This window comes from Lupinus angustifolius, chromosome LG11, assembly GCF_001865875.1.
Source record: "Lupinus angustifolius cultivar Tanjil chromosome LG11, LupAngTanjil_v1.0, whole genome shotgun sequence".
NCBI lineage: Eukaryota > Viridiplantae > Streptophyta > Magnoliopsida > Fabales > Fabaceae > Lupinus > Lupinus angustifolius.
In genome coordinates, this window is record NC_032019.1 from 27,758,063 (window position 1) to 27,827,998 (window position 69,936).

The 69,936-nt window shown below is 33.0% G+C and overlaps 3 protein-coding genes across 3 annotated transcripts; 2 read left to right on the plus strand and 1 right to left on the minus strand.

Moving 5' to 3' along the window:
• Window positions 37,237-39,227, plus strand: LOC109360124 (LOB domain-containing protein 1-like). The gene is made up of 2 exons (XM_019604855.1): window positions 37,237-37,673; window positions 38,720-39,227. The coding sequence occupies exons 1-2, from the start codon at window positions 37,332-37,334 to the stop codon at window positions 39,041-39,043; spliced, it is 666 nt and encodes a 221-aa protein (XP_019460400.1). The 5' UTR covers window positions 37,237-37,331; the 3' UTR covers window positions 39,044-39,227.
• On the plus strand, window positions 42,799-43,524 carry LOC109359888. The gene has a single exon (XM_019604579.1). The coding sequence runs from the start codon at window positions 42,799-42,801 to the stop codon at window positions 43,522-43,524; it is 726 nt and encodes a 241-aa protein (XP_019460124.1).
• LOC109360819 (mitochondrial substrate carrier family protein C-like) lies at window positions 48,231-55,137 on the minus strand. The gene is made up of 7 exons (XM_019605959.1): window positions 53,653-55,137; window positions 52,542-52,959; window positions 51,135-51,279; window positions 50,869-50,984; window positions 50,636-50,714; window positions 49,992-50,225; window positions 48,231-49,010 (listed from the first exon to the last, which is right to left on the minus strand). The coding sequence occupies exons 1-7, from the start codon at window positions 54,794-54,796 to the stop codon at window positions 48,648-48,650; spliced, it is 2,499 nt and encodes an 832-aa protein (XP_019461504.1). The 5' UTR covers window positions 54,797-55,137; the 3' UTR covers window positions 48,231-48,647.

Sequence of the window (69,936 nt, forward strand, 5' to 3'; positions counted from 1 at the left end):
TTACATCCAGTCCTCCCCTTCCGATCTCAGGAGATTTCTTCACTAAAATTGAAACCAATGTATATTACATACACACTTCCAATTACAAGACCTTGAACGCTACCTTCTTGAATTCCCAGAACCTCTACCTTGGTTTGACCTTACCCAATCGCCTAGGAAAACCTACGATCCAGCCCGAGCCAAGAGGATGTTCTAAACTCAAGACCTCCAAATCTTGGTGAAGACTCTCTGTATCTCGTTGGTGGTACGACACTAAGAAATGACTTTCCTTGTTACAAAATTAACACAAAAAACAGAGTAATGTGAAGCACAAAATGACTCAAATATTATAATTAAGAACAAACTTAAACTCTATACAAATCTCACAATTCATCAAGAATATGTATAAGATCAGAATCATGAAGAAACATGTAATTTCTACCCTAAGAAATTTCTAAAAGAAATGAAAGAATCATGCAAGAAAAGATAGAATGATGAACACATTTAATCACATGCAATAGATGACATTTTAATCCCTAAGCATGATATTATATCTTACTATTCTCACATGCAATTCTCTCTGCCTATATGACATACAATGAGCACAAAAATATGCAACTTATCAATTCTAAAAATGAATGAATGTGTGAAGCATGGTGTAAAATCACAATTTATATAGAAAAGTTGTTTTATGCCCAGTTAATCGATTAAGTGTTCTTTTAATCGATTAACGGGTTGTTTAGAATAACTGAGTTCTGTTTTTTAGTTATCTGTTAAAACTGATTAAAAATGATTTCACGTTAATCGATTAACGCCTTGTTTAATCGGTTAACTGTCATATTTTCAGCTAAGAGATTAAATGGTAAACTACCTATATGTTATGCTTATCAACTATACATGTTTTACCATTATGTTATGCCTAAGATGCACAAATAACATGTATGATTAATGCATGAACATATAATTATCTAGATGGCATGTCTCATGTAAATAATATGATAGTTTTTAGAACTTGTGAGACTTGGCATATTGATTTGTTAAGTTATCCTTAAGCTTTCACTAATTTCTTGTCTTCATCAAAAAATAGACAAACTAATAGTGTTATCTTAACACTTTACACTTTCATTATTTACTAAAGGAGACAAACTAAGTGCTATCTTGACAGTTTGCACTTTCAATAGGGGCATCAATCTTCATGAAAGGGCATGCATTTCTTGGCAAATTTACATTGTAGATGCACATTGACTGAAATATTATAGTCTGGGTGCTCCCTTTAAATTAATTAACAAACTGGTGTTGTTTTTAGGTTATCGTAATTTAGAGTGACTCTAATTGACTGTTTATAGGGAACTCGGCAATGAAGTTGTCGAGTTTCATTTTTTTGCATAGGCAAAACTTGTAATTGCAGTGCAGAATATAGGAAATATTAAAAAAAGTTAAATTGCCATTAACATTGGCAACTTTCGTTATTTCGTTTATATAAATATATTATACAAATATGGAATGATGTGGAACTTCTCACCAATTGCTTACCAGAGTAGTTGTCCATTGTGAGTTTCTACTCCTCTTCATGGTATATCCAATAAGATTATGTTCATCTTGTCTTAGTTTGTGATATATTTTTAAGAGTGATAAATTTATTTCAAGTGTCTCCTAGAAAATAATGAAGTAGCCACAATGATTTTGTTGTTTAGTAAGTATACGAGAAATAAGAACCTGTGTCAAGTATTGAATGTTTTGTGATCATTTTTTCTCTTGCTCATGTACAAAAACTTTTATGCCAAAAAAGTAAAAATCCACTTGGTGACTTTATATTTGTAAATATGGATAACCTTTAAAGAAATTTTCTGATGGTATTTTTGTACATTTTAAATTTGTTTTTGTATTATACTTCAGTAAGCTCAGATGTTCCGTAGTGTTACTATACTTCACACACATTATGTGAAAGATGAAAGTCGTCAATATCAATGATGACTTTAAAAAATATGAAATAATTAATTTAAAATGTTTACCGAGATAATAATATTTCAATCAATATATACGTATAATGTAAATTTGTCTGTATTTCTTGTAAATGAGTGTTATGGTCCAAAATCATATGTATCAATGAGTTTCCTATTCGAACATCCATTATTAGAAAGAAGAGACTTTAATTTAAGAAGACCAAATGTGCATTAACTTGGAAGACCAAAAGAGCCTATCTATTCCACTACGGACATGGAATTCGATACAAGATAAATGATAGGTAAGTTCCTTCATTATATTCTTTGTGAATATTTCGAGACATATATATATGTTATATATTCCTTCTTAATAATTTAATATGAATATATTACGTATGTGATGATCGTGTTCGTCAACCTTGAGTAAATCTCTCATTAATTAAAAATTCCAATAAGTGATATCAATGGCTCTTTCATGTTTAATTATTAAGAAATAAGTTTTTCACTTATCATAAAATATTGTGTGAATTGAAGATCTTTGAAATTCATTATTTAAGAAATGTCTGTTGACAAAATGAAACTTTGTAATTTCCAGGCTCATATAAGAGATTATAAATTTCAATTAATAAAATTCTATTTGTTTCATTCTAAACTCAATGGAAATAGTATGAATTTATTTTGGAGTAATAACAATCTAATAGAAGATTTGTTGCAATGCCTCCATTTTAGTGGTTTGGATTAAAATCTCCAATTTAAAGCATTCAATTTCGAAACGTACATATACAATTTAGTTGTCAACTTGTACAAGTGTTGGTTAGTGGTTGCACTAGTTAGTTAGGGATGCTTATGTTAAAATGCGGGTTGCATAAGGGGTAGGTGTTGTATTCTTGTCACACATATAATGTTATAATGTATTAGGTTAATTATCTTTATTAATCAAATCGTAATTCAAGTAAGATTTATGTTTATGAATATAATTGTCATAAAAATTAAAGAGATCACGAGAATGCTCTTAATGTAGATGAAAGTATATGGGTTCAAAGGACATCTCTCTTCATAAAATAAAATGAAATTCTTATTAATAAGAGTAATGATTTCAAGTGATATGCATAAATGAATTTTTTTATTCTCGTTAGAAATTCATAATTTCTAATCAAGGTGAATATCATATATTTAATATAATTATATCGACTATTTATTTTTGGGGTTACATTATAAGTGATCTAATTACTGACAACTCATAGATTTCTAAAAGTCGATAACGAATATGGGTTTAATGAGTGAATACCCAACATGTTAGCTCATAAGGGATAATGGGAAACCTATAAGTTAACATATGAGGAATGGTTACGGTCCCCAACACACCAAATCACAAATAGTTTTCACATCTTCCCATTAGAGAGAAAACGAAGATCTCAAAAGGAATTAAAGATTTTGTTAAGGAAGGTCATCATAGCAAAACTAATCCTAATTTTTTAAATTTGAGGATTTTTATGCTTCTACTATTGGTTATGAAAATTGGGTATTTATGAATAATGATGATAACTTTTATCCGCTTCTTATTATTTGAATTATGAGTAATTTGTATTATGAATCCTTGCAACATGTGTTGAAGTATATATTCAGATATGTGCATGAACATTGCATTAACTTTTATGACTCCGTTATGCAATATGTATATTGTATATGCACTAATGCCTTAGTATTGGACATTGACTTTTGTCACTTTACAATTTTGCAATTTGTTGAAGTATATGTATAAGGTATATATGTGTTAAGATCTGTTTTTATTTTATATATGTACAATCTGGAATTCATGGCCTTGTATATATATTGTGAATTAAAATATACATATATAATTATTTACAAGTTGAGGTTGATGTGATATCTAGAATTACTGAATAAAGTTAATATATATAATGATTATTGTTAATGCTTAAAGTTATATATATATTTACTACGTTAGTGTGTGAAAGTGTATATATAGTATTACATATATGTTTTAAGATATGAATGGTCATATTCAATTTGAAATTTTTGATAATGATTTGCATATATCTTTTTATGCGTTTCACTCTGGATCTATTTTGCATTTGATAAAGATTGTATCCATTTTTATGGGTTGATATATATGTAATATATTTTTTTTGCTTTGGAATTATATTTTGGGATTAGATTTGTTAATCATAAAAGATACTAAATCTGAAGGTTTTAATTCCAAGATTATATATTTTTTATAATGGACTCATATTGTTTATTTTGTGTCGTAATTATTTTTGAATTAATTGATGTAATATGTTGACAAAATAACCTCTATTGTGGAAGTTGATTAAAATTACACAGATGAGATGAGTATGAGATTATTTATGTGAATTATGTTCGACACAAAGAAAGACACAATTTGGCCAAATAATAACATATATGTGATGATAAATATGTAACAAATATAAATTTTTTTCATGTGAATAATTTCGATCCAAAGAAATGTTATTGTTTGACAGAACTAATTGTTAATATTTGATCATTACATTGAGAGTACCACTTACAAATTAATTTATCTTGTGATGAGTCTATTATGTAAACATGTCTTATTTTATATCTATTACCTAACTTGTTTGTTTAAATGATTACAACATTTCATGGTTTGTTGCATTGGTTGGTGGCTGATTATATTATTAAGTGGTTGTTATTGGTGAAACATTGTTTCTGTTTGGACAGCTTGTATTGCCATGTTTAATCATGTATAAAATGATAATATTTTTTATGGAAAATTTAAAAGGATCATCATTGAAATTCGAAATGCAGTCTTTGTGATGAGAATGATGCAATGCTATCAATAGACTATAATAGATGTATGTATTTAAATGTCCATACAAATAATATATGTTTTGGATTAAAGTTATGTTGAATCAAACTCAACTAAATGGTTTTTATTTTTAGAAAATAAAATTGTTTGACATTTTAAGTGAACCTATTAAACAAGAAGTCACCAAAGTGACATTTTTATGTGAATTGTTCATAATAAATATCAAATGCTATTGCGTATATGTATCCATGCGAGTATTAATTGTCTCAAAGGAAGATTATTATTTTTTCGGATTATATACACACATGTGATGATAAACTTATGATTATTATAAAGTTGCATATGTGAATGATAAATCAGTCCAATGAAGGATTTATTATTTGACATGCATTATGATCAATGTTTGACAATTACAAACAAGAGTATCATTAGTGATTGATATGAAATATCAAGCTAATTGTATGTTTGCATTTTATGTGAATAGTGATCGGCCCAAAGGAAGATTATTATTTGCCCAAATTATAAACATAGTTGCAGTAATAAATATGTGATAATCATATGGTTTTCCATGTGAATAATAAGTCGGTCCAAAAAAATGCTTATTGTTTGACAGGAGTGATTATCAATGTTTGATTACTACATTGAGTATATCACTTACAAGTTAATATTTTTGTCCAAAGACTGAATATTAATGTTGTGCTAGGTAACTTGTGATGTACCTCATCATCATTTGAATTTAAGTATTAAAGTTGAATGTGAGTTTAATTACAAGAATGATTGCAATTTATTTTGTTCTTTTGCTAGTGCTGCAAATATTTCTGCTCAAATTAAGAACATCTCATTGCCAAATGAGACAAAGTTTAAGGTCTATAAAGAAGCCGTAGAAATTATTCTCGGCTATATGGATTTAGATCTGGCTCTTCAGGTGGAGAAACTCATTTCTACTGTGGAAATCCTCGATGAGGTTAAAATTGAGAAATGAGAATAGTCTGACCGAATGTGTCTAATGATCATGAAACGCTCTATGACAAACATGTTTCGATGCTCTATTTTTTAGGGTCAGAGTGGAAGGAAGTCCCATGCAGAAATAGAACCATACTTTGCCCAAAATTAAAAAGGCGGAGACGAGTAGCCTTTTGGCTAAACTCATCTCCATTAAGTGTAAAGGCAAAGGGAACATAAGGGAGTACATTATAGAGATGTCTAATCTCGCATCAAAACTCAAGTCACTTAAGTTAGAGCTTGGTGATGACTTGCTCGTGCACTTGGTTTTGATCTCACTTCCATGCACACTTTGGATCATTCAAAGTGAGTTATAACACTCAAAATGACAAATGGTCTCTAAATGAGTTTATATATTATTGTGTGCAAGAGAAAGAGATACTACAGAGTGATAAGACTGAAAGTGTTCATTTGACTATAACCTCTCAGAATAAGAAAAGAAAGAACAATAAGGATGTTGTGAAATGGCTATTTGTGTTTTTCCTCAGAGAATGTGGAATTGTTTTGCAATACATTATGCCAGGCAAACCTAGCATGAAGGGTGTTGTTGAGCAATGAAACCGAACTCTTAAGGATGTGGTAAGAAGTGTGATTAGTCATTCTTCCTTACCAGAGTCTCTTTGGGAGGAGAGCTTTAAAGACCGTAGTTTACATCCTTAAAAGGGTGTCAAGTAAAGAAATTAACAAAACCCCATATGAGCTTTGGACTAATAAAGACCAAGCTTAAAACACTGGCATATTTGAGGTTTTCTAGCTGAGGCGCGGCCTCATAGGCCGCATGAAAGGAAACTAGACTCAAGAACTGTTGGTTGTTATTTTGTTGGCTATGTTGAATGCTCTCGGGGCTATAAATTTTTTGATCCTACTTCAAGACTTTTTTTTAGACGGGAAATGCAAGATTTCTTGAGGAAGCTGATTTTGGGAAGGAAGAGAACATAAAGAATGTTCCTAACAATATTCCTGAATAAGATGACAATGAGGTTCTCCCTCAAGTGCCTATAGAGAAAATTCAACAACCTCAAGAAGTAGAAGTGTCATTAAAGAGATCCACTAGAGAAGGAGAAATGTAATTCTTGATGATTATATTGTATTTCTTTAAGAACATGAGGATGACATCAGAGTAACAGAGGATGACCCGTTGAACTTCTTTCAAGCCATAAAAAGTTCTAACTCTCAAAAGTGGATTGATGCCATGAAGGATGAGATGAAGTCTATGCATGATAATGACATTTGGGACCTTGTCGAATTACTTGAAGGTTTGAAACCTATTGGTTGCAAATGGATATTTAAAACCAAGAGAGATTCTAAGGGTAATATTGACAGATATAAAGCTCGATGTTAAGACTACGTTTCTAAATGGTGACATTAAGGAAATGATCTATATGGTGCAACCAAAAAACTTTGTACCAGTTGGCTCAAAGTTAAGGGTATGCAAATTAAAGAAATCCATCCATGGGCTTAAACAAGCTTCTCGTCAATGGAATCACAAATTTCATCAACTTATTACCTCATATGGTTTTGAGGTAAATAAAGTTGATGATTGTGTGTACCATAAGTTTAGTAGGAGTAAATTTATATTTCTCGTATTATATGTCGATGATATACTACTTGCTATTAGTGTTATGGGACTTTTGCATAAGACCAAGAGATTTCTAACGAAGAATTTTGAAATGAAAGATGTTGGGGAAGCTTCTTTTGTATTAGGTATTCAGATATTGAGATATTGTTCTCAAGGTATCCTAAGGTTGTCACAAGAAAGCTATATGGATAAAGTCCTCGATAGATTTGGCATAAAAGACATTAAACTAGGGGATAGCCCTATAGCTAAGGGAGACAAGTTTAGTCTCGAACAGTGCCCCAAAAATGACCTTAAAAGATACGATATCCAAAATATTCCTTATACATCTGCAGTGTAAAGTCTAATGTATGCTCAAGTTTGCCCACATCCCGATATAGCTTTTGTTGTGGGAGTTTTAGGAAGATATTTGATTATTTCTGGAATGCATCATTGGAAGGCAGTCAAACGTGTTATGTGTTACTTGAAGATAACAAAGGACTACATGCTCACTTATCGAAGGTATGAAAATTTAGAGATCATTGGGTACTCTTACTCCGATTTTGTTGGATGTCTAGACAACAGACACTCTACCTCTGGATATGTGTTTATATTGGCTGGAGGTGATATCTCTTGGAAGTCTGCAAAACAGACGCTTATAGCTCCTTTAACAATGGTTGCGGAGTTCATGGCTCGTTTTGAAACATCAGACCATGGCATGTGGTTGTAGAACTTTGTCATTGGTTTACGTGTGGTCGATGGTATTGAAAGACCATTGAGAATTTATTGTGACAACAAGTCAGCGGTTCTTTACTCCAATAACAATAGGAGTTCTACAAAGTCAAATTTTCTTGACATAAAGTTTCTAGTTGTTAAAGAAAGTGTTCAAAATGGACAAATTTACATAGAACATATAAGGACAATTTTTATGTTAGTTGATCCACTGACACATGAGCATGTTGCTCATATGAGTGTTGTTCCTTAGGATACCTTAGCTCGGTGGGAGTCTATATGTTTTATGATTTATTTTGGATGTTATATATAGTTTTTTTTATGCATAATAAAGTTGATGGTTTATTGTTCCATTTTGAAATTATGCATTGTAACTATTGTGTTGCAATTAAATACTTTGGATTGATCTCACTAAAAAATAAAGAAGGACCAGTTGGAAATAGACATGTTTGAGATCACATTGCATGAAATTTCCATGTCACTCATCCATATTTGATCTATGTCATTGAGTATATTAATATGGTGATCATCGTGATCGAGTCATACTATCGTGGTGGTTCCATAATTTATATATGAGACGGACCAAATTGTATTAAGGAGAAATCTAAATGTAAATAGCATATGGATGCGCACCTAAAGAATGTGTGATATAATTGTTTTAGGAAAATATGCAGCCCAAGTGGAAGATTGTTAGAAATTCATAATTTCTAATTAAGGTGGGCATCATATATTTAATACAATTATATCGGCTATTTATTTCTGGGGTTACATTATAAGTGATCTAATTACTAGCAACCAATAGACTTCTAAAAGCTGATAACGAATATATGCTTAATGAGTGAATATCCAACAGGTTAGCTCATAGGGGATAATAGGAACCCTATAAGTTAATACATGAGGAATGGTTATGATCCCCAACACACCAAATCACAAATAGTTTTCACCTCCCCATTAGAGAGAAAACGAAGGTCACAAAAGGAATTAAGGATTTGGTTGAGGTAGGTTATCATACCAAAACTCTCTCAAAAGGTATAATAAGGATAGATCAGAGAACATAGATTCAGGGATTCAGGTATGACTTCGTATCCTTGTTTTATATAATATGTGAGAATCATGAGATTCAAGATTCTATGATTAGTATTTCACCAATCATTAGGAAATATCTAACAATTCTAACATCCAATTATTGGAAAGGAAAGACTTTAATTCATCAATATTAACTCTGCATAATTACTTGGAAGACCAAATAACATACATGTTTTATGATGGAAATTAACTTGGATACAAGATAAAAGACAAGTAAATCAATTTATCATTTTCTCTCAAAATATAGTCAGGAATGTTTATGCCTTATATTTCTTCTTAATGATTTGACATATATAATATTAGATATGTAATGATGGTGTTAACCTTTAAATAAATCTCCCTTTAATTAACGTTTTCTAACATAATACACACGACTACCTCTTCTTTTCTCTAGCGTAAAAGAAAAGAGAATACAATATCTCCTCATATCATAAGATGAATTAGCTTCTCCAACCACTAGAATTATAATATATGTCATATTTAATCTTGTCCACAAAAATATTTTTAAAAACTAAAAGAAATAATACATGTGTCATAATTTTAATGGTTGAAGAAGATAACTTATTTCATGTATAAGGAGATATTTTATTATGAAAAGAAAAAACACTCACAATTTGGAAAATACTGAGATTCTAAATTTAATACTTAAGTAAGAACATAATCACCAGTAGCTCACTAAGTAATGTTATAAATTGTGGTAGTGATTATATTATCTTTACAACAATTGTGAAAGATTAATGCACCCCGAAAAAGATTAGTTCATTATTCATAAAGTGAAGAGATATCCTTAATAGTACTAATAAAAGATGAAAAATTGTCACCCATATATCATGCACCAGCATGCAACGAGTGGCACATAACTAACATTAGTCAGCAATAATAGAGACAGATGCATAAGCATGATTTCCCTCAGTAAACAATTTTTTCGAGTTGTATTTGGAGTATATGTATTAGAAATTGAATATAGAATGATAGTGTAAAGGAAAAGAAATATCTTTCTCATTGATTAATTAACCATGATAAACATGACTTTATATAAGGATACAATCGGGTAGCTTAAGTTGCAAGTAACAGAACTAACAAACACCTAACCCTCATAACTAATTAAACTAACATATACGAAATGATAAACACATGTGTAAAATTATAAACACGTGTGCCAAAATAAAGATGCTCAACTACAATTCTATTCTTCTAGAGAATTACAAACATAATGCATAATTGAGTCATGTGCCTAATGCTAAGACACTTTGCCTAGACAGAGTGTAGGAATGCCTTAGTGCTTCTCCTAATGTGCCTCGGGGCAATGCTGACTAATGCATCATGCCAAGTATGATGCTACGAGCGCACCAAGTCTGGTGCACATGATGCGCCAAGCCATGCAAATTCTGATGTTGCTGATGTGCCAAGTTTGTGCACCTGATGCGCCAAGCCAAACCAACTCTGATGCTCCTGATGCGCCAAATCTAGTGCTCCTAATGCATCATTAACTAGACTGGATAGAAACATGATCCTACATTATATTTATTACCCTCCGTCAAGCTGGAGAGTAAATGTTTATTACTCCCAGCTTGGGCAGAAGGGAATAGAACAAGTTAGGCTCAAGAGCTTTAGTCAAAATGTCAGTTGTTGGATCACTAGTGTTAATAGGTAATAAATGAAACAACTTGCTTTAAATTCTTTCTCTTACAACATGACAATCGATTTTAATATATTTAGTTCTTTCATGAAAACCCAAATTAGGAGCTATATGTCTAGCAGAATTGTTATCACAATAAAGCATGGCAGGTGTCTTAAAAGGAACACATAAATCTTCTAAAAGATAGGTTAACCACTGAACTTCACATGAAACAATAGCTAAAGCATGATATTCAGCCTCAGATGATGATCTAGAGACTGTGTTTTGTTTCTTGGATTTCCAAGAAACCAATGAATCACCTAAAAAAATGCAAAATCCAGAGATAGACTTTCTAGTATCAGGGCAAGTCGCCCAATCAGAGTCATTTTAGCCCTTTAAATGGATGCTTGAGGTTTTAGGAAGGAATAATCCTTGTCCAGGGGTGCCTTTGATATATCTCAGAACTTTAGTCATGGCTTTATAATGATTGGTAGTAGGTGCAACCATGAATTAACTTAGTGAAAGTGTAAAGTGTCAAAGTGTTGCACTATTAGATTGCTTATGTTTTGATGAAGACAAGGATTTAGTGAAAGCTTGAAGATGACTCAACAAATCAACATGCCATGGACTCAAGGGTTTCATGTCTAGACTAAGTTCCTTACAAGAGTCATTTTTAGAGTCTTAGATGTGTACCTTAGATATTGAGTCTAGGTTAGGTAAACCTAGATGCAATTCTCACAAGCCTTAAAAATAATCAATTCATTTACATCAGACATGCCATCTAAATTATTATATGTTTATGCATTAATCATACATGTTACTTGTGCATCTTAGGCATAATATATTGGTAAAATATGTATAGTTGATAAGCATAACATATAGGTAGTTTACCATTTAATCATTTAGCTGAAAAATATGCCAGTTAATCGATTAAGGAAGGTGTTAATCGATTAACGTGAATTTGGTTTTAACAGATAACTGAAAATCTGAAAACAGTTATTCTCAATAACCCGTTAATTGATTAAAAGGGCACTTAATCGATTAACTAGGTCTCAGAAAGGTTTTCTATATAAACTGTGTTTTTATGTCATGCATGATACATCATATCATTCATTTTTAGAATTGCTAGTTGCATAGTTTTCGTGCTCAATTGTGTCATATAGGCAGACTGAAATGCATTGTGAGATAATGAGAGATAATATCATGTTTAGGATTTAATTGTCATCCAATTGAATGTGATTAATGTGTTAAACTTTGCTATCTTTTCTTGCATGATTCTTGCATTTCTTTAGAAGAATTCTAGGATAGAAATTATATGTTTCTGCATATTAATGAACTCATACATATTCATGCTAACTTCTGAGTTTTGTATAGGGTTTTTAGCTGAGTTTCAATTGTAATATTTTGAGCTACATTGTGCTTAATATTACTCTGTTTTTGTATTGTTTTTGTGTTGTAATAAGGGAAGTCATCTCTTGGTGTCTTACCACCTAAGAGATTTAGTGAGTCTTCACCAAGACTTAGAGGTCTTGAGTTTAGAACATTTTCTTGGTTGGGGCTAGATCGTAAGAAAGGTTTTCTTAGGCGATTAGGTGAACCAAACCAAGAAAGTGGGTTCTTGGATTCAAGAAGGAAGCGTCTAAGTCTTTGTATTGGAAGTGTGCATGTAACAATACATTCGTTTCAATATAAGTGAAGAAAATCTCTCGAGATCAGAAGGGGAGGTCTGGATGTAGTTTGCAAGTGGACCCACAAATGAACTAGGATTAAATTCTGTTTGCAGGCTTTTTATATCCTTAAAGTCTTTACGTTTCAAGTTTTATTATTGCCTATTTTAAGTTGATAATTTGGATACTATAAATTTGCTATATTGAGTTTAATTCTGTTTAAATATATCTGCTTTATCTATTTCTGATTATCGGTGAGTGGTTGTGCAATAAGCCATTCCACAACTTGTTGTTTTCTATGAGTTAATTGATTAAGACAGAGTGTTAATCGATTACCTAGGACTTTTTCCAGAATATGACTCCAGTGCAAAAAGCAGTAATTGGTAACCGCGACACCTATTCACCCGCCCCCCCTTCTAGGTGTGTTTTGTCCACTGATACCTAACACTTAGCTATTGTATTGCAAAGCTTAAGTCAGGTATGGTGTTTGTCAAATATAGTAAACGACCCACCAATTGTCTATAGAGAATAGGGTCATTGTAAGGTGGGCTATCCTCTCGATGAAGGTGAGAATGTTTAGTCATATGGGTAGGTACTAGTTTAGAGAATAGGAAACTAGTTTCAGAAAGCAGATCAAGAGCATACGTTCTTTGACAAAGTGTAATGCCTTGTTTGGAACAAGCAACCTCAAGGCCTAGAAAGTATTTTAAAAGGCCAAGGTCTTTAATCTTGAATTTGGAATCAAGATGGTGCTTGACCTTGTTAATTTCACAAATGTCATTTCCTGTTAGGATCAAGTCATCAATATAAATGAGCAAAACAGTAAAGTTAGAATTAGAATGTTTTCTGAAAAGGGAGTGATCATGATGAGATTGATTATAATCCAAGTCAAGTAATGAAGAAGATAGTTTTGCAAACCATTGCCTACTTGCTTGTTTTAAGCCATAAATTGATTTGTTGAGTTTGCATACCTGATTTCAGATGGGAGAGAACACACCTGGAGGCAAAGAAATGTATACCTCTTCATCAAGATCTCCATGTAAGAAGCCATTGTTGACATCAAGTTGGTGTAAAATCCAACCTTGGCAAGTAGCAATTGATAAAAGAAGTCCAATGGTAGTAAGTTTGACCACATGAGCAAAAGTTTCAAAGAAATCTAGACCTTCAGTTTGTGTGAATCCCTTAGCTAATAACCTTACCTTGTACCTTTATATGGTGCCATCAGAATGGAATTTCAGTTTGTAGACCCATTTGGACCCTATGTCCTTCTTATCAGGTGGAAGGGGCATGAGTGTCCATGTGTTGTTGGCTGCAAGAGCAGATAACTCATTGTTCATTGCTTGAATCCAATCCTTGAGATTGAATTGCTTGTTTGAAAGTCTTTGGTTCATTGTGAGTGATGATGGACAAACAGTGAGGTAAGTAAGTAGGGGAAAGAGAGTTGTAAGAAAGGACTTTATCAAGATGATGTTTAATATGTGGGGTAGTATGGTACAGGGATGTGGAGAGGAATTGGTAGTGGAAGTCTTGAAGATAGGTGGGTGGGTTAGAGGCTCTTTGTGATCTTCTTAAAGGTATGTTAGCTTCATTGATGTATCTGGAAGTTTGAATGTCATTGGTAATAATAGAAGGTATTGGCTCCATTAGTAAAAAGGATGTGTCATCGATGGATCTTTCTGTGGTTAACAGTTGCTTGCTGTCCTTATAGGGAAATATGTGTTCAGAGAACACGACATTTCGAGATATGAATATTCTCTTGTGTTGAAGTCATAAAGAACATAGCCTTTGGTACCTACTTGAAATCCAAGAAAACAGATTTTTTAGCTCTAGGATCCAACTTAGACCTATGTTGGACTACAGTAGATGCATAACATAAACTACCAAAGACCTTCAAATGTTGAAGGTCAGGTTGTGTGTCATATAAGACTTCAAAGAGGGAAAGTTTCCTAAGAACCTGAGTAGGAAGTCTGTTTATGAGATAGATGGCATGTTTGACAGCATGCCCCCAAAAACCTTTTCACAAATGAGACTTAAATAAAATAGACCTAGCAACATTTAAAATATGCCTATGTTTTCTTTCAACAACAGAATTTTGTTGAGGTGTTTCAATACATGAAGTTTGATGTAGAATTCCATTTTGAGCATAAAATTGCGGAATCATAAACTCAATTCCATTATCAGTTCTAATAGTCTTAATAGCATGCTTATACTGAACATAAACAAGTTGAACAAAATTGCGAATAAGACCTCTGGTCTCAGCCTTGGAACTCATACGACATAGCCATGTATGTCTAGAAAAGTCATCAACCACAGTTAAAAAGTATTTATGTCCTTGAATAGTAGGAATTCCAAGAGGACCCCAAATATCCATATGAACAAGTTCAAAAACATGTGTAGTCTTAGAAGTGATAGTAGGAAACATAGATTTAGTCTGTTTTACAAGATGGCAATATTCACATACTTTCTTCGAATCAATTTTTACATAGGCAGTAGAATTATGAACATTGTCAAGAACAACATGAGAAGGGTGGCCTAGCCTACAGTGCCAAAGATCAAAGCCAGAATTACTGGAAATACTAGGAGAACTATCTATGTGAAAAGTGTTATTTTCTGGATTGTCATGCCTTTGAAGAATGTATAAATGGTTACAAGCTTCAGCATGACCAATCATCTTCGATGTAATCATATCCTGAATCAAGCAAGAAGATTTGTCAAAGACAAGCTTGGACTGAAGAGATCAAGCCAGTATATGAATGGAAATTAAATTGTATTTGAAATCAGGCATAATGAACATTATGAAGAGTTAAAGATTTAGAAAGTATCACAGTTCCAATTTTCTTTGTAATTATGGTGAGGTTGTTAGGTAACTTCACATGGATAGGTTTAATAGATTTATAGTATGTGAAATTTAATAAGTTGTTGGTGACATGGTCAGTGGCACCAGTATCAAGTATCCACAAAGAATTGCCAGGAGGATTACCTGTTATGGATTGATTGTTATCAATAAGAGATGTATTACCAATTTGATTAATGTTATGCTCAAGGTTGATGCTTAGTTGGCTTTGATCTTCTCTCTTGTTTCTACTATGTGCATTATCTCTAGTGTCAATCTGATGTGTTTCTTCTTCTGGTGTGATGACACTATTGACAGATCCATTGTTTGGTCTTGGTTTGAACTTGAAGTTTGGTGGGAAGCCATGTTTAAAATAACAAGTATTTGTTATATGTCTTTCTCTACCACAAAATGTGCAGACTTTGTTATTGTTGGCATTATAAGTCTTTCCAATGCTCCTTGTGCCTCCAAGAGAAGATGATATTCTTCTGTCATATTGGTTGTTTCCTCTTCCAGGATTTCTTCTAGGTTGCCCCCTCCAATTTTGTGTTGTGTTTACATTGTTGATGCTTGATTTGTTCTCTCCAAGATTTGATCTAGTCAATTGACTTTCTTGTTGTTGCACCATGGCCAAAACCTTATTGATGCTTGGTAATGGCTCCATGCGGAGTATTTGTGATTTGGTGGTCTTATATTAGTCACTCAAGCCTTTAAGGAAACATATTACATACTATGTTTCCCTTTGAATTTTAATGGCCTTTAGAAGGTCACTGTCACATTTTTTGCAACAAGGACAAGTTGGAATAGGCCTAAGGGATTCCAATCCTTCTCAAAGTATCTTCACATTAGTGATAAAGGCAGAGATACTTTTGTCTCCTTGCCTTATAGAGTGTATTTCTTGTAATAGGTCAGAAGTCCTAAAATAATCACCCTTGGAGAATCTTTCTTTAAGATCCTCCCATAATTCTTGAGCATTATCTATATAAATTGTGCTTTGTGCTAGATGTTGAGATGAGGATCTTGTGATCCAAGAAATTACCATGGTGTTGCATCTATCCCAAGCATCAAAAATTGGGTCACTTTCTTATACCATTTTGATGACTCCATGAACAAACTTGAATTTGTTCTTTGATGATAATGCTCTTATCATTGCCCTGCTCCATGAGTGATATTTGGATCCATCCAGTGGTGGTGTGACCAAAGCAAAGCTTGGATTCTCCCCTTGATGAAGATAATATAGGCTCACTGGATTCTGTGAAGTATTAGAGGAAATGTGAGTCTGGCTAACCTCCTTTGAATCGATATGCTCCATTGAATGGCAGAACATTTGTAGCAGAAGACAAGGGAATGAAGAAATGATCAAAACGAAGAATGAAATTGTAGCAGAGCTCTCAATTTGAGAGCTCTGATACCATATTAGAATTTGATTATAGAATGATAGTGTAAAGGAAAATAAATATCTTTCTCATTGATTAATTAACCATGATAAACATGGCTTTATATAAGGATACAATCGGGTAGCTTAAGTTGCAAGTAACATAACTAACAAACTCCTAACCCTCGTAACTAACTAGACTAACATATACAAAATGATAAACACATGTGTAAAATAATAAACACATGTGCCAAAATAAAGATGCTCAGCTACAATTCTATTCTTCTACAAAATTACAAACATAATGCACAGTTGAGTCATGTGCCTAATGCTAAGACACTTTGCCTAGACAGAGTGCGGGAATGCCTTAGTGCTTCTACTAATGTGCCTTGGTGCAATTCTGATTGATGCATCATGCCAAGTATGATGCTACGAGTGCACCAAGTCTGTTGCACCTGATGCGCCAAGCCAGGCTAATTCTGATGCTTCTGATGCGCCAAGTATGTGCACCTGATGCGCCAAACTAGGCCAACTCAAATGCTTCTGATGCAACATTAGCTAGACTGGATAGAAATATGATCCTGCATTATGTTTATTAATATGGAGAAGTTTTTTGAGCATCAGTTTGCAATAATGAAACCAAATTCAAGTTTTTCAAATATATAAACGTCAGCTACCCCGAGAGCTAGTAGTCCTTCATCATCCTCTATACAACTGACAAAATCACTCCCACCAAGCTAACATTTCATAATAATTTATGATGATGTGTTGAAGTATTATTAAAATCAATATGGTAACAAATTAGGACTAATACTAAAATAAATTGGAGGACAAAAATCAAAACTAACCATCTATAGTGTTATAAAAAGGTCAAACTTGCCCAATAGACATAACAATAATTGGATTGATATAATTTTTATATTCCAAAATTGTTTTAACTCACTCCCCCTTTACCTAAAGATCTTTAAATAAGCTTTAGTAAGAAATTGTTACATATGGCTTGTAATTTTTTCCAGACATTTTTAATTAACATTATTTATTGAGAAACATTCATACTGCCCATTACTTTTAATTTTGAGAATAATATTTATGTATTGATAGTGTAAAGATTTATACACAGTTAGTACATCATTCATTATTCATTTGCATTACTTATTTGAAGAGACAATGATAATAAAATATGAAAATGAACGATATAATAACAATGTATAAAACTTATGTACTATCAGTACATACATTTTTATCCACTTGTTATTATTATGCTAGGTTGGGAATGAGAGGCCATATAAAGAATTTGATGAGGTGGGAGAGGAGTTTATAAAATAGTTGTACAAATATTAAAAATATTAATACGTTCAATTTATTGATAACTTTAGATATTAAAATTGTTATTCCAAATGATTCTAGTTGACATGAACGGAAGTGAATAAAAAAGTTGAATGTATATATTCATTCCAATTTGTATAGTTAAAACAAAATCAAATAAAAAATTATTTGTTTATTCTTTGTAGGAAAGTAATTATTATTTTTTGTAAGAGTTTATAGCATGTAAAGATTATTGTAAGGAGTAAAAGCCTATTTAATTGTTAATAATATAAGTATGTTTATCTATTACCTATATAAGAAAAAACAATTATGAGAAGTGTCAATTTTTTCTTCAGTTTTTTCCATTCAAAACATATCCATATTTTTATGATAGACTCTCACATATTGTATCATATGATCATTTGTTTAGTTCATGTGACCCTTCTTTTTCTATGCACTTCATCATATTGTAACTTTTGCTACTCGCCACTTGTCAGCTCGTGGGAGAATCCCACCCAAAAACATCCTTCATGTGCAATGCACCTCATCTCTCATGTATCATGACCTCATTAGTTTCTTCTTAAAATACATGTGACTTAAGTAACTTTTCACTTTTCAAGCCCAAGCATATTAAACCTTTCAATTTCTAGAATTGATTTAGAAAAATAATTAAAAAAATTTCTAACATTTCAACTTATTCAACCTCCTAAAAAAATTATCCTTTCAAATTTTATTTTATGAAATAAAACCTCATTCAAACATTTCTTTTTCATCAAAATCTATTTAAAATTTATTATCACTATTTTTCTATTTTATCTATTACATATATAAGAAATTGACAATACGTATTTTTCTAGTTAATAACTTATTTGTAATATATTTTTAATAGTAAAATCATATTTATTAGTTTTTTTGGTTTCACATAGGTATCTTCGCACTATAGACAATCTTGTCCGACGTATTCATTAGTTTACTCTTTCTTTTATTCATTTATTATTAGTACTTGTATTAAATGTATTATTTCTAAATGAAACTATCATTTATTAGTTTATTTTCTCAATATCTAATGTACCATTTTTCAATCCATTTATTTATTTTTATTCCCTCAAAATTATCTTTTACTAAATCTTTTCATTTCACAAGTAGTATTTGCATTCTCTTTAGATTCTTCTTCTCAAAGGCTGTCTTCCTTCATAACCAATTGTTTAGCTTTTCAACCAAAGGTCATGATAGAAACTAACTTTGTCGATCATGATGATGACTCTTTCATTTCCAGGATGTATGTGTCACGAGATGAAGATTTAATTTCAAAACTTTTGCTTTGTTATATGTGTCGCACAACATCCAATGCCTGCAAGGAGCTGTCTACATGGGTTCACTCTATCTCTCCATCTATATTTGCAGTATAATTTTTCAAAATAGTCAATTGGTGGTAGGCATAAGGCAAAAGTGTATCCCCAATATAAAATAAAGTAAGGACATTTTCAAATCTTCATTTTTTTGGTGGATGTGTTGCTAATATGTTTATTCCTTCCTATAAAGTTTGAATTTCCTCCTACCATTTTAAATTTTTTTCATTGTTTAAGGTGTATGTTTCAAAATATGATTTTTATCTCATTTTTGTATGTTTAATCTTTATTTTTTTTATTTGTGTTGCATGTTTCACAAATTCTTGTAGGATATCCTTGTCTCAAATAAGGTAAGTATTTTTTCAAATCTTCAATTTTTTTGGTGGGTTTGTTGCTAATATATTTATTCATTCGTTTAAAGTTCAAACCCCTCCTACAATTTTAGATTTTTTCATTGTTTACATTGTATGCGTTCAAAAAGATAATTTTTTACATTCTGAGTGATCAAGAAGATCAATAATCCTTTTGTGTTTTAAACTTTTAACTCTCCAATTATTTTGTAGTCTCAATGTTTGTTGTGCTACTTTACATAGATTTTGATTCAATAGGAATCTTTACAACATCATTGTTATTTATTTTCCTTATGTATTTAAGTAGGTTTAAATCATGCGAATGTATAAGTCACATATATGTTTTTAACCATGTGAATGTATGTTCTTAACTATGTGAATGAACGGTGTAACATGTATGCTCTTAACCATACTAATGCACGGGTAACATAATGCGACAAAAAATATTGTCTTGTGCATATGCACGAGTAACTTGCTAGTTATATATAATTTGAGGTGATCAACTTACTCCAAGACTAAGTGAAAAAACCTACTCCGCATTTTAGCCATTCATTCTTGAAATTTTTAATGGTTTAAATATTTTCACTAATTCAAACGATTGAATTTTCCTAAAATGAATGGATAAGATGTGGAGTAAGTTTTTTTCACTCACTCTTGAAATAATGAAATCATTTTTCATATATAATTGTTTATTTAATAGTTATTTCTTACTATTCAATTGTTAATTTGTCTCAACTTCAATCCTACCTGTATATCTGATAAGGCGATTACGGAGTACATGGGACCATTGTCGCCATATGTGGCCCACATGGATGATGAACCCCTAACTACTTCATATTTGTGGTTTGAGTAGTTTGGTGTAAGATTAAGTTTTAGTTTAATTTTTATAGTTAATTTTTTTATATACTAATTTTATTACCTAATATTTAATTTACTCCCCTTATTCCTTTATAATTGTTATTTTTTTTGTTATTTAAAGTGTTATTTTCAAAATTTAAGGCAACATTAATTATTTTTTATCAATTATAATTTATATTCTTATCTTCATTATTGTAGAAAGAAAAAAATATTATAGATTAAAATGTGGAGACTAATTGAAAATATATAAAAGGGTAAACTATAAAAACTTATTAAAAAATCTAATTATTTCCTTGGTTTGTGTAAAATACCACAGAAGCACAATGTAGAGAGTAGTTCTCTTGTAGGTTAAGTATAAGTTGTTGCATTACCACAAGGTTTGTGATACCTTCGAGCAGAGGGGTCCTTGCACTACTAAGAAATTTATAAACATTCAAGAGGGAAAGTGCAGGGTGATTAATTCTTACCTAAGGTCTTAAAAGGATTGAGGCACTATTGGGTCACTGATCTAGATCAGAGTTATTGGTGAGGATCACTATCATCAAGCTGAACAAGGTGGTAGATAACATAGTTTCTCGAAAACGTTGTTGACTATATATGTTTCTATGCTAAGTTCTTTTTGAAAGAATGATATATAAGTAACATTTTATTTAAACTAATGTGGTTATATTTTGATGAGGTTATTAAAGACCTCACAAACCCTAAGTCATGATCCCTCTTCGAGAAGCTCAAGATGAGAAATGAGTGATGATGGGTCAAGGACAAAGTAGCAGACATTATTGTAAGTAATCTTAATCGTTAACTATAATATGTTTTTTAAAAAACAAATATTCATGATAGATATATTATACAGGCCAAGTTCCGCCGCAAGACACATGCGGATGGTTTGGGACCTTCTAGTGGTGGGTAGTATTAAAATCAATGATTACTTTACAAACTAATGGAATTATTTTTGATGACCCACCTCCATTTGAGGAGCTACTAGAAGAAATAGATATTAGAAAGTTAGTAGATTAATGCACAAATCTAGAGCTTTTCCAGCATATCCATGAAGTTATTACACTTGTTTCCAAACTAGAATTTGCTAGGTGAAAAAATGTGTTATCTTGAGACCACTAGCAAGGTAAATATTTTTATTGTAAATCACTCCCTATAAACTAGAATAAATAGGCAGTGCGTTTTTTTTAAAGGTGAACATATTATTAAAAAGGAACAAAAATACAGCGAAAGTAAACATAAAACACATCCCCAATACTGAAGACAACAACAAATGACAAAGCAAAACAGGAACAACAAACACCTATATAACAAGGGGGACTACAAATAGCCAACCAAGCTAGCAATTGGATTAGAGACTCATTCAAACTAAGACATAGATGAACTTTATCACAACAAGCAACTCACCCAAACACATCCTGTTATTGTTAAAATAAAGTCATTTCTACTCTCCATAATGACCAAATTGTCGCCAACCAAATGACTAAGCCAATCCCTTTCGTCTGGCATCCCTGAAAGAATTAAGGTGTTGAGACCAGTTAGGCTTAGCTGAGTAGGGTAAAACCCCTGTGAGCCCCAACCACTCATAAAGAAGTTGTCATACTCGGTAAGAGAACTAGCGAGAGAATAATAAATGATCAACAGTTTCCAGTTGACTCTGGTACTAAACGCACAGAGCGTCATTTCCAACAAAGTTATACCCCTCTTGGCAAGGTTCCACTTATTAGGAAGTCGATCTAACATAATTCGCCAAGCAAGCGCACAGGCTTTCAAAGGAGCCCAAGATTTCCATAAACTATTCCACAAGAATCGATTCTCTTCATAAACCTCTTCCATTTGCCAAATCACTTTATAAGCATACTTGATCATATAGCTAAGAGAAGAATTATATGTCCAAATCCATTATCAACATCATTTCATTAAGTTGTATCATGCTTAGAATCCCCATCAACTCATCTATCACATGTTTTTCCCACTCAAAAGGCTCTCTTTACACAATAACTTCTAGATCCACTTTCCCACCCGCCACAGACCTAGATGACTCACCTTAGCTCTCAAGTGTGAACACATACTAAAAAGCCTTGGAAACAAATCTTTCAAAGCACACTACCCGCCCATTGATCCTCCCATAAACTAGTAAGAGACCCATCCCCCACCTCTCTGCGGAAAAAAAACATTGAAGACCCACTCGAAACACCCTATCTCCACTAAGAATCAATTTGGTCCCCATTTTTTGAATGCAAGACATCACACCAAAGAGCCTCTCTCCCAGCAAGCAACCTCCTCCACCATTTACCTAGAAGAGCCATAGTAAAGGAATCAAGGCATTTCACTCCCAAACTGGCCCTATCATGATCCTTACACATCGAATCCCACCTAACCCAAGCGATTTTCCTGAGGCCACCACACTTCCCCAAATAAAATCTCTCTGAATTTTAATCATCTCCTTAATCATACACTAAGGTGCTCTAAAAAAAGAAAGAAGATAAATTGGCACTGCATTAATCAACACCACTCGACCTCAAAACGACAGATATCGACTTTTCTAAGAAGCCAACTACTTAGACATAATGGAAACCCATGTCTTTCAAACCTCATTTCTCTTGTAATTAACACCCACCAGGATTCCCAAGAATTTCAAAGGCCAAGAACGCCTCTTAAATTTAAGTATCCTACCACACCACCCACAAAGCGAGAAGGAATGTTGACACTAGATAGACTACATTTGCTAAAATTCACCTTCAAACTAGAGCATGCCTCGAAAAGTAGAAGAATATACTTCATAACAATCACATTTTGAGTCGATGGTTTCCTAATGTTAACAACATCATCTGCATATTGAAACAGACTAACCTCAACCTGATCCCTACCAACCACAAACTCCTCGAACTTATGGTTCGACACTACTAACTTCATTAATCCAATGAGGCCCTCTAAAACTAACAATAAAAGGAAATGGTAAATAAGGTCACCTTGTCTAATACCACACGACATATTCACCTTCCCTATAGGACTACCATTCATCGGGACTGAAAATGAAGCTAAAGACACACACTCTATCATCCACTTTCTCCACTTGCCACAGAAACCCAATTTCTCCATCATATGATCAAGAAAGCTCCAACTAACATAATTGTAAGCCTTAGAAAAATCAATTTTGAATATATCACACTCCGTATTGCTTCTTCAGGCATCATCAATAATCTCATTAAGAATCAACACACCATCAAGAATCTTGTAAGAACTTTCAGAAATCACACTGGCAATCACCTTCTTAAGTCGATTTGAAAGAACTTTGGAGAAAATCTTGTAAATGCAACCAATCAAAGAAATTGGCCTATACTCATTCAAAGACAAAAGATTCACCATCTTGGGAGTAAGGCACACGAAAGACTAGTTGACTCCAGCCACAATTTTCTAATTTTCATGGAAATCTCTGAAAATGTCAAGAAGATCACCACAAAACATTTCCCGAAATTCCTTGGTGAATCTAAAATTAAAGTCGTCCAAACCAGGACTTTTATTGCTTCCACGCTCCCATACAACAATTTTGATTTATGCTTCAGAAAATGCAAAATTGAGCATCTCATTATCAAGATACAAGATCTTTTTAAATTCAATATTCCCCACTAAAAGCTGCTGCCAACTGACTTCAGAGAAGGCCATCTGATAATGAATTTTGGTACTCTCCTTTACCTCTACCACATCCTCAACTTAAGCTCCATTAATAGAAAGACAATGAAGAGAATTAGTATTTCTCCTAGATTTCAGAGAAGCATTGTGTTTGTATTAGGAAAGCATCAAGTGATAATGTAAATAAAAAGGGAATGAATTTTCTAAGCAAGTGATCTATATGATATTGGGAGAGTCATGGGTGTTATAATTAACTCTCTCCCTTTTGTGAAGTTTGTATTTTTCAACAGGTAGAACAACACTCCGTGATATCCTAAAGGCAGCATCTTCTTGGGGTCAAAACAAGATAGACGTGTATTAAGTTAGGGCAAGTGAACAATGTGTACATTAAAAAAACATGTACAATCTACTCATTTTTATTAGTTCATCTTTACCTAGGATCTTTGCTCCCTCATTATGGACACGATTTCTTCACTCATGAAAAATGAAACCAAGTCTAATATCATTATGGATTATTTATAGGATATTAGGGTGAGTTAGAGCATGCATTGACAATATAAAGCATTGCAATAATTGTGGTCACTACAATGCGGATGTCAGTCATCAATTATGGTATCAATTACTTTGTGGTAATATAAATTCTTTTATACTTGACATGGTCTGATAAGGTCTAAATGCAACATTATGGGATCTAATGCAACTATATTGTTGTCTGATACACTAACATCATTGTGATTCAGTGCAATACCATCATTATGAAATGATATGATTTGTGAATGTCACCATAACCGCAATATTGCAGTTGCATCATATGATATAATCCGCAATTTAAAACGATGTTGTTTCTACAACACATTGGATTCTATATCACCCTCAATTTAGTCGTAGTCTATTACAATAATACCACCCTACTATAGAAGTTTAGGATGATAAAAATGGTCAAATTTAAATATGATTGAGTCATACTAATTTATTAAGATGAGTTCTCTCCAGTACTGGATGATGATTGAGACACATGGCAAAAAAAATATTTAATGACCATGATTTTAAGTTATTTTTTAATAAAAAAATAAAATTAAAAAAATTGTCTTTCTCCTCATGTTCTTGGAGAGGAGCTCAAATCGATTTATTATATAGGCAAACGTTATTATAATGATAAAGTAATAACGACTCAAATAATAAATAACAAGATAAATACAAACTATAGATAAATTCAACTAAAATGAAACTAACGAAGTCTTAGATCTATCAATTCAAATATCATCTAACATTCCCCATCAAGCTAAAGATTAATAGAATTTAACTTGTTACAAATAATTCCTTTAGAAAAGAAAATAACCAAATAATTATGAGCACCATAAAAATCATTTAAAGGTGTTGTGAACTGCAAAATTTGCTGATATAGTCAGCACTGAAATGACCGTGGATATGAAAAGAAGTCACTACTAATATAATTCACCATTGGCAGAAAAAGAACCACCAGAATGGTCGTTAGTGGGAAAAGAAATCACTAGTATAATTATCATCTGAATGATCGTCATGAGAAAAGAAGTCCTTACTCACTTAACTCACAATGGGAGAAAAATTAGAATTGGAATGAACATAGATATGAACAAAATATAATGCAATAATCACCACTGGAATGATGGCGATAGAAAAATACGTTATTAATAACATAATTCATCAAGGAGAAAAAATATACTACCACAATTATTATCGGTGTGAACATTACCATATATAAATAAAGGAAGTTAGTAAATTTTGGTATTGATGCATGTTGATGTCTATTAATTTGGATAATATATGCATGTAATGTGGAACTATAGGGTTGAGTACCAAAATGAATGAAATAATAACGAGAAGGTGACACGAATTTCGAAGATCCGAATTTTTGTTACCTCGGTATCATGATATTGATTGAATAGTTTACAAAGGATGAAACCACTATGATATTATGTAGAAGTTTAAGATTGTAAAGATTGGTCAAACTCAAGTATAAGTAAGTCCAAGTAATTTATCATATAGACAAAAGATATTACAAATCATAAGATAATAATGACCCAAATAATAACTAATAAGATAAATATAAATCATACATAATTAAAAATAAAATGGAATTAACTAAATCAGATATAAGATAATGTTTTATCAATCCAAATCTCATCTAACACGCCCCTTAAGCTAAAATTTAGTAAGTTTTAACTTGTTACAAATAATTCCTTTAGAAAAGAAAATAACCAAATAATTATATGGGCTCCATAAATAATTCTTGTAAGGTGTTTTGAAATGCAAAACCTCTAGATATAATCAGTATCGAGATGACCTTCAATGTGAAAAGAATTCAATGCTAATATTTTTCATCGTTGAGACAAAAGATACCACCAAAATGATTGTTGGTGGAAAAACCCACTAGTATAATTATCATCTAATGATCATCAAAGAGAAAATAAGTCATTATAAGCTTAAGTCGTAATGGGAGAAAAGACACCATCGGATGAACATCGGTAGGAACATAACACAATATTATAATCATCATCAGAATGAGTGTCGATGAAAAAATAAGTTACTACTAATATAATTTGTCAATAAGCAAAAATGCACTACCAACATTATTAATGTTGTGAAGATTACCATATATAAGTAAAGGAAGATAGTGAATTGGTTTATTGAACTATGTTGATGTTTGTTTATTTGGATAATTACTTATGTAATATGGAATTGTAAGGTTGAGGAAAAAAAGAATAATAACGAAAAGGTGTAACATCCTCATAATATGATAAATTGAATTAGTCTTATTTAATATTTTGATATGTACTTATATGAAATGATTGTTGAATGACTACTATTTAGATGTCTTTTGTTAGGTAATTAAATTAAAAATGTTGTTCTTAATATTAAAACAAAATATGCAATAGTAGAATGATTAATTAAGTAGATAGTATATTATTTTAAATATATTAGAAATAGAATAATATGGCAATAATAAATAATGAAAGGATATTATAATAGATATAGTATTTATTTAATAGTAAACAGAAGATTAAATTAGTTTATATATAAGATTTATCCATCAATCCATTAAGAGGGTCTTCTAACTACTTAATCAATTCAAATGAATAAAATTTTACCGATACATGATTAAAACTCGTTTAAATGAACGAGTCTCACTTCTTAAGTGTTTTGTAGGCTTAATCAGGAGGAATGCTTGAAAAAGGAGAAGTTTAGGACAAAAACAATAATTTAACTATGACATGTTGGAATAAAATTTCGATAACTCATTTGTTCACCGTTAGATCGAGCTAAAAATTTTGATACATTGTTCCTGACTGATGAGACTTCAATGTGAATGGACGGATCATCAAAATGAGTAAAATTTGATGCCCTTATTGTAGGTTCCTATGCTCAATGCAAATATTAGCAAATTTTAATGTTTTATTAATGCTTCATCTACGCTCAGCGCAATGGGTGGTGCGCTGAGCACATGGAGGTGCGCCCAACGCTAGTTGGTGCGCTGAAACATCGCTCTGGAGGTGTGCCCAGCGCATAGACAGTATGTTGAGCACCGGAAACAGCATCTGAACACTATTTAAGGACTTCCAACTCAACCAAAATGATATAGACTTTGTAATATTGAATTGTAATACTTATTTTTAGTGTTTTTAGAGAGTTTATCTCACTTAGATTGTGGGAACTAAGTGTAAGCACTATAAGAGTTAATCTATGCTCATTTGTGAGTGGTTTTACCATCTCATGAGTTGTGTATTGACCCTATCTTGCTTCCATTGTGTGAACATGAGTAGTTAAGTATGTTAGGAAAATTTAGTTTAATTCTAGTTACTATTTCTATAAGTTAGTTTTTGTTAGTTATGTATATGCTTACTATAAATAGCCTATACATTAGTGAGTTGAATAATCAATAAGAATCTTTGATGTATATTCAACAATTTCTCTCTCACTTTCAATTCCTTTAATCTTTGCAACTTATCTTCTTCTTCTTCGAGTGTGTGAGTGTTAGCAAGGGAAAGGAATCAAGCTTTTCCTCCAACAAACTGGTATCAAGAGCTCAAGTGAGATCAAAGGGCCTTTCTTCTTCTTCTTTCACCATCTCTCTTCTTCTTTTCTTACTCACTCATGGAACATTCTAGCACAAGCTTCCCAACTAGCTTACCCGTTCTTGATGGTAATAATTGGAATAGGTGGAGCCTTCAAATGAGGGCAATCATGGCCTTTCTAGGAGATTTCAGAAATTGTTGAGAATGGATACCCACAACTCGATGCAGATTTCATAGAACCATAGAGGTTGACATATAAAGAGAATAAGAAGAAGGATTGTAAAGCCATGTGTCTACTTCATCAGTGTGTGGATGAAGCACACTTTGAGAAGATTGCAGCAGCACAATCTTCACAAGAGGCATGACAGATCTTGGAGAAGTGCAATAAAGGAGCAGAACAATTGAAGAAAGTTAGACTCCAAACCATGAGACGGCAATACGAGTTAATACAAATGGATTTGAATGAAAAGGTTGCTCAATTCTTCAATAGAGTCATTTTCCATACAAATCAGATGAAAGCATATGGTGTGGCAATTGCTGATCAGACAATTATTGAGAAGATTCTAAGAACTCTGACCCCAAACTTTGATCACATAGTTGTGGCTATTGAAGAATCAAAGAAACTTGAAGAATTGAAACAGGAGGATCTTCAAGGTTCCCTCGAGGCTCATAAGCAAAGACTCATAGAGAGATCCATAGAAAAGACTAATCAAGCCTTGCAAGCTCAGACTTACAAGAAAGGAAGGCACTATAGCAAGAGTGGAGATAGAAACTAAGGAAGGAGGCGAGATTACAATGGCAAGAGCACAGATATTGGATATCAAGATCAAGAAAGAAATGACCAAGATCAAACCATAAGCTTCACAAAAAGAGGAGGCAGTAGTGCTTGGAGAGGTGGAAAGAAGAAATTAGATAGAAAAAGGATCAACTGCTTCAACTGCAACAAAATTGGACACTTCTCTTCTGAATGTCAAGCTCAACCAAGACAGCTTGATTCTTATAGCAGACAACACCATGATGAGGTACATATGGTGAAGGAAGAGAATGGTTATGTGGATGATGAAGCACTAATTCTGTTGATGATGACAACTAGCCAGTGGAATAGCAATGAAGAAGTATGGTATGTGGATTTAGGTTGCTCTAATCATACGACAGGCCGTAGAGATTGGCTTGTGAATTATGACTCTAGCAAAAAAAGCAAGGTGAGGTTTGTTGACAACAGAACAATTCAGGCTGAAGGAGTTAGAGATGTTGTGATCAAGAGAAAGGATGGCAAGAATGCAATGATCTCTGATGTACTTTTTCTGCCTAACATGAGTCACAACCTGATCAGTCTTGGGCAATTATTAGAAAAGGGCTTCTTATTAAATATGGAGAATGGCCAGCTTGAAGTTTTTGATTCATCAAGGAGGAAAATCATGAGAGCCCCTCTCACACAGAACATGACATTTCAGGTAAGCCTCAATACTGTTGAATCTCAATGCCTTAACATGGAAATCCTGACTGATGATATATGGTTATGGCACATGAGACTTGGTCACCTCAACTTCAAAGAACTTAGTATCATGAAGACCAAAGAAATGGTTCATGGTCTGCCTCAAAATCAAGTACCTAAGAAGGTTTGTTTGATCAGCAAACAACCTAGATCCTCTTTCAGCAAATTCAATACATCAAGAGCCAGTAACCTGCTACACATTGTATACTCTGATGTATGTGACCCATTTGAGGTGCCTTCACTTGGTGGAAATAAATACTTTGTCACATTTATGGATGATTTTAGTAGGAAGATCTGGCTCTATTTGATTAAAGTCAAAAGTGATGTATTCACCATCTTCAAATCATTTAAGTGCATGGTGGAAAAACAGGCAGAAAAGTCAATCAAGACCTTGAGGACTAATGGAGGAGGTGAGTTTACCTCTAAAGAGTTTGAATTTTTTTGCATTGAGAATGGAATAACACATGAAGTCACTGCATCCTACACTCCTCAACACAATGGAATTGTTGAGAGGAGGAACAGAAGCATATTAAATATGGTTAGGAGCATGCTAAAGACAAGAGACTTGCCACATGGTTTCTAGGGTGAGGCTGCAACAACAACAGCTCATGTGTTGAATCATAGTCCAACCAAGAAATTGGAATCCAAGGTGCCTGAAGAGGTCTGGTTAGGGAGAAAACCTTCAATCAAACACTTTAGGATTTTTGGGTCAGTATGCTATAAGCATATCCCTGACCAAAGGAGAAGAAAATTGGATGATAAGAGTAAGCTTATGATCTTTGTTGGATATCACTCCATTGGATCCTACAAGCTACTTAATCCTAAGACTCATTGGGTGGTCTTCAGTAGAGATGTACAATTTGATGAGTCAAGCACTTGGAAAGAAAATCAGACAAGCACAAAGCAAGTCCAGATCCCATTGGAATGGAATCCAAGTGAACTCACCACTGAGTCCATAGACTCAAGAGAAGTTGAGCCTTAATTAGAGGCTGCAACCAACACACTTGAGTCAAGCAGGCCTGCTAGAATGAGAAATCTACCTGCTACGCTAAGAGACTGCCAAATATCACCAGATAATGAAATAACATATGAAGGAGAATTTGTTTAGTATATTGCATTATTTGCATATACTGAGCCAACCATAGATGATGAAGCTATAAACAGTGATGTATGAAAAGATGTTATGCATGAGGAATTGAGGTCCATCACTAAGAACAAGACCTGGGAATTAGTACAACTACCAGATGGCCAAAAACCTGTTGCTGTGAAATGGGTATTCAAGACAAAATTGAAACCAGATGGATCAATTGCCAAGCACAAAGCAAGGCTTGGGGAAAAAGGATCCATGCAGAAGGAAGGAGTAGACTTCTCTGAGGTATTTGCTCTTGTGTGAAGATTAGAGATAGTTAGATTGGTTGTGGCTCTGGCAACCAAAAATAACTGGGAACTATGGCAACTTGATGTGAAATCTGTTTTCCTCAATGGATCCCTTGAAGAAAAAGTCTATGTAAAGCAGCTCCCAAGATTTGTGATTACAAGCAGTGAGGATAAAGTTTATAGACTAAGGAAGGCTTTATATGGGCTAAGGCAAGCCCCAAGAGCATGGAATAGAAGAATTGATGCATTCATCTCAAGTTGAGGATTCAGAAAGTGTGATATTGAACATGGTGTGTATGTGAAGTCTACAAATTTTAGCAACATTCTAATCATTTGTCTATATGTTGATGACATTCTAATCACTGGTAGTAAATCAGATGGAGTTGAGATGGTGAAGCAGAGCTTAAAATCAGAATTCTAAATGCCTGACTTGGGAAGGTTGTCTTACTTCCTTAGAATAGAATTTAAACAAGTTGATGGAGGGGTGTTTATGCAGCAAAAGAAATACACACAATATGTGCTAAATAAATTCAATATGGTCAATTGCAACTCTGTTGAGACACCATCAGAACCTAATCTAAGGTTGGATAAAGATGATCATGAGCCTGTTGTGGATGACACACTATTCAGACAGATTGTTGGGTGCTTGAGATTCATCTGTCACACAAGACCAGAAATCTCATTCAGTGTAGGATTGGTGAGTAAATTTATGAGCAGCCCAAAGAAAACACACATCGTGATAGCAAAGAGGATCCCAAGGTATCTAAGTGGCACTCTGGATTTTGGAGTACTGTTTTCAACCAGACCAGTAAAATGCAAACTACAACTAAATGCCTACTTTGACTTAGATTGGGGAGGAGACTTGATTGAGAGAAAGAGCACCATGGGCTATGTGTTCTTGTTGTGTGGATCTCCAATCACTTGGTGCTCAAATAAATAGGAAATTGTGGCCTTATCTACTTGAGAAGTTGAGTATGTTTCAGCTTGTCATGCTACCTGTCAAGCTTTATGGATGAGCTCATTACTTGAAGAAATGGAGATTGGATTTGAAGTCAATGTGGAGCTTTCAGTTGACAACAAGTTAGCTATCAACCTTGCAAAGAACCCAGTAGCACATGGTAGAAGCAAACATATTGGTAGAAAGTACCATTTTCTTATAGATCAAGTTGGGAAAGGCAAAATCTGCTTGAAGTATTGCAAGACATATTTCCAATTTGCTGACATAATGACTAAGTCTGAGAGTTGACAGGTTTAGAGATTTGAGGAAGTTATTGAGTGTTGTATGTTTGTAATAAAGCTTTAGAATTAAGGGGGAGTGTTAGGAAAAGTTAGTTTATTTCTAGTTACTATTTCTAGAAGTTAGTTTTTCTTAGTTATGTATATGTTTACTATAAATAGCATGTACATTAGTGAGTTGAATAATCAATAAGAATATTTGATGTATATTTAGCAATTTCTCTCTCACTTTCAATTCCTTTAATCTCTGCAACTTATCTTCTTCTTCGAGTGTGTGAGTGTTAGCAAGGGAAGATAATCAAGCTTATCCTCCAACAAAGTACTCCTTTGTTGGAAATAAGATGTAAAGGTTAGGAAGTAGGAATAATGAGGATTTTTATGTTCATGGAGAAATTGACACATCTCTATGAACTCAAATTCCGAATTTCATTTTCATCGAAGTTATATATGAAAATATGTAATTAGATTGCTTCTTAGTTGGGATTGGTTTGTATTCAGTGATGAACTTTGGATTGAATTTATGAATGAAATGACATGATTTTTATGAATTATTTTTGTTATACTTTTAATTCTTACCATGTGTTTGATGAAATACATAGTCTGATTTTGTGAATAGAACCTTGAGGAGAAATTTCAGTTTGATAGTCTAAAGCAAATAATTCATCTCTTTTGCATAAAACTAGACATAGTTGTATGTTTAATTGTCACAATGAATATTTTTGCTCATATGTTACTAGACATAGATTCACATTTGATGGTTCATGAATTATAATTTTATCAAGTTAGTTACTAGACATAGATCTAATTTTGCTAAAGTATTAGTATAGATTAAGACATTGGCGGCTAACACAATTGAGGGTGTGCATTATTCTTAGCTCATTCATAGTTACTAGACATAGAGGTATGATGTGTGTCATAATCATTAATCTTGTATTTAAGGTTTAAGCTTTATTTCATGAGTTGCTAAGTAGACTAAAGCATTAGTTCTTAGTGTATTTGAGGTCAAATGTGGTGTGAAATTACATTTGTTCAATTGCTTGATTGTTTGTCGATTTAATGATAAAATAATGAGTTAATCTCACATCTAAATTTTAACATTTTTATTATTCAAAGTTTTTCAACCAAACCAACAGCACAATGAAGACCAACTTGAAGTAGTAATTTGATTTTAAAAGGTTGAATTAGCAAGTCCGTGTGGATACGACAACTTCTTACTCTATAATTGTTTGTGACAAGTGAAGTTGCATTTTTACACCTATTTACCGGTTTAGCACTTAACCAATTTGTCATAAATTTAATTTTTATCATGTGCATGGAAAAATAATTTGAGAAAAGTTATATCTAGTTTAATAATCTTTTTACCTAAAAAGTTATTAAACACCAGTTAGTGATAACAAAATGGTCGTCCAATCGTTTAGCATGCACCTACAAAATACCCACAAATGAAAAGCGCACCCCAGCATGTCCCCTTATTATTTGGGCAAATTCAAATGGCTTGCTCGTTTTAAAACAAGCTGACAAGTTTGCCTATCCACAATTATTGATAAATAATTAAAAAAATAAAAAAAATTATAAAATAAAATAAAAAGAAATTAAATACAAAAGTTGTAAGAACAAAAATAAATATTTTTTGATATCTTATATGAATTTAAACAAATCATATTATATCACAATTTTTTTGAGATATTAAATCAGATTACCTCATAATTTATTTCAAGTTTTCTTTTTTTATTACATTAGGCCCATTGGCAAATCGAATTCCCCAATACAAATGCATGTAAACTAAATTTATATCTCTTACTGCAAAAAATTATATGCTATGTGGGTATACCAACATTGTCCATTTTGCTATTAAAACAATGGGTCACCTATACAGACAAGATTGTCCTAAATCGTGTTCTAAATTATATTTTAGACTAATAATATTAAAGAAAACTTAAAAAAAATAATAAACATTTAATTTTTTTTATTTGACATGACATATTTTCATTGGTCCAGATATGGTTTGAGATATCATGTCTTATCCCACGGTTGGAAAAAACGAACTCTTGTCAAAGCAAGTTTCAAAGGTTCAATTGTGACAGTTACTATCAAAGGCACTCCTAACCATACAGAGCACTTACCTGTTCCCTGCACCAAATATCCAGAAAATTGGCTTACCTCAGAATACCAACGTGCATAAATTTGTGAGCAATAGTGAGCTACTACATCTATAACTCAATAGTACATGCAAAGTTGGGAACATATTCTATGCATATGATGTTGGATTCTATATGAATTGAACCAAAAGAACTATTACTGCATCATCTCTTTGAACTGATAAAGTCCCACACTGTTGTGCTATGTGATGAGTTAACCTTTCAAGTTGAACTGAATATGAAGGATGATTTAAAAGCACTTCATTAATATCCGATAACTGATTCAAGGGTTTAGGGGAGATGAATTAGGAAAAAACCAACACCAAAAGCAATCAAATGTATTTTTTATACCCCAGTGGCATTGACTAAATTTCTTATTTAGTTCGGATTGAATTATTAAGTAAATGATTTTTTTCGGTATTTGGTGATAAAATATTTAGTGTTTATTTATCCATAAAATTACATATGAATTTAGTGAAGAATTTTTAATAAAACAAATATCAATCAATCAAGACTTCATCGTGCTAAATAAGGTCAGTTATACGTATCTAACTACTTGTGCATTTGCATAATTAAATCACTTATATAATTAAATTCGATTTTGTATCAACTACTTGTGCATCTACATGCAATTAAGTGTATAATTGTATACAAGTTACTTTGCCCTCATCGTTTCTTTTAAATGGACAGTGATACTCATTTTTTTACAAAGGTTATTTCTTTTCTTTGGAATGGAAATGGTTGGTTTGAATCTAAATTTCTATGATGTTTCCAAGCAAAAGTTGGTATTGGACGGTCTTAAGTGGGTATTAGATGGTCTTGAGTGAATACTTGACAAAATATTATGACACTTAATTCAATATAAGTGTAAATTATAGAAAGAAATTGTAGAGTGAAAGTATAACAGATTAAGTAGTCTTCCTTGTGGAGAATTCCCTCTATTTATAGAGAGGTAGAGTATGAATATCTCAAAGTTGGTGTTTTAATCATGACCGGTCATTTTATCACATATTTGTCCAGACAATGAATGCTTTAATCATGGTGGGTTGCCCTATTACACCTAATATTGGAGAATAAAGTCACTATGGAAACAAGACAACAACAATAACAGTTAATCGATTAACTATATAGTTAATCGATTAATTGGGTAAGTGTTAATCGATTAACACAATAGTTAATCGATTAACTGGTTAAAAAATTAAGTAAAACATTGGTTGAACAAATATTGTAATGACATATTTTACACGTTTTACAAATTTAACACATATTGAACTTTTTTACAACATGTGTTTATTAGCTTGTTAGTTAGGTTAGTTGCATTGCTTGTATTACAAGGCATTGTATATAAACAACTTTCTTATATCATTTTAATTCAATGAGAAAATTTCACAATATTTATTTTATGCTTCCGCATTATTTTCGCAATACCTAAGTCCATACTAACACTGGGTATTTTAATCACGGCATATTGTCTTACTTTACCTTTGCTCGGACTATCGTTGTTGCGAATCAGGCTTACCTTTGTCGTGTGGAAAAGGATAATTTGTACTGCTTATGCGACATGGCCAGTCTTGTGACAGGATCTCTCGTGTGGAGAAGGATAACCTACACTAATCAGGTTGCACGGTCAATCCTGTAATAGAGTTTTACAACTTTGCATATGCTGATTTGACCATATCTTATTACTATCGTCATTTTCCCATAGCTAGGTCATTCATTCCGAGTTGGAACTTATTTGTCCAATAATGAACTTGGTACCTAGTGATTAGAAGATGTTGAACTATCCTTACACTGGAATGAAGTATTATTCAACTCCAGGACCCTTTTAATTTCTATGTAGAAATTTGAGTCTACATAATAACAAGGGTTATAAGGAAATGGAATATATGACCTGATCAAAAAGCAAACTAAATTTTCAACTTCATTATCACATCGATTTTCACTGACTAAATCACTTTTACCTGTCTATTTATTACTATCCTCCTTATCATTACTTTGCAATGATTATCACCATTTTACAATAATTGCCTTTGTTGTTAATATTATTCTCTACTTTGCTTCAACTACCATTTCATCTCAAGTCATTAAAATAGTAAGAAACATACAACTCTTTTTTAAAAGTAAAAACGACTTTCATGGGTTTTACTTTTACCCAAAATAAGCCGTACATTTGATACATCTCCTACTCAAAGTTTACACATTAAACTAGCACGCATAACATCTTTTTTAAATGAAAAAGGAAAATAACATAACAAACAAATTATGAAGCACCAACAAAGTATTAGTTTAGTAGGATAAGATTTTACTGGATCCCTATATATCATACTAGCTCAAAGATAAAATATTCAATTCATGTGAGTGAATTTGTTGGGAGGACAACCACACGCTTTAAAAATGATCAGTTACTTATACATAAGATAAAATATATCATTAATTATAAAAAACAATCCTTAATATAATGTTATACAAATGTTTTGATGTAGAATGTTAGAATAATTAAAATAACAAAACCTATTAACTTTTCAATCATGTTTTAATCTTTTAACCTGTAAGTGAAAATACTATTTTTAATCATAGTTAGCATGTAACGACCTTACCAAACATTTATTCTCAATATTTTATGGGCAACTTTTTTTGTAACACAAAGTATTACTTTGTTTTTTATTATAAAGAGATAAACGATTCAAAAAAATGTCCAGATTTATCATATATATAACATTATTCTAACATCTTTTATATGTATTATAAAGTCATAAATCATTTACTGAGTCCTGACACAACCCCCAAAATCACCTTTCCCTTTAGCCTATATATATGTTAACATACATCCCCTGTTTTTTGTGCTCTATCAAACATCAACAACATTTTTTACATAATACATCATATTGTATCTTCTGTTTTCTGATTTCTCTGTCTCTCGCACTCTATAATAGTCTCTAAACACCATGCAACACAAATTAAAAACCACATATCCACAAACACCAACATCAAATCCAATTCCTACTATGTTCTCCAATTCTCATCCCCTTTCCAACTCTTCACCCCTTTGTTCCCAATCTCCTCAACCTTTCTCTTCGCGGTCGCAATCTCCTCCCTCGGCTACTCCTCCACCACAATCTCCTCCTCCTCCACCAGTGGTGGTAAGCCCATGTGCAGCCTGCAAGATCCTTCGCCGCCGCTGCGTTGAGAGATGTGTCTTGGCTCCTTATTTCCCTCCCAACGATCCAATCAAGTTCACTATTGCTCATAGAGTATTTGGAGCTAGCAATATCATCAAGTTCTTGCAGGTAAATTCATCTTAAAAATGATTCATCAAACCCTTCACTGCTTTATATTTTTAAATATCATGAGGGGAAGACATTCTTGAAAGAAAAATAAAATAAAAAGTAGCTGAATTCTCATATCAATTAAGAGAAACAAAATCATTGGTTTTGGTAAAAAAGTAGAAGGAAAAGCTAGAAAGGAACACACCTACTTGATGGACATGATGGGTTGTTCTCTAACTTCCAAACACATCAAATAATATACATATACACACTTTTATCTTGAAGCAATGATATTTGCAATTTGCATATAGAATAATAATTGATCCTCACACACCAATTTGGACTTCATCACCGTGATTATTCAGGTTGTGAAAAAATTACATTACATCTTTCAGATATAGATAATTAAATAAGAAAAAATGTCTATAAAATTTTCTACAACTTAAAATGAACAATATCTACTTTGGTGTAAGAGAGAAACGCAAGAAAGAGAAAAGTGTTTGCTCTTTATTCTTTTCCAAAAATAGAAATTGTCCACTTTAAATTGTACATATAGCAAGATTGTATATCTCAAATTCTCAATACACACTTTTTCAACTCTGTTTTTCAAACAAATAAAGTGTAAAAATGGGATAGGATATGTTGTTCCAAAACATGTTCCCAAGAATGTCATCAACCAATAAAAATATGTCCTGTTATTAAAAAAACTAATCATTCATTTTTTTTTACTTCATTATGATTGGTTGGGGACAGACTTTGGGACATAGTTTAAGACACCAGATCCTTGTTTGTAAAAATGATGTTTAGGTTTTAGAATGCAATTATCAATTTCAATCTTTTTCATTTTTCTTTTTTGTGCTGCCCTAAGTTTGAATTTTATTTGGGATCTAAGGTCAAAATTAGGTGCCAACATTTGTAAATTGTAATCAACCCACTAGGTAACATGTTTATCAAATCTTCCACTAGGTAACATTATTCAGGCCAGGGATAGATGACCTGAGTAGCACAAATTTTCTTCATTTCACTTATTTCAACTTAAACAATAATTAATTGGCATTGCTTTTCAGGAACTACCAGAGTCTCAGAGAGAAGATGCTGTGAGCAGCATGGTCTATGAAGCAAATGCTAGGATTAGAGACCCAATATATGGTTGTGCAGGTGCAATATCCCAACTTCAAAATCAAATTAATGAGTTACAAGCACAATTAGCCAAAGCACAAGCTGAGATAATCAACATGCACTTCCAACATAGTAATTTAGTTGCACTAATCTGCATGGAAATGAGTGAGTCTCAAGAAAAGCAATTGTTTCAGTCTCAACAACACATTGATATGAGTTGCTTCTTAGATGACAATAGTTTGGGCTGTTCTTGGGAACCTCTTTGGACATGAAAATAATTAAATATGTGTTTCTTATATTTTATCATGTTTCATAGTAACTGCTAAGCTTTTAAATTTGAACCTTTAAGTGGGGGAAGGACATAATGAATATTATAGTGAGAAATTTTTCAATAAAGGGATTAGTTATATGGTAGATATGACTCATGATGATTGCTACTTCATTAGTCATTTCATGGGCCAAACCTTTGACAAGGGTAACAAAAGGATGTTGAAAAGAAAAGAAACATAATTGATTATCAGCTAGGATTAATACATGTTGTCCATACCTAAGTTCCTTTTGTGCTTTGAGTCGAATGAAGAGCAATCAAAGACTGAAAAATAATATAATACACTTGTGAGATGATCATGAAATTTTTCCTTTCCATTTTTTTCTCTAAAGCCTAACTCGCAAATGATTCATTTGTCGAACTATCTAGCAACAGAAGAAAGAAGCAAAGGAAGGGAAACCATACTATGGGAAGCATGGTAGGTAAGTTATGAAGGGTGCTAGGAGTGTTTGTTAATTTGGGTGATTAGTCAATTTAACTTGTATAAGAAGTCATATGGTTGTTAGTGATAGTTAGCTTAGTTAGTTAATTGATAGTTAGTTATGAAGCTTCTCTATATATGTATTGATCTATATTCTTCATGAATGCAATGAAGTGTTTTTCAGTTTACAAAGATTTCTCTTCAATCCTTTTCTCTCTCTTCTAGTTCTCTTCTTCCATTAAATTCTCCATATCCTTAACCATTTTCTTCAGCAATTCAACACCCTTAGGATGAAAACATTCGCATAGTTAACTATATATATAAATATAAATAAGATTCTTGTAGCAAAGGATTTAAATTTGAATGACTAACATTGGTTTGAGTTAACATTTTTAGAATAACATTAATGATTCTTCATTGTCTATTTCTTTCATAAAAAATTATGTATTTTTATTTGTTATATTATAACCAATAGAATTACCTAAACCCACACAATCAACAATGGTTGATTCGGTTCAATTCTTAAGATGAAAATGAAATTTGCCCATCTCAATTAATAATATTTAATTCACTTCTAATTTTCCATGAAAACCTATCTAAACTAAGCCAAATACAAATAAAAGTGGAAGACCATTTAGGATTAATAATCCTATCAAATCATGATTATTAATATATTAATAATTTAAAATTAAATTATTTTATTACAAATTAATATGAAGATACTAACAATGCGTTAGTCTAGTAGTATAAGGTCCGTTAGATTCTCAGAAAGACTAAAACGTCAAAGATTCGATTCATGTTAGTGATACTTGTTGGGAGTGACAGTCACACATCCTGAAAGAAATTAATTCCTTACTCATAGAGTGGAAGGATACGCTTAGTAGTACCTAGTGACAGATCTAAGACCTAGGAGTAGGGTGTGCAATATATCTTAAAAATTAAAATAATAAATATCATCATATATAAAAAGATGAAAATATTAATGTTAAAATCCCAAATTTTAATTATAGCTAATCAAATAAATTGCACACTTCATATTTAATTCATATGTAACTTCATATTTTGAAATCAATGAATGATCAATTCATTGTCAATGTTATTAAATAATTCTCACTCAATGATCAACTCATTATCACTGTCATTGAATCCATGCATCTCCCATTAAGCAATAAAATTACTTGTAGAAATGGTGAAACATACTTTGGCAAGGAGATAGAATATAACGGAATTAAAGCAAATAATAAAATTACAAATTACAAAAAGTCAAATATTGAATAGAAACAATGAAGCAAACAAATAATAAATGCAATGAATAGCGTTTGAAGACAATGAATTGGAAACAATGTTAAATATATAATGAGAATAAAGCATCTCCTGAGATAAATTATCTCCTTACCGCCACTAAAATTATGACATGTGTTTTATTTACTCGTTTTTTATAAAAGTATTTCTAAAACTAAACAAAACAGTACACATGTCTTACTTCTAGTGATTGAAGAAGATAAGTTTTCTACTGGTATGAGAATATACTTTATTCTCATGTACGATAGAAATAATGAAATGAAAATAATGAAACAACCAAAGAATAAAGACAAACAATATTTGAAAACAATGTGTAAAAACAATAAAATTGAAATAGTGTTAAACATATATAATGGAAAAATGAAATAAAGAATAAAAACACTAAAATGGAAACAATAAAAGGCTATATGAAAAACCAGGTACAAAGTGAAACAGTCTTTGAAAGAAAAATTGTCTTCGTATGAAATAGAAACTCTCATCTTTGTTCAAAGTAATAATTTATAAAGTATGGTGATCTTTCCTTTTCTGAGCAGATTTTTTTATCTTGGTAGTTTATTTTTTGTGTGGGTTTTTCATTGTGAAGTTAGAGGGTTGTAGGTGATATGATTTTTTTTTAAAGTCCATGCACACACCCTCAATAGTATATGGCACTAGTAGTACCAGAAAAAATCAATACCGAAGATGTGATTGGTGATCCAACATGTTATAATTTCATATACCCCATTGACATATCATAGAAAATAAAGGAAGAAAATAATAGTTAAGAGGCACAAACTTGTGTCTCATGTTTTGTTCCATTGATTATCATGTGCCCCATTAAGGGTACCCTCATCTCATCACATCTACCAACTATGATGCCTTACTTTTCCACTCATGTTGTATATTTATAATTGTATATAGTCATGGTCTGCCAACGATAGCATGTAACAATTAAATACTTTAAATTTCCATAAAGTGAGATTGTTTAAAAGGTAAATATGAGATTGTTCTATTTGTACGTAAAATAGCTTTTGGAAAAGGAAGCTGCATAAGAAGCTAAGCACTTGCATTTTAAAATGTCACTCATTTAATTTTGAAGAAGAAGCTTAGTACCATGAGAGCATATGAATACTTTTTTGGTATTAATAAGGGTATCTTTTCATCTTTTTCTGTAAGGAACTAATCCCTTTCGAGGTTTGTGATTATCCATCCCAACAAGTATTGCTCCCGAGAATCGAACATCCGACCTTGCAATCTAGTTGGGTCTTACATCACTAGACTAATATCTTGTTGGTTAGATTAGTACTTTGAAAACATTAATTTCACATTATATATCCAGGAAGAAAAAAAGTGAAAAGGACAAAATAACACAACTACTGTTCAATAATGGAATCTGTGTTACAATATATTTCTTTGTATCTTATATTGGTAGAGAATTACTGTTATATTTTGTTTTTTTTGCAATTGCCTGTTCAAATTAGTTATATTTGTTTGGCAGAGGCTACTGAAAACAAGTTCTACAAACTATTTTATTCATAAACAATATTTCTAACCACGTTTATACTAGTAAATTTAATGTTTAAATTTTTGCAGTTGACTAGTATTATCAATAATTGTTTTGCCCATATTTAACTAGAGAGGGAATGACTTTATATTTTCACGAGTTAGGTTTTGAATGTAGGAAAGAATTGTAATTTCAGCTAGTTATGTTTGGGCTTTGTAAATGGGCTGGTTATTAGAACTTACTATAAGTAGAAGGGGAATTATTAAATTTCTGTTGGTTGTTGATAAGACATTCCATTAATAGAAACTTTCCTATTCATCATCTTCTACCTCTAGCATTCTTTCTAAAACACGTTTTCTTCTTCTTTCTTCTTTAACTCTCATTCTTCTCATTCCAACAGTGGTATCAGAGCTCATAGATCACGAACCTGTGGGTGAACACACGAAGAAGAAAAGGACGAATCAACACAAAAGATTCAAATCGCAAAAGGAAGATGGCAACCTCAAATGGGTTTCCAATGAACCTTCCCGTGTTAGACGGGAAGAATTATGATCACTGGTCCATCCATATGAAAGCAATTTTTGGCTTTCAGGAGTGTCGTGAAGTTGTGCTAAATGGGGTTCAACAACTTGGTGAAAATCCAAGAGAAGCTCAGAAGTTGGAATTCAGGGAAGCTGTAAAGAAGGATTGCAAGGCAATCTTTCTAATACACCAATGTGTTGATCACTCTAACTTCGACAAGTTCTCAGCAGCAGAAACATCAAAGGAGGCTTGTGAGACCTTGGAAAAGTGTTATGGTGGTAGCACAAAGGTAAGGAAAGTCAAATTGCAGATGATGAGAAGACAGTTTGAGCTGCTACAGATGGAGGAGGATGAAAGAATATCAGATTACTTTGCAAGAATCAGAAGCCTCATTAATCTGATGAGAGGCTGTGGTGAGCATATGAATGATCTAAGCATAGTTGATAAGATCCTTAGGACACTCTCTACCAAGTTTGACATTGTGGTAATTGCAATAGAGGAATCTAAGGATCTTGAAACCATCAAGATAGATGAGTTGCAAGGTTCATTGGAAGCTCATGAGAAAAGACTCATGGAAAGGCAGAATGTTAGGCTCACACAACAAGCATTAAGTGCACAGTTCAAGAAGAAGTGCATGAGTTATCATGATGCAAAGAAGAAGGAATCTGATAAATTACAAGCTGAGAAGAGGGAATGAACAAAACCCTCATCCTCTAAGCAATCTGATATCAAAATCAGCAGGAAATGGAACAATCAGAACAGTTATTAGAACAATGCCAAGAAAAAGAAAGATAAGAGTAAAATTCAGTGCTTCAATTGCAAGAATTATGGGCACTATGCTTCTGAGTGTAAGTCTAAAAGAGTGCATAAAGTTGAGGAGGCAAGACTTGCTAAGGATGAGAATTCAGATGAAGAAGTGTTGCTGATGGCACAAAATGAAATCACAGAATTGATGTTGAGTGATGGTGTTGAAGCTCAGATGGTCACTACAAAGGATGATGCAGATAGCTGGTATCTGGACACAGGGTGTTCAAATCACATGACAGGCCATAGGGATTGGTTCATACAACTTGATGATTCAGTAAGAACAAGAGTCAAGTTTGCTGATGATAGTTTCATAACAGCAGAAGGAATGGGCAAAATAGTGATCAAAAGAAAGGATGGGATTGAAGCTTATATTTATAATGTGTTATATGTGCCTAAAATGAAGAATAATCTAATTAGTCTTGGGCAATTGCTTGAGAAAGGGTGCAATATATGCATGAAAGATAGAATGCTGAAGATCTACAATGAGGAAGGAAATCTAATCTTGAAAGCTCCATTGTCTCAAAACAGAACTTTCAAGATTGGAATTCAACTAGCTGATCACAAGTGCTTGAAGTCAATTGTAGATGAAACTTGGGTTTGGCATCAAAGATTTGGGCACTTAAGCTTCAGAAGTATGCATCAACTGAGTAGGGATAGTATGGTTCTTAGTATGCCTATCATCAAGAATGAAACTGAAACTTGCAGAGAATGTCTCATTGGTAAGCAAACAAGGAACAGTTTCAAGTCCTTCATACCAACCAAATCCACTAAACCCTTGGAACTGGTTTACACAGATGTATGTGGACCTATGGAGGTACAATCAATTGGAGGTAACAATTACTTTGTAATCTTCAAAGATGATTATACAAGGAAGATGTGGATTTATTTGATAAAGAGGAAAAATGAGGTCTTTGCTAAATTCAGAAGTTACAAGTTGGCTGCTGAAAATCAGAGTGGAATGAAATTTTTATGCTTAAGGAGTGATGGAGGGGGTGAATATGTCTCTCATGAATTCAATCAATTTTGTGAAAGAGAAGGCATAATTCATGAAGTAGTTGCTCCATACACACCTCAGCATAATGGAACAGTAGAGAGAGCAAATAGATCTATGCTAAACATGACAAGAAGTTTGCTAAAAAACAAGGATCTTCCAAAACAGTTTTGGGGAGAAGCTGTGGCAACTACAACCTACTTGCTCAATAGAAGTCCAACAAAGAGACTCAAAGGCATGACACCTGTGGAGATGTGGACAGGGATTAAGCCTAGTGTGGCACACCTCAGAATCTTTGGCTCAATATGTTACAAACATGTACCTGATGCATGAAGAAAGAAACTTGATGATAGGAGTGAAAGGTTGATCTTTCTTGGGTACCGCTCAACTGGAGCTTACAAGGTATTCAACCCTACTAATAATTCTTTGTCCTTCAGTAGAGATATCATATTTGATGAGACACAAGCATGGGATTGGAATGCAAAACCATAAGCCTCAAACAGATCTGGTCAGATGAACATTGAAAATGCTAGTCCAATACATGAACCAAATACATATGTGATAGACAATGCAGACACATTGGTTGAAAACTCAGATGCAAGACCTCAGAGAGAAAGACAATTGCCACCTAGATTGAGAGATTTTGAAGTGTTCTCAGATAACTCAATCACATTAGAAGGGGATTTGGTTCACATGGCTTTATTAGCAGAGATGGAACCCATTACTTTTGATGAGGCAGTAAAGCAAAGATGTTGGGTTGAAGCTATGCAAGAAGAGATAAAGTCTATTGAAAGAAACAATACTTGGGAACTAACAAATCTACCTAAAGGAAAGAAAGCAGTCTCAGTGAAGTGGGTGTACAAAGTCAAGTTGAAGCCTGATGGATCAATAGCCAAGCATAAGGCTAGATTGGTAGCAAAAGGTTTCCTGCAAAAACCTGGACTAGACTTTGGAGAAGTGTTTGCACCAGTGGCCAGAATTGAGACAGTGAGGTTGGTCATAGCTATTGCTAGTCTTGAAAATTGGAGCTTGAGTCAAATGGATGTGAAGTCAGCTTTCCTAAATGGTCCATTAGACAAGGAAGTTTTTGTGAGCCAACCTACTGGTTTTGAAGTCTCAGGGCAGGAACAAAAGATCTACAAACTGCACAAGGCACTCTATGGGTTAAAACAAGCTCCTATAGCATGGAACAAGAGAATAGACACATTCCTTGTTCAGTAAGGACTTATAAGGTGCACAAGTGAGCATGGAATTTATGTGAAGAGTACACCTGAAGCAGCATCAGTAATCATATGCCTCTATGTGGATGATTTACTAATAATAGGTTGCAAAATGGATGAGATTGAGAGCATCAAGAACAGCCTAAAAGCAGAATTCGAAATGACTGATCTTGACACACTATCATACTTCTTGGGCATGGAATTCATAAGGAATAGCAGAGGGATACTAATGCATCAAAAGAAGTATACCTCTGATGTACTCAAGAGGTTTAATATGTTTGATTCAAGTCCATCCACCATACCAGTAGAAGCAGGAACAAGTCTAAACAAAGAAGGTTTGGAAGATGAATCAGTTGATCCTAGGCTCTATAAACAGATGATTGGTTCACTAAGATACATTTGTAACTCAAGACCAGACATCACTTATGGAGTTGGCTTGGTTAGTAGATATATGGAGAAACCTAAACACTCTCATCTGATTGCAGTAAAGAGGGTGCTTAGATATCTCAAAGGAACCATGGATTTTGGAGTACACTTTCCTGCAAGTATTGAAGGCAGTTTGAAAACAATTCATGGCTACACTGATGCAGATTGGTGTGGAGACAAGGATGATAGGAAGAGCACCACATGCTACTTGTTTAAGCTTGGTGATGCTTCTATCAATTGGAGTTCTCAGAAGTAGAAGGTAGTTGATCTATCATCATGTGAAGCCGAATACATTGCTAACTTGCTTAGGGGGCTGCCAAGGTTTGTGGTTAAACTCTTTGCTGAAGGAGTTGGGGATTCATGCTAATGACTCCATGTTGCTTCTTATTGATAATCAGTCTGCAATAAATTTGGCAAGAAATCCGGTGTCTCATGGTCGCAGCAAACACATTGAAACAAAGTATCACTTCTTAAGAGATCATGTGGAGAAGGGCAACTTGAAGGTTGAATTCTGTACCTCACAGAATCAACAAGCAGATATCTTGACAAATCTCTAAGGAAGGAAATGTTTGAATCACAGAGGAGAAGGCTTGGAGTGATTAGCATAACCAACTTGAATTAAGGGAGGATGTAGGAAAGAATTGTAATTTCAGCTAGTTATGTTTGGGCTTTGTAAATGGGCTGGTTATTAGAACTTACTATAAGTAGAAGGGGTTATTAAATTTATGTTGATTGTTGATAACAGATTCCATTAATAGAAACTTTCCTATTCATCATCTTCTACCTCTAGCATTCTTTCTAAAACACGTTTTCTTCTTCTTTCTTCTTTAACTCTCATTCTTCTCATTCCAACATTGAAGAGAAATAAATAATATATTTGTCTAGGCTTTCTTCACTTCTCTTTTTGGAAGCCGAGCAGAACACATAAGTCCAAAGAAGTTTTTTATAGGCACTACTTATTATGGACGCAGTTTAAAAAGTTTGCATGTGTAAATCGTATTAGAAAATCATCTTTCTGTAAGATATACCAGCATGCATTCAAAGTTATTTAAGTGCCTAAAATTATGAAATCATTTTTATAAGATTTATATTTTAATTGTGATAAATAAAAGTTTTTCATATAACTTGTATTGAAGCAAACCTCCTGAGGGGTTAATGGTACTTTACTGCATGACATCAATTATATTGAAAATGTGCTTTCTACTCAACTATTTACAAATGAGAAAACATTTTTTGTTCCGTAGTAAATGCTACTATTTGGGAGCATAATTATTATTTCACAAATTATACTACTCCATATATCATGAGGTTTAACTATTAAATATTATTTTGACTAATCATAGCTCATAAACTCACATCCTAGCACAAAAAATTTAATGTGCTCCCCTACTACTTCTGCCTCTCTTTCTTATTATTATAATAATTTGTAAAGTACACTGATACATTATGAGTTATAGTGAAATTACACGAATTACTCTTCTATTTTTTATTCATTACAATATAATATAAAAGCTATTTAAACAATATTTCTTTAAAAGTATTGATGCATATAAACAAAAAATAATGAAAAGTATTGACTCCCGTTTAGACTTATCTCAACAATATATTATATTTTGTTTAACTTTATTACATTTATCATCTTTTTTGTTTAAAATATTAATTTATTTCTCATGCAGAGGTAGTTAGTGTAATATATGTATATAAATCAGAAGAAATTTCATAGGTGTAAAAAATGGAAGACTGATTTATGTAATTTCACTAAAATTTAAGGGTGTCAGTATAATTTACTCTAATAAATTATTAGATATTTAAATCAATCTAATTATGTAATATCGAGTCTAATTATATAACAATCATCCTAAAGGGTAAAAAGTTATAAGAAATTAAAATTCTATGCTAAGTTTCAATGAAACTAGTCAAAAGTCAAAAAGCAACTTGGTGATGAAACAAACCAAATGGATGAACAGTGTCCAAACCAATTAAAAATAGATGGAAGATGAATGTACCAAAAAGATGAAAGATACAAAATATGAAAATTTGTACATTCTATAAAGACACCAATTGCACTCTCCCAAAGACATTCCATAATTAAAGCAACAATGACATAATTTGAATCATGCTGCAACAATTGGCAGACTAAAGCTACAACATGAACAAGAAAACTAGATGTGTAATGCAGTGCGATATTGGCAGATTGAGAATCCAGACATGAGCAGCAATGAAATCTGAACAAGGACAAAATGTGCATTTCAGTGAGATATCCGGGATTTGGAATCCAGACATTAACAGCAATGAACTCCGAAAAGTGCTCAAATTTCATCTGGCATTTGGTTTCTGTAAAGGCTAACATACAAGGGGATGTAGCTTAATTTCAGATTATACATTCTCTGAACTGGCCACCTTCTCGGCTTTCTTCTGAGACGATTTATTCCCTGCCAGCTCCGCATATTTATTCAAGGCCTTTCTCGCTAGCTCGTAACCTGCAAAGTTCATTGCACCCAGAGGAGCAATCCAAAAGAACCTGGGAACTGCACCTTTAAATAAGCCGAGGGGTCCCTCTTGGCGAATTATAGAGAAGGCTACCATCGACATTGACACAGACTGACCCTGTGAAGTCATCATTCTAGTTTTCACGACATCGAAAGGTGTTGTCGTGACAGAAGCCAAGCCACCAGTTATAGCTCCAACAAGAACCATCTCCCAGGGCTCCAGTTCCCTCCGTAGTAGTTTTGAGACCGCCTTAAAAACAGAATGACAAGATCAACATTAATGACCAAACACTATGACATTATGAAATACAGGAGCTTCATTCAAAGCCAAACATATGATAGAATGCAAATGTTTTCCACTTTTCTCCACCAATGGCTACAAAGTAAACTTAATGACAAGCAAAATAAACAATGAAATTCTATTTGCTTTAGTTTATCATTCTATTAAGTTAAAACTATCATATCAGTCAATCAATGCAGAATGCATTTTTTACAACATTTTTCAGTGGAGATTTATATAAGTCAAACATTTTTGTGCCAATTCATTGTAAACAGAAAACATTAAGTTAAGACAGCACATTTTTACTGGGGATAGTTAATTACAAGACCGCCAACAATATAAAATGAACATCATGGACCAATTAACCATTCAAAAGGGTCAATTAAACCATTATTCGCATTGTTAGCGGTTCTTCTCCCTAATTCTCCGTTTTTATGGTCTCACGTATCTCAGATGCATACACTGACATGTTCAGGAAAACAAAAGTATTATACCTGGTTGAATGTACAAAACAACATGAGATACTGTTTGCAATCCAAACATTTCTAGGAAGTTAATGTACACAACAAATTCCTAGTAAAGGGGCATATACCACAAACCAAGTAAATATGTATAATAATCTCTCGAAAACATGTTGAATAAGTAAAGTGAATGGCCAAATGGATTTGTTGTTGATTAATTCTCAAATGTCTTAAATATTTTTTATAGGCGAAGTTTTTGATAGGGATGGGAGAAATTGTGCAACTATCGGGGTTTGAAGCCAGGTGCTCACACTTTATGACTCGTAGCTCTACCACTCAAAATTAGTCTTCTTAATTTGGATCAATGGAAACATTATTTATTTTAATATAAACTCTAATTTCATAATGCATAAGTCTCAGTAATTTCCATGACTAACCAAGGGCCTCTGAAAGACACCAAATAGCATGTTGGATCTTGGAAACTACATACCTTTTTAGATTCATCATACAGACCCATACCAGCAACATAAAATGGAACCTCTCGACAAAGGGTAGCTCCAGTTCCACGAAAGAAACCCTTAAGTCCATCATGGCGCCAAGTCCCAACTAAAGCCTCGCCCACATTTTCATAAAGACCTGCCTGCAGCCGCTGCTTTAACACCTCAGAGGGGATCCGCAATACTGTTCCCAAAATTGTGCTACAGAATGATAACATAGAGTGTACCTACATAAATGCTATATAATACACTAAGCCTTCTGTATTTGAAAATAGAATCAAAAGATAGAGCCTATTAAGCAACACAACGAACCTGTTATCTCCTTTTTTTACAACCATAAAAGAAAAAATTCATTAAGATGAAAAAAACAAAGAAAATATTAAAAACTAATATCAGTTAAGCACTTACTAAGACTAATGCAACAGCTTTGACCAATCCATATTAGATAACATATATAGTTTGAAAGATTGGTTTAACGGAACAATATCTTCATAATTAGCTGAATGCTAAGAAAATGAGACTATTCACATTGTTCTCTGAATGCACACAGTGCGCAAGGAAAATTAGAGGGCGAGGAACACATAACTAGGAGTTTCCCAGAGAATAAATAAAAGGAAATGGGATATTTATTAATTACCTGCATTTGTGGTAGTGTTGGAGCAACATTTATCAACACCATTTTACTAGCTTCAAATACCCCAGTTCTCAAGCCATGGCTGTATATTATCAGAAGCTAGCATGAGCTTAAAAAGATAATAACATTATCATTGTTAACTGAAAGCACTGATGAATCTTTCCCTTTTCTTCCATGCTTATTTTTATTGCAGAGAAAAGTGGGAACAAAGGAGAGAGAAAGGTGGAACAAACAACCTTGTAAACTGTCCAAGAATTGCAGGGATTGATCCCCTGTATAAACCCCGTGCCCCGATCTGTGGAAGCTTCGAAATGATTTCAGGGAAGGATAAGGTTGATGCTTGTACTTGGGTCTAAAATACCAAACAAGACAATTATAAGGCCTTAGTTATAGGAAGGTGACAAAGTTGGAATAAAAAAAATGGAAATTCATCCAATATATAACCAGAGTGAAACATTAACTTCACCAGTAACTGTAGTTATAATTAAGTTCAAGACTTTACCTTGACGGTATCAACTGGATGCATTAATGCACAAGAAAGGGCACAAGAAAAGCCACTTGCCAAAGCAGATCTTAGAACACTTCCAAGAGGAAGTTCAACAGGTGGTGGAACAGCAACGACAGTTGCAGCTTCAAACCAAATACTCCTGTATAATAAAATAAGTATCGATTATTAAGTATGCATCTTGGTCATTGGCACTAACTGCCACACCTGTATTATCCATATCCCCCATCTCATCTCAATACATAATTTCATTTGCCATGAACTTATGCTTTAAATTTAGATAAAGAAGAACAGGAGTTAGGGACATCATCCAATCACAACCATTTAACAAATTGACAATGATGCTAGACAAATCAAATAAAGCAACAAGAAATAGCAATGGCTTATTGGCCTTGTATTTTAAGGTAGCCACTTCCCTATTAAAATTAGTTTTGGAGTTCTTGGTGAGAAATAGCCACGACCTACTAAAGAGCAGTTTTTACTGTTTACTATAAATGTCTGACAAATGTGACGCTTCGTCTTGCAAAGATAAAAATGCAACCATATTATTTTTCAATGACATCAAATTGGTCATTCAATGATAATTAATGCCATCAGTCATATGCCAGTTAAATTTATCCCAAAAGTGACACCAAATTGGTCCTTAACTGAACAAAACAATGACATTAATTATGATTCAAGGACCAATTTGATGTTGCTGATAAATAAAGAACCAACATTTTGCCACATATATCTTTGGACGACCAAATTGGTCATTTACTATAAATGTTTTGGTGAAAACGAAAAGGGCAATGACGAGGCTTCCACCTAGTGGGGTCTAGGAAGGATAGATATAAGGAGTCTTACCTTCGCAAGCAAGCAAAGAAGTAGTTTCCAGGATTTGAACCCATGATCTTCAGGTCACAAGGAAAGCAACCTTACCATTGTTTTGGTGAAAGCAACAAGGCCAATTTTTATAGGAAACATTCAGGTCATGCAATTCATTGCTGCACTTGGTTGGAACAGAACACACATATTAAAGGGTGTTCATTTGCCATTGATTTTCTAAAGGATAGGAATTTGATTATGTCTGCCTTCTCCATGGTCTGTTTTCATATGGATGTTTCATGTTCCTTTTTAGTATTTTGAATTTTCTGTTTTGGGGGGATATCTTACCCTCCCATGTTATGTTTCCCCTCTATTATGGTGGAACTTGGAAGGGAAAGGTAACTTTTCCTTTTAATTAAACAACCCCCTTATTCATTTTTATAAACGTTTCATAGTTCACACAACCAAGAAATGAAAAATTATCCCTTGTTCCCTCCAAACTACTTCATCCGAACATAATATAGAAAAAGATTGGTGATGGACCAAGAGTAGTGGACACTAAGAAAAAAGAAATTTGAATGAGTGTATTTATACTACCTAGGATCCTCTTGAAGACGGTCAGAGGGAAGCAGAAGCATGAAATTGCGGAAATGTCCATAAGAAATAGATCCTTCAGTATTTGCATTCAGAAATTGCATCATAGCAACTGCATCATCTTCATTTGCAGGAAGTCTTGCATTCTGTAGTGATTCCAGTATTTCACTCTTCTCCAGCATCCCAGACTTGCTTAGACATAGTGAAGTATATGCGCGAAGAATTGTTGGCTCCTTATGTTCCATTAATGATAAGAATCGTTTCAAACCAAAAGACTTCGCAAATAAGTGACTTCTAGTATGTCTCATAAGCTCATGAGCATATTTTCGTGGCAGCTTTCTATTTGTCATTGCGATTTCTAGATCTTCCAGAGTAACTTGGCCATCACCATCTCTATCGAGCTCGTCAAAGAACCTCCTACCTATGAAGAAAATGAGGGTGAAATTGGTATGATTTGTCATTTCAGATGATAGCACAAATAATATCATCATACACAGTCAAATAAACAAGAAATCTTATCTCAATAAGGTAACCAAAAAAGCCAAACAGATCAACTAAAAGATATCCAACAATCTAAAATTTATTACTCATGCAGCTCACATTACTTGAGGCACTCAATGATAAATTCATGGAATCCATGCATTCCACGAGCTGACACGAGAGATGCACTTTGGGCAGCAATGATGCTTCCCTCCCTATGGTATGCAGTGAGTGGAGATCTCTATGTACTAGACCAAATCAAGGGTGGGTACACCCTCACTTCATCATTTTAAGACAAGCTCACCATAGAGGAGCATGATCCCAAGAAAGTTGTGCACAATTAACATATTTCAATTCATCGCTATCTCCCCAGGCGCAAGAAAAAAACCAGTTCCTCTATAAACAAAAGAATCAAGTAAAGTCTGCAATATAATTCTTAGTTTGCATTTTCAATGTCTGATGGCTAAAACTAATAGCATTCACATTTTCCACAGGCAGATGTTATAAATGCATTACACAATCTTAAATATTAAAAGTTAAAACCATGTACCAATTACCCATATTGCTATGAAGAGTTGACAGGGGTTTTATGCACCTAAATAATATAATGTGTACTCTATTTGAGATGCCATACCTTCAGTTTCTGTGTACCGAAAGAAATCTTGTACAGAGAATAGTTTCTTCTTGTCAGGATACTCAGTAGATGTTTGCCCCAGCTGTGGTAACATCTCAACCAATTCTGTCAACGAAACTGTGGAAAGTGTCGACCTTATACGCGCCATGTTGGACAGAGTAACGCTGAGTATGCTGGTGGCAAACGTCTGAGGGGAATTTCCCCCAGTGTCTTTCCTGTTTACAACAGTGGCACTACTATCTCCCCCTTCGCTTGTTGAAGGACTTATTTCAATCACATTTGATGGCACACCACCCATCTTTGCAAACCTCAAATTCCCTAAGAACCTATCCACATATACTTTGTTTCCTTCCAAAATATGTTTCAGTCCATTCATGTCACTAAAATGAGTCAAAATATGTGGCGGTGCCTGACAAGTTTTCCCACGGTCATTGCCATTTTCTTGAACTCCCTGATCAAAACTCTGAGGAATCCGAGGAAACTGATCAAAGATAAAACCTAGAAGGCACTCAAGTGAAGCATGCTTTCCTTCCTTCTCTATCACACCCGTGTCCCCGATGGTTGTAATAAACTGAACCTTAGATCCATTTTGCTTCACTTCAGATGAAACATTGGGCTTCATGCATGAACACAACTTACCTTCATCACCAAATTTCTGAAACCACTTTCTCCCAGGTTTGACAGGATCTGCCATACCCTGAAGAAATCCATTAACCATCAAAGACCAAGTCATAGAAAACTTCAAGCAGTTAACACAAGATCCATCTTCCTTAGCAATAACAACCTCCTTCTTCTCATTCAACAGATCACCACTATTCCCATTTTCTACATTCTGTGAAAACACACCGAAAAAAGACTTCAAATTTACCTTCTCTAACAACCCTTTATTCCTCTCATTACCAACCACCACAGACTCATAACCCTTCTTCTGATTCTTCACACCACAAATCTGAAAGTTGCCACCTTCAATCTCATGTGCAATCAACCTAACCCCATTCTCCTTATTCTTAATAGTCCCTAACCAGCAATGCTCAAAATCACTTTTTGCTTTCCTAATACCCACTTCCAATGGTAAAAAAGCTTCTTTGATACCATTGATGGAATTGAAAAAAGACTCAACTGGGTCATTCCCTAACATCACCATCACTAACCCCTTTCAAAAACTCAGTTAAATACACCCTTTTCCCCAATACAGCATTCAGCAACGACAAAAAAAAGTGAAGACTCAAATCAACTACACACAGAGATAGTTAAAGGAAACAACTATATGATAATGTTTGTTACCAAAATAAGGATGAAAAACCCATTAACCTGTTGCAGAGGCTAACGATTTGAGCAGAAATTATGAAAAGTTGACATTTTTATCCATGATCAACTTCAGATTCCATGGAAAAGTCTGAAAAGGAGGTTACAACTTGAGAGTGAAAAAGAGAAAAGGAGAAGGCATAAAATTTGTATTGCAAGAGAAAAATGAAAATTGGTTAAGGCAAAAAGTAACATAAAAACGTTATTTATTGCCTTTGGAGAATGAAAGCTAAATGGATAATAGCTGATGTAAGACCACGTAGGATTTGTGAGCGGGGACACCAAAGAGAGGCTATTTAGGAGTTTATTAATGATGTAATAATTTATCAAATAGAAATTCTTTCAAAGTGTATATTATATGAATATTTATGTATAACCAATAGTATTTCTTTAGGATTAGTTTAAAAACAACTTTATTTATAGTTTTAATTAAGTGAGGGTTGAACCACTTTGAATTGAAGAAATTTCGGTTCGAACATGTTAACCCTTGTTAAATCAGATTAATTTGGAAAGTGAACCGGACGGTTCACTTAAAAATTAAAAAAAATGGAACACTACTTTAATCTTTTGTTTTACTCTGGTTCAAAAACGATGAAGAAATGTTACTTTCAATGTATTATACATGATTATTACTTATATACAATTTTATATTTATATATAATTATATATTTATAGATAAAAATATTAATCATGTATGAAATTATCATGAAAACCAGACAATTTAACTGTTTAAACCGCTTAAGTCTAATATGAGATCTCGTGGTTTAACGTTTTCACAACATTGATTATTGGGTGTTTTATTATCTCTAGTAAGAAATGTTGTTTGTAGAAAACATTTCTTGTATTACATGACTGTCATTTCTAACAATTATCGCTCTCAACAATCAAACCTTTAACTTTTGGTTATTGAAGAGATCAAGCGAAATCTTTCACTATTGAATCAAGACCGATGCTTACAAGAATTTAATCTTTAATATTTGATAATCCAATCTGACTTGTATGATTAGATTTGTGGTGTTGGTATCTTAGTTTAGTATTTGAAATAACAATTAATTTATCAAAATTAAATATATAATTTTTATCTCTTGTAGATTTAAAATGATGAGGCACGCATTGTTAGGAACAAGATAGTTATTTACATGGTCACTTGTCATTTTCCATATGCAATTATTAATTGTTTTAGTCAAATAAAATTTTAAATAATCCAATGCTTATCCAATTAGGTGATGCTTTATCAATTCAAGATTGATTTGATAGAATGATTGTTTAAAAAGTTGCACTAGGTACAAGAATGGCATTAAAACATACATATTTTGTTGTTGTGGTTGATGTTGCTATTTTCTATTGATAGGACTATTTTATTCGATGTCATCAAACCAAATACTTATTTATTTCTAATAATCATTCAAGAAGAACATTATATTATAGTAATATAGTAAATTACCATTGACTTGGAATAGTTTGTTACTGATTTTGAGGCCATTTCTATTTTTTTAAGTTTGGCAAAAACTATGTAAAACACTCTAAAGTGATGTTTTACAAATAGATACTACAAATTATCTTTTATATATAATTGACCCTTAAACTTTGAAGATAACTAAAATACATCTCTTTGTTAAGATAAAATCTCACTGTTAATTTGATTAAATCTACATTTTTAAATCATATATATTATTTTAAAGTTTTTTAATTTTAAAATTACTCATTTAAACTAAATGGATACATATATATACCATATCCTAATTTTAAGTTTTTTTATAATATACTTTTGAATCCAAGTTTTTTATTATATTTTTAGTCATCTATAAATAAAACTTGAATTTTTTTTGTACTACTAAGAGTATCTTCTCACTATAAAAAAAGCATATGGAACAAAATCATAAACAAAATGCAATAGTTAATAAAAAATAAGAGTAAACTTAGTGAGGTTTTTTGGTATAATAACAAAAAATGTGAAAATAAAAATGAAAAAATGTGAAAAAATGAAGTAATGTAAAAGTTAACCTTCATTGTGTTATATGCAGTGCACTTGTATTACTTGCACTGGTTCCGTCCATGAATAAGAGCAAAATAGTATCTTTGCAACTCACCGTATAAAAGAATAATATAGAGAATAAGGTTTCTGAATCTTACAGAAATTCTAGTCAAGAAAACAAATTGAAAAAGTTATTATCTTAAGACAGAATGGCTTATACAAGATGATCATCAGGGACATGTTTCGCTTTATCAGAATATTTAACTTCATATAACAAATAAAAGAATATTGATAATACTTTTCGAACCAGTATTCTGGTATTGGGTTGCTTCTAATATTTATAACTATCTTGAAAAGTTTTGCTCATATAGAAACACTTAAAAATAGAAGCAGAATTTGACCCAATTAGCTTATAGCATTTGGATTGATGTACTTTATAATACATATGATAAAATTAAAATTTTGTGGATCCACTAAAAAATATAAGCAAAGAGAACAAAACATCACATTTCATACGGTTTCACATACCAAACAGTTAGTGCCAATATAAAGAAAAGACCCCTAATTAAGGACTAAAGGTGGGTGATGACTGATGACAATAAAGACATACTGGTTCGATATTGTCTAATGACAGTAACATTGCATGATTGTTAACCAAAGGTTTACACAAGAAAATTTTACCATTATCATAGTTTTAGAACAAATATCTTCTTTATCTACTTAGGGGTGTGAGCGATTCCAGTTTAAACTGCAAAACCGATATAACCGAACCGAATCAAACCACAATATGTAGTTTGGTTCGGTTTCGCGGTTCAGTTTGTTTATTTTTTTTAAGGGACCATTTATGTTTGGTTCGGTTTATGGTTTTAGAAATTTAGGAACCGTCAGAACCGAACCACATATTAAAGAAATAGTTATTAGGGAATGATATTTTATTATTGTTTACATTCTCCAATCAACTTTGTGGCTAAATTGTCAATTTTGTATGAATTATAGTGTAATTTATGTTTCTAAATTATTATTATGTTAGTATTATATATGTTATTACTTACTAAATTGTTTCCTAGTATCGTGATGATTTTGAACATATTTTCCAACTTTTGTGGTATTGAGTTTGAAACTAACATATACCATATATTGTTATACATGCATGTATTATGTATAGTTATATATCTTACTAATTGTCAATTGTAACTATTATATATTTTACTAATTAATATATATGTTACTCATGGTGAATCATATTGTTACTAATATATATTAATTGTGAACTTTATTATTATATATGTGATAATTAGTTTTTTTCTTCATAAATTACATAATTGTTATATATGCTATTAACAAACAATTATGAGTTTCAATTTTTTACTCATCTATATATGATTCATAAACTTTTATAATAATAATAGTAGTAGTGTTTTTCCTTTTATGGACAAACAATATTCATTCTAATACATTTTGAACTTTCAACTAATGTAAGATTTTTTATAAAAAAAATTAATAGGAAAAATCGTGGAACCGAACTAAATCATTTAATAGTGGTTCGATTCAGTTCCTCTAGTTAAATTTGTGGTTAACTAAGTGGAATCGAACTATATATTTCTTTTCGATTCGATCACTGAAATGCACCAAAAACCGAACCGAATCAAACTTTTACACCTTTATCTCTACTGGTGTCCTCATTCTCTGTCGGACCAATCAGATTTTAACAAGTAATATAAAAATAGTATTTTCCTTATCCATGTCACTCATATAAACCGATGTCCAAAATATTTGTCCAAAATATTTGTCCTAAATCATTTATCAAAACCATATAGTAATTTCTCATTATTTAGATGAGTATTTGTTCCGCCCCAGCCAACCGAGCATCCCATGTTGATCAGACTGGTCTCCTTCCCGACTCGGCGAAAACTGGGCACGTTTGAAAAAAGGGTTTAATCGTGTGCCTCACTATAGGTCAGACACACTAGGTCGGTTCTGGGACCACTGCCCTAACATCCTGCTTGACACACTGCCAATAATGTACTATCACACCACCTGCAAATCTCATTTAACCTCCTGCCAACACGACAAGGACATGCATACGATATGGCTACCAGACCTGCTACAAGCTACAAATCAACCACGCATAGAATACGATCCTATCAAATCCGCTTGATATGGGCAAAACAGCCCCCGACAGACCCGAACGGTCAGGCATGTCAACAATACCCGCCAGAGATTATGTCATCCATCCTACCACTCTAAAAAGGGGAATCCCCCCATAAAGAGGTATTCATTATTCACTCTTATTACTCTTGTTTTCTAACCTTAGCTCTTTATTTCCTCTCATCAATCTCGTACTGACTTATAGTCATGGCATCTTTTAAGATACCTCCAAGGTTAGGAGCAAAAATCTTCTTCACAGTTATGAGTTGCTTTCAATAAAGCGAGAATCATTATCTCACATATAGTTTATGGAGTTTTTAATATTTTTGTGTTAGAAAATAAGCAGTGTAATTTTCATGAGGAACATTTTATGTATGTCTTAGAAACTAGCACTTAATGACTCAAGTTTAGGCATTGGCATGTGGAAGAAAAAGCTAGGGGTGTGATCAAGGCTCATTTGAATTCAAATGGTCGTGTGGAAGATTGCCAAGACTTGTTCAAATTCATTTGAATTCAAGCCATGTGGTAAGGTGCTAGGCGTGTACTTCTTTGTAGTAACCATATGAGATTTCCATGCCAAGACTTTTTCAAATTTATTTGTGTTCAATGTGCAAGACATGACCTATTTTTGTGCTAAGCATGGGTGTTGGAGTCATGTGCAAGATTCATGGCATATTCAAAATTGAATTCAAACTCTTACCAATCATATGGAAGAGATTCTAGCTAGCCTTGTGATTAAGTGTTCCTTTCTTTAAGGATAACTTTGTGCAAACCGTGTGGAGCTTATGGAGGATTCAAGTTTGAATTCAAAATCTTACCACTCATGTGGGAGAGATCCTAGGTATGTTCAAGCTCCATGCTAGACATGTGAATTCAAATTTCAAGTGCAAGTCATGGGGTAATATCCTTAGAGTTTGAATGCAAATCCCATTTGAATTCAAAATTCAAACAACATGGGTGGTCAAATCTTTTGGGGTGTATGTTTTGTTTTCTTGTTCATTGAACCTAGTCTTATTTTGTTTCATTGTTCGTGGAGTTAAGTAGTCTGCCACAAACTATTTGAATGAAGCCTTTCATTCATGAATAATAAGTTAGAACTTGAAATTATTTTGAATTTTAGTTGAGCTCCTAAGAACCCTTGGTCGAGCCAAAACCTAATACTTATCAAACATTTTTTGTTTGTGGCGTGAAATGCTTATTACCATTGGTGTGATGTCTTAACCTTGTTCTTAAGAATTCTTTCTTGTGGTAAACCTCATCGGCTTATCAAACAACTTTGCTTGTGGCGGCTACCCTTTCATTCCTTAACCATTTCACATAAACCATAAACAAACTGAGCCATACACTTAACCCATACACAAGTCATACCAAGCCATATACAAAAAAATGTGGACTACACTTAAACAAATTTTATTCTGCAACAGTCTCATAAATTTTCAAGCAAAAGAAACAATCGAAAACAAGGCGACCCTAGAAGGTTATCATCAATACCCAAGTCAGTTAAAAAGCAGATTTACTTCCCCTTCTCCTCTCCACTTCGATATTGGAATGTGAGAGGAGAAACTTGTTTTAATTTATTTAATTCAAAAGTAATAAAAAAATTTGAACCCCAAGATTGTTTTGATATCATGTGTTACAATCTAAGTACACTATTGTACTGTCCTGGGATCCCGACCCCAATTATAGAGAGGAGGATCTATAACTATAAGTTCTTTCGTGTTGATCCCAACCCCAATTAGATGTTCCACAACTTTGTACTCGAACAAGAAGTAACACTGATGATAACTTTGAAAAAATAAAAATGAAGATAAATGAACTGGTTCTGCAAACCATTATCAGTAACATCCAAATTCTGATCCATATGTAGAAATGAACCATATAATGAAAGGCTGACCAAGAAAGCTGAAGACCATAAACTAGTAAGGAACATCCCATTTAAGAAAGTTCAAAAAATCTTGAATATGTTGGAGAATAATTGATAAGAGAAGAGATAGAATGAATATGCTTCTTGTATATTGAATGAATATGATCAAAGCCTTGACTTACTATATATGGCAAGTTTCCTAACTAATTCAACTAACCAATTTTTCCTAAAACATAAACTTTATAAACTACTTTACCTAACTTTGAATCACACTATTTTAACATCCTCCCTTAATCCAAAGTTTAACAAAGCATAGAATACATCATTCCAAAACAACTATTACAAATCTATATAAACTCTAACACTTCAAACTTCTTCTTCATCAAGCTTTCCAAACTTCTTCTTCACTAAGCTTGAAAGCTTTATCACCAAGCCTTCACATTCATCTTGTCTCTCAATACTCTGAATCGTGCAGTCTTGAGTGGTTTAGTTAGTACATTAGCTATCTGCAAATCTGTTACACAATGTTGTAGCTTGATTTTCCCTTTTGCAACTTGATCTCTTAGATAATGGAACTTTGTTTCAATGTGTTTGGATCTGCCATGAAACACTGGATTCTTGGCAAGGTTAATAGCAGATTGGTTATCTACTTTTAACTCCACTGCCTCACCATTACTCAAGCTTAGTTGCTTCATCAGTGCTTGAATCCACACACCTTGGCAAACACCATTGCAGGCTGCTATATACTCTTCCTCGCATGTTGATAGTGCTACTACATCTTGCTTCTTAGATGACCAAGAGATAGGTGCTTTACCTAAGAAGAAAACATAGCCCATTGTGCTTCTTCGATCCACTTGATCTCCACACCAATCAGAGTCTGTGTAAGCCTCAAGATGCAAAGCATTCTGCTTTGTCTCAGATTTCTTGTAAGGGAACAAAACACCATGATCAAGAGTTCCCTTCAAGTACCTGAGGATTCTCTTTGCTGCAATTAAATGAGAGTGTCGAGGTGACCTCATATGCCTGCTTACCAACCCTACACCAAAAGAAATTTCTGGCCTGCTATGACACAAAAACCTCAGACACCCAACTAATTGCCTGAACATTGTGCCATCAACCTTTGCTTCTTCTTCACAAGCACCAAGTTTCAAGTTTGCTTCAACTGGTGTATCTGCAGAGTTGCATTTGAGGAGATTGAATCTTTTCAGCACTTCCAAGATGTACTTCTTCTGGTTCATGAAGATGCCATCATTGTGTTGCACAAACTTAATGCCTAAGAAATATGCTAATCTGCCTAGATCAGACATTTCAAACTCACTGCTTAGGCTTTTCTTTACTGCTGCAATTTCAGCTTTGTTGCTTCCAGTGATGAGCAAATCATCTACATAAAGACATATGATTATCATATCATTATCAACATATTTCTTTATGTAGACACCATACTCAACAGAACATTTGATGAAGCCAATTCTAATTAGGAAAACATCAATCCTTTTGTTCCAAGCTCTAGGTGCTTGTTTCAAGCTATATAAGGCCTTCTTGAGCTTGAATACCTTGTTTGTATTTCTACTTTCTTTGAGTTCAAAACCAGGAGGTTGAGTGATGTAGACTTCCTCCTCTAATGGTCCATTTAGGAAGGCAGATTTGACATCAAGTTACCATAGATCCCATCCTTTCCAACTTGCCAAAGCTATGACTACCCTCACAATTTCTAGTCTTGCCACTGGTGCAAAAACTTCAGAGTAGTCCAACCCTTCCTTCTGCATGAATCCTCTCACAACTAGTCTGGCTTTGTGTCTTGAAATGGATCCATTCAGATTGAGCTTTACTTTATATACCCATCTAACAGAAATAGGAGTCTTGTTTGCTGGAAGATCTACCAATTCCCAAGTGTCATTCCTCTCAATTGATGCTAATTCTTCCCTCATGGCCTGCGTCCAAGTTTCATCTTCTAATTCTTCCTCAAAACCAATTGGATCTGCATCAGCAAGTAGTGCTAAGTGGATTATTTATCCTTCACTGTCAAACTCAGAGTCCTGAAAAAGTTCAAAATCATTCAGTCTTGTTGGTCTAGTTCTACTTCTACTTGGTCTTTGACTTTGTTCTGTTTGAGATTGGCATGATGAGACTAACTCCTCAATTATCAATTCCTCTGCACTAGTTAACTCAGGTGTAGCCTGTTCTGGTTCCAAATCAACTCTAGTTACTGATTGATCATTGGTAACTTCTGGTTTCCATGCCATATGCTCCTCAGACAACACATCTCTACTGAATTCTACCTTCTTTGTTCTAGGATTATACAGCTTGTATGCACCAGTAGAGTTGTATCCTAGGAAGATCATGGTTTCACTCTTATCATCCAACTTTCTCCTTCTCTGATCTGGTATGTGCTTGTGACACAAACACCCAAAAACTCTGAGGTGTTGAACTGATGGTTTCTGTCCTGACCATACTTCTTCAGGTACTTGTGATTCAAGCTTCTTTGTTGGACACAAGTTTAGCACATAGGCAGCAGTCATCACTGCTTCACCCCATAAATGATGAGGAAGTTTCTTCTCTTTCAACATACTTCTAACCATGTTGAGAATGGTTCTGTTCCTTCTTTCAACTACTATATTATGTTGTGGTGTATAGGGAGCTGTAACTTCATGTAGAATTCCATGAGTTGAGCAAAAATTCTCCATCTCTTTTAAACAAAACTCACCACCTCCATCTGTTCTCAACACTTTTATATACTTTCCTGATTGTTTTTCTGCCATGACCTTGAAGACTTTAAACACTCCAAAGAGCTCTCCCTTAGTTTTGAGTAAGTAAACCCACATTTTCCTACTATACTCATCAACAAAGGATACAAAGTATCTATTTCCTTCCATTGACACAATATCAATTGGACCACATACATCTGCATATATTACATCTAAAACAGTTTTTGATCTAGATGCACTATAGGTACTAAAAGAAAATCTATGTTGCTTACTTGACAAGCAACTTTCACAGATTTTTGAAGGCAGTTTGATATGAGTTAAGCCAAACACCATGCTCTTAGAATTCAGCAAACTCAGATCTTTGAAATTCAAATGGCCAAATCTCTGATGCCACAACCATGAACTATCTCTTTCCACCTCAGTAGCTAAGCAATGTGAGTTCAAGGCATTTACCTTGATTTGGAAGGTCCTATTTTTGGTAAGAGGAACCTTCAAGATCAACTTTTGATAAATGTCATAAACTTCAAGATGACCATTGCTCATGTGCAGAGTGAAACCTTTCTCCAATAGCTGACCCATGTTGATGAGGTTGCTTTTCAAACCAGGAACACAAAGAACCCCAGTTATCACTGCTTCTTTTCCATCTTCCTTCTTGACCCTTACATCACCAATTCCTTCTGCTGAGATGTGTCTATCATCAGCAAATCTGACTCCCCTTTTCTTGCTTTCATCAAGATTGATCAACCAATCCTTGTGGCCAGTCATGTGGTTAGAGCACTCTGAATCAATGTACCAGATTTCAGAGTTATTCTCACCTTCCTTTGCCAACATCATCAAAGATACAAGTTCTTCATCTGATTCCTGATTCTTTCTAACCAAGTTAGCTTCATTACTTGGTGCCTTACATTCAGAGGAGAAATGACCAATCTTGTTGCAATTGAAGCACCTCAAGGATTTCTTATCAACCATTCTCTTGCCTCTTTTCCAATTCTGTGATCCTCTTCTAGTGAATGCTTCTGATTGGTCACCCTCTTCTGAGTTCAAGGATTGTTTCCCTGAACTAGCAGAAGAACCTCTGGAGTCTCTGAATCTTCCTCTTCCTCAAGTTCCCCTTTTATAGAAACCTCATTTCTTCCATGTTTGTGCTTGAAGCACTTGATCATGTGTTCTTTCACTAGATCTCTCCAACATTCTCTGCTCATGTGCCTCTAGGGACCCCTGCAATTGTTCCACCTTTAAGATTGCTAAGTTCTTTGATTCTTCTATAGCTACAACAATGTGATCAAATCTTGGTGCTAGTGTGCGAAGAATTTTCTCCACAATTGTTTGATCTGTGATTGTCTCACCAGAGGCTTTCATTTGATTAGTGATGGCAATCACTCTATTGAAGAAATATGCTACCTTCTCATTCACTTCCATTTGCATCAATTCGTATTGACGCCTTAAGGTTTGCAATCTCACCTTCTTCAATTGATCTGCACCTTTGTTGCAAGCTTCAAGAATCTGCCATGCTTCTCTTGTTGTCCTTGTTGAGGCTATCTTCTCAAAGTGTGCATTGTCGACACATTGATGTAAGAAGAACATAGCCTTGTTGTCCTTCTTCTGATTCTCTCTATGCACTACCCTCAAAGCATCTGTAGCACCTTCTGCAAGTGCAGGGTACCCTTCCTCAACCACCTCACGCACTTCTTGGTATGCAAAGATTACCTTCATCTAGATATTCCACTTGTTCCAGTTCTTGCCGTCGAGGATGGGAGGTTTGCAGAGAAGCTTCCATTAGTTGGTCCCATGGTGAAGCTAGCTCTTGATACCAGTTTTGTTGGAGAAGAATTGATAAGAGAAGAGATATAATGAACATGCTTCTTGTATATTGAATGAATATGATCAAAGCCTTGACTTACTATATATGGCAAGTTTCCTAACTAATTCAACTAACCAATTTTTCCTAAAACAGAAACTTTATAAACTACTTTACCTAACTTTGAATTACACTATTTTAACAGAATACACTAAAGAATATGGAAAAGGAGCAAATGAAATAGTAAAAAAAAAAATAGCTAAGAGAAAAATGATAAGTAAAAGGAGAGAACGAAGTGAGATTTTTCTTACGTTGCAATTTATGAATCAAACACTTAAATGTGGTAGAAAAGGTCAGAGAAGTCGAAGAACATAAACAAATATAGGAAAAGATGAAATAAAAGTCGCATCAAATATAAAAATGTTTGACTCAATATTCTTCTTCCTCATATAACATCTTCAATAAACCCTCAAACATAGGCAAGCAAATATTTAGACCCATGTATGAGAAAATAAACACTAAAGAATAAAGATAAAGAAGTTTTACAATAAATTGAATTTCAGTATTTGATGTGTGTACATGAACGATGTTTATATACATGACCTAATGAATTCAAAACAAATAAATTTAAATAATTATTTATAATTAGATAAGGATGCACCATGTTAGTTTTGTTGGGAATATTTTTCAAATGATAGCAAATCTAATCCAATAAGTAACCTCAACCCAACATGAAATTATCATCCATTCATTTTTTTTTCTCATTCCCTTTATCTAAATCTATCTCAGCCCCCATTGATTATCGATTATGATCACACCTACTATTTTTTCCCTATTCTTTCGAATATAACCTTTATCCAAAAATTCCCTACTTACCATTTCATATTTTAATCTAGGACTTCCTTCGAGCACGTATGTAACCTCGAGAATGTGGAACAAAGATGAAGTTTAAAATTTAAAAATGCACTTTTTATGGAGAGTGTATACCTCTCATGTATCCAAAACATTAAGTATATATATCATTACTCTTTTCTTAATCAGGAGGAATCTCGTAAACAATTCAAAGTAGTAATTTTAAGTGTTTCTTTGTATGACAATTTATCTTCTTAAATTCATTTATTGTTTGATATATATTTTAATTTTTTCTTTTTAAAATAAAAAAAATAAGACATATATCAAACAATGAATATATTTAAAGATATTAGTTGTATCAACACACTTTATATTACTGTGTCTAATAATCCCAACTAGTAAAATGCTTCCATCTCATTTTAGTTCTTTTACCCCTATAACCTCAAGAATAGAAATCTTCTATAACTATCTTTGTCGTTAACAAAAAAACACTCACATTGTTAAAAAAAGTAAATTAAAAAAACAAGTTATCATATCTATTTATTAGCAGTGACAAAAAATAATGGCATATAATGGTGAATATAGAAGATTTCTTTTCACATAACTCAAACATGTGCAAACTCAAATTTGAAAACCTTAAAAAAACAGTTCAGTAGTTTTTAAATTTAAATAATAATAATGATAATAATAAAGAGATGAATAAAAGGATGATACTGAAAATATTTAGAATTAAAGCGAACATCTTTAAAGAGATAATACCATTTTGTAATGTAAATCTAATTTGATTTAAAGAGATAATTCCATTTTCAAAACTTATAAATCTAAATTTGAATTAAAAAGATAAAGGACGATGATAAAAAAGACCTTAAATATGAAAAGTGTTTTGAATTAAAAAAATTTAATTATGGAGATAAAGAAATGGTAATTTGAATTTCAATTGTAGAATGATAAGATGTTGACAGTTGACACAATGCGTAATTTCTGAGCAGAAAATGATAAATAAAATAAATAAATAAATTAATAATAGTTTGAATTTCAAACCTAAAGTGATATTAAATAGATTTATCATCATCAAATTTCAAAACAACAATAACAGATTAACAAGTGATAACCACTACGAAATATTATGAACCACAAAGATAGATTGGAAAAAAGGTTAGTGTGCATCCAATTATAAATACATGCCCCATCTATCCATATAGACTCATACTTCTCACTTGAAAAAAAACATGACCAAAATGGCAAACATTTTATTTTCTTCATTATGTTTGTGTTTGATTTTCATGTTCACTATTACAATAGCACAAAATGTTGGTGAAGAATCTTCAGATCCAAGGTTGAGTAAGTGCTACAATGATGCAATCGAGGAGTATACATGCATGAGGCAAATAGTGGCATCTTTCTACTTTAGAAGAGTGATTGTGGAACCACAATGTTGCAAAGTAGTTGAAGATTTTAATGATGAATGTTCTGATACTATGTATGCACGTGTCCAAAGTCCCTTATATAAGGACATTTTGCACAACCATTGCTCCAATAGTAACAAGTCTCCACCACCACCCAAAACCCTAACACCACCAAAAACACCAACTCCAACACCACCCAAAACTCAAAAACCAACACCACCCAAAACCCCAACACCACCAAAAACACCAACACCAACACCAACACCACCCAAAACACCAAACCCACCCAAAACTCCAGCACCAATGCCACCCAAAACTCCAACTCCAGCACCACCCAAAACTCCAACTCCAGCACCACCCAAAACTCCAACACCGACACAACCCACCGTTCCAACTCCAACTCCCATAACGTATCCACCAAAGGGGCAATGTCAATGCAAACCAAAGCATAATTTTTAGGAACTTTAGTTTATATTTCATTTCAATAATTTTGACCTAAGTTATTTCTTTAACTAGAGGTTTTATTTGATTTCTTTAAGAATTTTTGTTATATTTTAAATAGTTTTAGGTTGTCTACTGTAATGAGTACTCCTTGTGCTCAATTGAATAATAAATAATTTCTTTGATTCTGATGTGTTTCACTTTTTCATAAGAACTTACTATTATTAAATGATAATATTCTTGGAGTTTATAATGTCTAACAAACACACTTGTGAGATGTTTCATAATGTTACATTTTCTCAAACTTTGTCTTTTCTGTTTACATTTTAAATTAGTACAATATAATTATATAAATTTATCATAAACAAATGTAATAAAATAACATTAATTTATTGACAAACCCTTTGAGATGGTTTAAAGTAGAATATAAAACAAATAGAACTGAGTTGAATAAGATCTAAGCTCGAAAGATTCAAATTTAAAATAATTATAGTTTTATTTTGAATTCGGCTCAATTAAAATTTACGAACTATTCGATTGGACCCATCAACTCGTATTCATTAAGAGTTTGTGAACTATTTAGTTCAACTAAATAGTTCAACTTGGTTAAATTCGTTAGTTTGAATGAGTATTTAATTAATATATATAAAATAAAAGATTTCCAATGGGCATATATAATATATAATATAATAGAGTCAGTTTATGAATTTAACAATTCCAATTTTACTTCTTCAAGTTCAGCTCGTTTATTTAATGAGTTTAATTTAACCGAGTTTCAAACAAATGTAGATTTTGTTTGGTTCATCGTCAGCACTAGCATAAAACATGTTCTAAACAATTCTTATTGTATTACAAGTTAGCATGTTTTGACATTTAATATTAAATTCTAAAAATGTAAATAAATGTATTTTTAAATAAAATTAACTCATTTTATTCAATCATCTCTATTTTTACTTTTTAAAATTAAGTTATACACCTTTATTCAAGTACCTAATTTTATCCAATGAATTCTGTTTTTTAACTTTATCCCTCACTCCCTCTCTATCTTTTACTCTCGGTTTTATTCGTAATAGGTAAGTTATTAAACTAATTTTAACTTTATTAATTAACTTAATAATCTAACAGTTAAAATAAACGAAGCAGATAAGCATAAAATAAAATCATTTCAAACTAATTCCTAGAATTTCTGGATCGGCAATGAATTTTATAATTTGAATGATGTTTCACCTTGATTAATTTACATGATAAATTGAGCGTTTAGTAGGTTTGTTGATTTTGTGAACACATGGAAATTCTTTTTTTTTTTGCTTAGCAAAAGAAAGATAAATTCAGTAAGAAAGGTTTTTTTGTACTCAACAAAAGTAAAGATAGATTCAATAAGAAAGCACAAGGTGCTAACCCACCAAATAGTTAGCAATACAAGAAAATGGATGCACACACCAATTAGAAAAAAGTTACAATTCTATTATTTGTTGGAGAGGAAAATCACAACGAAGATCTTAGCTAAATCAACTTTATAGTTATAAAAAAACTACATTCTTTTTTTTTTTAAAGCTGGGTGGAACACCCCAATATATTGAAGAAAAAAGAGGTTACATGTTCCTAAATCTATAGTTAGGAAGAAACAACCTATTCCTATTGAACTCAATCAAAAGGAAACTAGGCAAAGTATCCCACCAAGTATACATTCTAGAACAAATTGCAAAAGAAGCTAATTTATCAGCACAAGTGTTCCCTTCCCTATATATATGGGATATCTTAAACTCCATGGATGAAACCTGCCTTTTGCA

Coding starts and splice junctions, on each gene's coding strand:
- LOC109359888 (XM_019604579.1), top strand. CDS start 42,799: ATGGCAACCTCAAATGGGTTTCCAATGAACCTTCCCGTGTTAGACGGG.
- LOC109360819 (XM_019605959.1), bottom strand. CDS start 54,796: ATGGTGATGTTAGGGAATGACCCAGTTGAGTCTTTTTTCAATTCCATC. Junction 50,985..51,134: donor ATCCAGTTGATACCGTCAAG/GTAAAGTCTTGA, acceptor TTGGTATTTTAG/ACCCAAGTACAAGCATCAAC. Junction 50,226..50,635: donor CAACACTACCACAAATGCAG/GTAATTAATAAA, acceptor GCATTTATGTAG/GTACACTCTATGTTATCATT.
- LOC109360124 (XM_019604855.1), top strand. CDS start 37,332: ATGCAACACAAATTAAAAACCACATATCCACAAACACCAACATCAAAT. Junction 37,674..38,719: donor ATATCATCAAGTTCTTGCAG/GTAAATTCATCT, acceptor ATTGCTTTTCAG/GAACTACCAGAGTCTCAGAG.